This window comes from Microtus pennsylvanicus, chromosome 11 (genome assembly GCF_037038515.1).
Source record: "Microtus pennsylvanicus isolate mMicPen1 chromosome 11, mMicPen1.hap1, whole genome shotgun sequence".
Lineage (NCBI taxonomy): Eukaryota > Metazoa > Chordata > Mammalia > Rodentia > Cricetidae > Microtus > Microtus pennsylvanicus.
Window position 1 is genome coordinate 29,382,035 of NC_134589.1, and position 72,089 is coordinate 29,454,123.

The window sequence follows — 72,089 nt, forward strand, 5'->3', positions numbered from 1 at the left end:
CTAGGAGTTCACAAAGGAGTAATCACAAAGATCCTGCAATTCAGGTCCATATGGTCCTGCCATGTGTTCCAGTACCAACTTTTTGTCAAAACTGCAATGAGGGCTAAGATGGGATTTAGTGGGAGAAGTACACATGCAGGAATTTGAATTTGAATCTTCAAAACACACTTAAAAACAGGAGATGCTCATGTGCACGTGTGATCTTAGCCGTCCTACAGTGAGATGGGAAGTAGAAAGAGAAGAATCAATGGTTGTTAATGGCCCAGCTAGCCTGGCATCTGCCAGGCCAACATCAAAAATCCCTGTTTCAAACGATGTGGAAGGCAATGGCAAACATATAGGTTTGTCGTCTGATCTTCATGTGCACTGTGGCACACATGCCCCTGTACTTACACAGAAATACTATATACACACATCGGGGGTTAATTCTATGTGACAGTGAGATTGTGTCTATAAGTTGAGCACTAGGGGAAATGAGGGTGGGGAATTTGAATTTCCACTTAGAGTTCTTCAGCTATAAACCGGATTCTTCTATCCTGTTGTACAATATGCTGGGACAAAAGAAGCTCGGGTCTAGAAAGCAATGAATGCTTCCAGATCATGAAATCCATGTTTGAACATCCCTAATAGAATTCTGACTCCAGAGATTTCTATAAACCTATCAAAGTGAGCTACAGGATACTTTTGTGTAAATTCTGTGGCAAAGACTTTCTTTGTGTCCTCTAAGGTAAGTCCTCAGAGTTCAGTAAATTATCCTTTGTACACAGGGCCCTTTATATTCTCAAAAGAGGCTGACACCTTCTGACTCACTATGTGGGCACAGCGGTACTGATGCTCTCCATGTTCAGAAGCAGATGTCTTCTTTGTCTCCATAAAGACACAAGTTTGGTAAGTTACCTTGAGAATAGACATTGGGTTTTAGTTGTAAAAAGTAGAATTAAACTTCATTTTCCCAGATGCTTACAATGGAATGTAAAAATCCATAGTGCCTGTTTTACCTGAGGGTGTGTTTCTTTAGTTTTCTCTTTAAATTTCCTTTGATATTTATTTTTTCGTTATAGAATAAAGCTCAGTTTATGGAATATCATACAGTGTAGAATTTGGGAGAATGGAACAAATTTCCTTGATACATATCATATTTTGTATAAAAATCATCGATTCATTTAATATATTTGAGTACAATTTTAGTAAGAAAAGTAGTAAGTCCATAATAGCGATTAAAAAATTTTCTCAGTAGTATGATGATATCATTGTCTATTGCTCAGGAGATGGGCCGGTGATGTGGAATTAGTATGACTTGCTTCGGAATCTTCTAAGATAATCTTAATCTACTAAGATAAAGTATTATTCATTTCTGAGGGTGTCCCATACAAGAAAATGATAATGTTGAATATCCTACAAATAACAAACCTAACCTGCAATTTCCCCAGAAGAGTTATTTATTTGAGTATATAGAATTTATCTATACATGAAAGGAAAGATAAGTAGTAAAATATTTTCCCATTCAACAGCAGGGTATTCAAAAACGAGTGTACATTTCAGTTACAGAAGACAGGAAAGAAAGCACTCAAAATCTACCCTGAAACACTAAGAAGCTGAGAAAGTCTACATATGCAGAACAAATAAAGGAATTAATCAATCATTTGACTGTTTTATCCCCCAAGCATTGATATTAATGAAAAATGTGGAGTGTTCTGAGAACTGAGTTAGGAATTGTGTTGCTTTATCATCCTGATAAATGACTGCTCATGTATTTCACTGTCCTCCTTGAATTTAATTCACGATGACAGGTAAAATTCTCACTCATAAAATGCCCAGCTAGGGAAATCACTTTAGAAGAAGAGGGAAATCCAAATTTCTTAGAGGAGCTAAGAAAAATGAACCTGGAGAACACACTGAAGGTTCTGAGAAAATGGATAGATTTTTACTTCAAGTACATGGAAAATGCTACCAAAGGTGTCTGATTACAAATCCATATGTGTCCTCCACGATTTCCAACTACCAAGACATTGTGTCTGTAGAACCACAAAGCAGCACTGTGTACAGAATGAGGGAATATTGCAGGATCTTCATCTTTTCAAAGTTCGTCTAAAGAAATGATTTTATCTATTCTTTATATAAGGTTAAATTTGCTTTTCAGCTGGTGTATGAAAAAAATCACACACTGCTGTGGGACAACGGTTTTAGCCTGTAAAGATTTGTTTCTTGTACTTGTTTAATAAAATGCTGATTGGCCATTAGCCAGGCAGGAAGTATAGGTGGGGCAAGGAGAATTCTGGGAAGAAGGAAATTTCAGTCTGCGGTCCTCATTCAGACACAGAGGAAGCCAGACACAGGGCAATCAAGATGTGACTGCCTCACCAAAAAAGGTACCAAGGCACGTGGCTAACACAGACAAGAATAATAAGCTAATTTTAAGATGTAAGAATTAGTTAATAAAAAGAGCCTGAGATACTAGGCTAATCAGTTTATAATTAATGTAGAGCTCTGTGTGATTTCTTTGGGACGTAACGACTGCAGGAGCCAGGCAGGACAGAAACCCAGACAACAACACACCATGTGCTGTTTTCATGCATGTATGCATTATGCAATATGTTTTTTTTAGTTTGAGTTTATTTGTGACAGGTTTGCTCAATGCAGCTCAGATTGGCTTTGAACTTGCAATCTTTCTGTTTCTTCCTCCACCTACAAGGTGCTGGGATTTAAAACATGTGCTAACATGTTGAAATTTGAAAACAAAATTTATGCCCTGGCTGAATCATGCATGGGCAGCCCATATATGGTGGTTCTGTTGAATTAGTCCATATTGGGTTTCATGGCCTAAGTTTAATGAGAACGACTGACCAGATCTCATCCTCAAGAGGCCACCAGATCCCATTACAGATGGTTGTGGGCCACCATGTGGTTGCTGGGAGTTAAACTCAGGACCTTTGCAAGAGCAGGCAGTGCTCTTAACCTTATTTGAATCAAAATATGGCAGGAGAATATATACATGATATATATGAGGATATATACATTATATATATTATATATACATATAAAATCATCCCCATGTTGAAGTATGTGCACCTACTTTCATTTTTTAACAATCATGTTTAATGAGTTTTCTTTTACTTTGATTTCTTAGAATAGTGCCTTGATATATATACATATACATATACATATACATATATAAACAATTTGCTACAAACACACACGCGCACACACATATATATATATAAACAATGTGCTATAGAAATGAGACAGTTTTGGGATAGCTCCCATCTCTGAAATTTCTGGTTGTACTTTTCCATAACTTTCATAACAGTATTAAATATTAAAATATAATTCTTAGTTTTCAGTAAATTGCAGGAAATGGAAAGTGTTTGCATTTTGCTCATTTTGGTATATAATACTTCCCTGGTTAAAACATTTTTTATTATAAAAATCTATTTTATATATGTGTGTGATATATTCACACATCCACATAGGCGTCTATAAGTGTTCCTTCTATTGCTCCTTGTCTTATTCCTTCAAGACAGGATCTTCTTCCCTTCCCTTCCCTTCCCTTCCCTTCCCTTCCCTTCCCTTCCCTTCCCTTCCCTCCCCTCCCCTCCCCTCCCCTCCCCTCCCCTCCCCTCCCCTCCCCCCTCCCCTCCCCTCCCCTCCCCTCCCCTCCCCTTCCCTTCCCTTCCCTTCCCTTCCCTTCTTCTTCCCCTCCCCTCTCTCCCTCTCTTCTCTGATACAAAATTTGTCAGTGTAACCCTGGCTCTCCTGTAACTTATTCTGTGGATCAGGCTGTCCTGAAATCACAGAGATTCACCTGCCTCTGCCCCCTCAGTGCTGGAATTAAAGGCATGAGCCACCATTGCCCAGCTTAAGGCAGGTCTTTCATTGAATCCAGAGCTTGCCACATTTTGTCTATGCTAGCAAGCTCCATCAATTCTCCCATCTTTTTCTCTACCCCTCTGCAACTAAAATTGTATTCACAGGCCTGGCTTTTTGTGTGAGTTCTAGGGAATTTGAACTCAGGTCCTTATGCGTGCTCACACAGTGATACAGCTCTTCTCAGAAATCTTTGGCAGAACTATATCAATGTCATTTTCACAGCCAGTTACTTTTACCAGGACTGAAAACATGACATTCCATTATTGTCATATGAAATAAAAAAAAAACACAAATGAACAAATTAATAAATCTATTCACCACCAACAACTAACAAAAATGCATTCTCTGAAGTAGTTCACATTGTGAAGGGTAGTTCAGGTACTTAACTAGAATGTCTGATTTCTCTTAGGGTCAATGGAATAATTTTTGAAGAAGAGCTGTTCCTGCTGAGCTCAGAAGAATGAGGTTCACCTACTGTGTCAAGGATCATTCCTTGACAGTATGTACAAGTATTGTATGATACTTCCTGTGGATGTGGGCACAAAATTTTATTTACCCCAGGCAGGAAAGAAGGGTAGCCCCTAAGTTCAACTTTGTAAATTAATGAACTTTATTGGTGTTACTTACAGATGTGGAAATGATTCATGACAGCTGTATCACCAAAACCCACCCAAGCCTGGGAGACAGTTGGTGAAATCTGAAATCCTGGAGGTTATAACATAACCTGCTGGCAGCCGAATTGGTTGGTGAATGTCTCCTTCAGGGATCTCAGCTGCAGGGTGAAATATTTCACCTTTTAGAACACTTTGTTGTTCCACCTCCCTTTTAACATTCTGTGTCTTAAAGAACTTCCCTCCCAGTCTGCCTGTGTTATTATAAAGGAAATTTCTACAGAGCAACACGTTCTGAAGCAGGAAGATATGGCTAACTCAATGGATTAAGAGAAAACCTAGAACATGGAAAAGAATCGAAAAGGTAGATGATTGTCCTTGGAGAAGCAATACATGAAGGATCTGGAGACCTGGGTCCACAATGAGGAATAAGATCTGTATTTTGAAAACAATGGAAAAACTATAAGATACTTTACATAGGAGAGCTCTGATGAAGGGATGGGACATATTAATGAGTTTGGTAAAGCTAATTTAGAGATAATAAAGTAAGGGGTAGTGGAATGGAGGTTAACAAAGTAATCAGAAAGAATAAAATATGTTTGAGTAGTTGTCATGTATATTTCTTGGGTACCAGGGAATATGTAAAATAAGAATATTTGGGGATGAAAGAGATATCACACAAATGGCTATGCATCAAGTAGAATTAAACAAAGGGAACAGAATCTGTGGTGGGATTGGCATATAAGAGAAGAAATTAGTAAACTTTTGTTCCAGACTTTGAAGTCTCAGTGAAATGCCCAAGTACAATTATCAAGCAGACATTTTTAGACCTGGGACTGAAGCTAAGGGGAGACATTTAGATTTGAGTTCACTAATACCTACTTTTTGCAAGGTACTTATCAAGGACCAGGAGTGCTAAACTCCAGCAGATTCTAATTGTTTAATCCTCAAGTCCCAGCTTGCAGGGAAGGAGGAAGTGCAGAGAGCTTCAGAAACCTGTCATCACCTAGCCGAAGGAAAGTAGATAGGGAGACAAAAGTTAGCAGCAGACTGCAGTTCATTCCTTTCCTTCACTAGGGAACATCCTAAGAGACACAAGGAGGATACTCCAGTGCAAGCTCCTTGTAAACACACTGATAATGTGTTGAAACAAGGGTGGCGTCTGTCTGGAGTGAAAGAATCATGGCGACTCTCTGACTCAGGTTCTTTCTTCCAGCCTTCCGTTCTATTTACTCCACCCACCTAAGGGTGGGCCTATCAAATGGGCCTAGCAGTTTCTTTATTGCTTAACCAATGAAATCAACAGATTGATATATGACACTCCCCCATAACTTCCCCTTTTTCTGTTTAAACAAAAAAGAAAGGCTTTAACTTTAGCATAGTAAAATTACATATAGCAAAACAGTTATTAAGCAAGAATCACAGTTACAATATTTATATCTATTTTATCTTTTATCATAACAATGGAAAACTATAACTACCTATCCATTCTTCAACTCCATCAAAGACTCCAGAAGGATATAATATTACCTAAGTAAGTAAACAAGAAATCCAAAGCTCTAGAAATGACAGAGACATCTCACTGCCTGTACATACGTAGGCTAGAATCTCCCTGGTAAGCGCACCTCGTGGTACTACATAGATTAATAAAAATGGGTTAAGAGGCTGAAACTAAGGGGCCAAGAGGTGTTTAAAAGAATACAGTTTCCGTGTAATTATTTCGGGTAAAGCTAGCTGTATGGGCGGCCGGGTGCTGGGGACACAGCCCGCCGCCCTTGTTTCAACAATAATGGACACACCTTCCCCATAAGTACTCAATAGCGTTGGATGAGAGCAAAGCTCATAGCTAGGTAATGCTTTGGGGAGATGCACCTGGCATGATAAGAATACTGGAAGCTATGGATGGATCTATGAACATGGGTCCAAGGAAAATGTCAAGTAGATTCTGTGACTGCCAATATAAAATGGAGAATTGTGTCACTACTTTTGTACATGATACACAGTTTGCATGAGTGCGCACACACACACTGATTTATCACACATTTCTTACTATAATATGATCTTGTCTATCCCTACGTGTACCACAGAACATAGGAGTTCCGAATTTCAGGAGTTCTGAAATTCATCCTTCTGCAAAATTGTGTACTTGAACCTAGGGTCAAGTACAGAAAAGAAAACTAGCGCTATTCCAAATTGGGACAGTGAAAATAAAGTGGCCAAGTCATATGGAAAGCAATTGTCAGATAGGTGAGAAAAAAGGGCTAAGTGTTGTGTTTAGACAACACATAGTTTTAGCAGCGCTTGCTTGATCCTTATCCCATGGTGAGCCACTGTGAGGAAGGATGTAGGAGTTTCACCCCACTCTTGTTAAACCAAGTATCAGCAAAAGAACTCCATGACCCTGCTTAATTCAGAAAAGCCCTTTAATCATTTTAAGCATAGTGTTTGCTAATTTTCTAATAATTTCTGATATCCCAAGTGGTTTGGCTCTCATCTCTCTAATTACTCTACAAACATGTCATAGTTATTTGTTTTCTAATAATTTTAAGGCAGTAATGGAATTTATTGTGTCTTTCATTGGAAAATCTAGACAATAGAATTGTCTGCTTTGTAAGCTAATTGTGGTCATTTTATTTGATTTTTATTAAGAAATGAAGAAGGAAAGGGAAGGGAAATTGTATGTAGTCTCAGAAAATTTTTCTTGGACTCACTGTAAACATTAGAGTTGATGCTCAATTAAATTTGATTCTTGGTTGTTTCACTAAAGTATCAAACAAATTTTTAAATTATCATTATATGATAATGAACTTAGATCATCTGATCCAATTAAAAATAGATATCATTTTTTTCAGTTTTATAAAACTAACGCAAACTGATAAAAATTCTAAAATATTACAGAATTAAATAGAGTTGAAAACGAGACTGCAATGGTTGAGGGTCAGAAAAGTATGCTTTGCACATAATTCCATATTTCTTAGAACAGCCATTGCTCAACTTGATGCAGGAGGAGGGGCTCGGTAATGCCTTAACTTAATGCTCCAGGCATTGTTAACTCTTCTTGGGAATACTTATGGAGGAGTGGATGGGAGATGGATGGGGGAGGGGAGTGGGCAGAGGGAAGGGAGGGGAAACTGTGATTGTTTTCTATAAAATAAATAAATAATTTAAAATAAAAATTCTGACAACAAAATGACATTTTGAAACAAACATGTCAAGACTTAATATTATAATGTCTTTTCAATAAAGATGATTATATCAAAATAACTAAATTAAAATGATGAAGGCATTGCCAGTTCCAAGAGCATGCAATAGTACTTTTTAAAGATGCTATCACGACACGGTAGTTCTTGTGGAATATTCTGAAAATTGCAGGTTATATTCATTTTGAGAATCACTACACATGCCATCTTCTTTTCTATTCACAGTACACACTAACATTTCAAGAGTCAGTAAAAAAGTTTACAAACCATTTAATGTTCTCTTGTTTTCCCAGAGGTAGTTTGACCAAAAGAGTCTTGAGTATGTCTGTTTTGAAAATGTTACTGCTATTCACTCCTTTTTGTTCTACCTAGGGCATTATTTTAAATGTTTTATGTAAGCATAATAATTTGAATAACTATTAACCAATGAGACCAAAGCTACTACTATTTTTACTTTGACAAGAAATAACAGAGGCAAAAGTATGCTCTTAAATTGTTAATTTAGAAACAACTGTCTCAGATTGACTTTGATTCAGATTTCACAGAATCTTTGACTTGGTTTCTTAATCAAGACACTGTATTAAAAACTAAAGCTAAACATTGTTTTCTGTGTCAAAACAGCTCTTGAAGAGCATATTAATTAATTTATGGAAAAAATCATTTGTCTGGCTTCACATGTTTCTTCATTCTTTTATTTCTTTTTTTAAAATTGATTTTATTGGGCTCTATATTTTTTCTGTTTCCTTGCCTTCCTCTCCCCACCCCTTCAATCCTCTCCCATGTTCCACATGCTCACAATTTACTCAGGAGATCCTGACTTTTTCTATTTACCATATAGTTTAGATCCATGTATGTCTCTCTTAGGGAACTCATTGTTGTCTAGGTTATCTGTGATTGTGATTTGTAGACTGGTTTTCTTTGCTTTATGTTTAAAAACCACTTATGAGTGAGTACATATGATAATTGTCTTTCTGCATCTTGGTTACCTCATTAAATATGATGTTTTCTAGCTCCATCCATTGGCCTGCAAATTTCAAGATGTCATTTTATTTTATTTTATTGCTGTGTAGTACTCCATTGTGTAAATGTACCACATTTTCCTTATCTATTCTTTGGTTGAGGGGCATTTAGATTGTTTCCAGGTTCTGGCTATGACAGACTGTAGAGAAGGAGATACTATAGTTTTATTTTGGACTCTTCATCACAGCCAACAACTGTTTCTGTAATTGGCCCTAAAGTCAATGGAGAGACTCTAAATTCTTTTTATTTATTTATTTATTTTTATTGAAAAAAATTTCTGCCTCCTCCCATCCTCCCATTTCCCTCCCCCTTCCCCCACTCCTCTCCGCCTCCCCCCACTCCTCTCCCCCTCCCTCAGCAGTCCAGAGAGCAGTCAGGGTTCCCTGCCCTGTGGGAAGTCCAAGGTCTTCCCCCCTCCCAGCAATACCACTTTTGGGAATATACCCAAGAGATGCCCTTTCATATGAGACTCTAGATTCTTAACAAAATATTTGATTTCAAATTTTTCCACTGCTGCAATCCAAAGTCCTACCTGCAGAGTGCAAAACTCATTTCTTTCAGTGTTATGAATGATGACGACTAGACAAGCCATAGAGAAGGATGTCTTCCAGACAATCATTCTGAATTGCATTTTAATGACAGCCACACTTTTCAAGTTCATCAAGAGATATTATTGAAAACTACTATCTAAAGCTTGCCTGTACATTTGTTGGAGAATTAGCTGATGTCACCCATTTCATGCAATTATTAATAGTCATTGATCTACACAGTGCCTGAAAAAATCTTGTGAAAAGAGAACTTTGCTTAATGCTCTGGTTCAGGCATAATCAACCTTATACAGTAGAATAATCTTAAGGGTCAAAGAAGGAAAGAGAAAACAGATGACAGAAGATAGCTGGGCCCTTGAATCATCAAAGTCAAAGAGTCAGCTAGGGCCTTGGTGTTTCAGGGCCTCAATGTGACATCTGTTGAGGAATCTGTGGTAAAGAAGATGCGTAGTCAGTGGGCGTATTTATTAGGATGCTACCTGTCTATTAAATGCCACTCACCTCAGAGTGTAGCACTAGACAAGATTTATGAATGGTAAGAGGTATGCCTTAAGGGAGAAAGACCTGTTTATTGATATTAAAATTCTAATAGGAAGAAAAAGGCATCTTAGAGCCTCTAAGACTCATTAAATCTTACTGTATGCAAGGCCTGGATTATTAAGCAATGAGATAGCCAAATATATAAGAATATATGCTTCAATAAATAAACTAGAGAACTTTGATTGGAATGTAAAATGAAATTTAAAAAAAAAGAGGAGTTCAATTAAATTTGTTTAGAAAGACATTATAAACACAACATTTAAAACATTCCATCATTCGAAATGTTTGATGAAAGTATTGATTCAATGGAATCTCAAAGGTAAGAAAGGCAGAGTAGTAGCTTGTAATATCCAATTTTTAAAGCTTATATGGAACTTGGAAAAGAACAAAGAAAAAGTAGCAATAAAATAAGAAGTTGACATTATAAAACATAGCAACCAAACATTTAGTGGAGCCAGAAGAACAACCCCACAGAAGAGGGGAAGAAAGGATTGTAGGAGCCAGAGGACACCAGAAGAATGTAGTCCACAGAATCAACTAAGCAGGATTCATAGAGGTCGCAAAGATTGAACTGACAAGCAGGGACTCTGTATGGGTCTTAACTAAGTCCTTTTTGTAAACCATATGGTTATACAGCTTGGTGCTGTTGATTGACTCATAATAACAAGGTGTGGGATGTCTCTGACTCTTTTGCCTGTTCTCTGAGCCCATTTTCTCCTATTGGTTTGCCAGTCCAGCTTTAATATGAGAGTTTATGCCCAGTCTCACAGTATCCTGTTAGGCCAAGTTCAGTGGATATCCATAGAAGGAAGGCCTTTTTTTTGTTTTGTTTTTTAAAGGGAACCAACATAATGGAAGAGGCTTTGAATCAGGGAAGAGGGGAGGTGGGAGAGGGGCTCAGAGGAGTGGAGGAAGGGAAAATTCTGGTCAGGATATAATGTATGAAAGGAGAATAAAAGTTTAAAGGAAAAGGAGAGAGAGAAAGAGAGAGAGAGAGAGAGAGAGAGAGAGAGAATTACAAAAGACAGCTCTCACTCAATAGTGAGTGACCCTGAAAATATGACCAAATTTCCTACTGCTTTCAAGCATATCTTAAAAATGTATTTTGTTTTAACTTTGTCATAAAATAATTTCTCCATTTATATGATTTTGTGTTTGTGTATATGGGTAAATATTTATAATTTAGTATAAAATATGTCTTGTTCTAAATATGATTTTAAATTATTACTTAACATAACACACAATAAAACAATGTACCTAATTGTTAACTGTAGAATAGTTTTCATTCAAGAGAAAAAATAGTGTGTATATGCTTCAATAAGAGGAGTGGGCCACAAATTTGTAAATTCATCAAGATGACTGCAATGTGAGATGAACAATACCAATGAAGGATATTAAAGACTGAAGAAAGAAGCTAATGAGTGCTGTAGATGAGGAGAGATAATTGCTCCCTCTAGTCTGAACCATGGGCACTTTCTTGGACTTTGTGTTCTGAAGGAGAAGTCTCACTGGGGCATATGTAGAGTGAGCCCATAGTCAAGGCATGTGTCAATATGCAAGAAAAGAGACACAAACAAAGCCTCCAGATAGAAGGGAGGATTGAGCATAGCAGTAACAGTTAAGAGATGCCTCTGAAATGTGGACATAAGTCTCGATTTACTATTATCTGTTCCTTGTATCTTCCTTGGCTATTTGAGGTAGTCTCTTTTTGGAAAAGGTGGGAGCTTTCTTAGGAAGTCATACTTACATACAATTCGTCCTGTTATGATGAGATGCTACATTAGATACAAGGATTTAAAGATTTAATTATCCATAAAGTTAAAAAGCTTATTGGAGGAAAGTGTATCAATGCCTTGTACATGCACATCAGAGAGGGTCATTAATTTTAACCCAAATTATATTCACCATAACTAAATGAGAAAGGGATTATTGTATGAAAGGAGGCAGATGATGGGACCACAGAGCTTTTCTTCACTTGGACACATTAAGTATATCTTGTGTAATACTTTTGTAATTTCCAGACTAATATTCTACTTCCCCGTGAGCAAAACATTTCACCAACAAGCACTTATTCCTAACAGCATATAAGTACAGGATTCTTCTTCATGGTAATCTGTTCAAGGGACCCAGGACAGATACTCTGGGATACGTGTAAACTTTTGCGCACTGTTCATTAAGAGCCTGGAAGCACAATGTCAGTTTCCTTTTCAGGCCTTCCAAGTACAATTGGTAAAGTGAAAAATGTCTCTACCCTTCCACTTATGACACACAGTAGTCTACTGTCTCCTAAATGCAAAAAGGCAAATGAGGATCAGTAGGCATCTGCAATAAAGATAATGGCCAAAGTAAACAAGCAGCAGACAAGGCTTTTTTTGTAAGTTGAAAAGAAAAAGAAATTAAGGAAGATAAAATGCCTAGCACACGTGCAGTTATTCACAGATAATATTTATGTATCCAGAACAGACAGAGATAATGCGTTAAAGAGCTGTAGGGAAACTATAAAGTTGGCACTAGTCTACTTGTTCTTACTATAATGAAATAGCCAGTCCAGGCTATTTTTTTTAAAGGGGATGGGTGTGCATGTAACTCCCATTTCTGGAGGTCTAAGAGTACATAGCACTGGACCAGCTCCGGTAAAAACTTTTAGTAAATAGCCTAACAGTGTTGGAAGCCCGTGAAGAAGGCAAATAACAAATGAGTGCTGGAAAGGAAGCCAAAAACAGCTGGGATGTCTGGCTTATTATTCCTAATTCTTTCTTGAAAGAAACAGTTCATGCTGTGTAATATCCTAATCCACCATTCTAAGAACAGTCCCTCATCAAGACCTAAGCACCTCCCACCTAGTCACCTATTGTAGCTTTCCTTGCCTCCATACCACAACACGGAGGTCCAAGGTTCCAGTACATGAAGCTCTGAAAACACTTTCTTATCATAACGGAGCTATGACGAATAAATTAACAACGGTTGTTGAACCATGATGAGGGACTAGAAACAGGGACAGGAAACACTTGAAGAATTCTTTTTGAATTATAAAGACACTTTTTGGAATTGAGTACAAGACACAAAAAACATTTTTGGCACAACCACTGCTTAAGAACAGCAACAAGAACAACAACAATAATAAATAATCATAGGAACAAACAGGAAAGAGACCTTTAATAATGAAAAAAGCAAGAAATTAATAGTGAAAAGAAGCTCAAAGTCTACTCAAGAAAATAAAAAAATACTTACACCTGAACATATCATTATGTAATCATAGAACACTAAAGGCTAAAACAAATAAGAGTAGAGGAAAAGGCCAAGAAAAGAGGGGACAGACACTTGATCTAAATGCAGTAAGATGAAAGTCTTCCATTTTCTTGAATCTTAATGACAATAGAAGTTTAGGTAAATGTCACTAATCTCAAAGGTTTTTTTTTTTTAATCTAGTGTACTTAATTTGTAGTCAATAGTGTGGAAATTTTGAAAAAAGTCCTTTTGCGACATTCTTCAATTGCTATGTTAATCTGAGGATATATTACCAGAAAACAAGAGTAAAGAGCAGGAAAGATGAGGCCACTGTCAGCTCTGGAAGAAATAAGACAGATGATGCTTTAATGTGATTGCTGTGATCCTCAAACAATAACTGGATCATCTGGAACAACTTTGAAATCTAGATTCTAGAGAAAAAGAGTAAAGGGAGAAAAAAAGAAAAAGACAACTTGATGCAGCACTACCAGAGCGAAAGAACTAAATGATTTGGTCAAGGCAGTGCTAAATTAAAAATAACCCAGAAAAAAAGATAGTTAGAAACTTCTAGTTGAAAATTAAGTCCATGCAACATGATTCCACTGTGGGATACTCTTTGCTTCTGCAGAAAATATAATTGAGAAGAAGTCATAATATTGCTAAACCTCTTTATTGTTTTTAGTATTGGAGTTAATTTAGAGACTAAAGGAGAAATGCAATTTAGGGCAAATGTAAAAGCATGGCTTACAAAATTTGGTAAAAATTAAATAGAGAAATGAAGATTGAGAATTTAGACATGCTCATGTGCTTCTTATAGACAAAGGAGGCAAGATACAGAGTAATTAGTCTGAGCAGAAGCTTGGTGCAGACACTGCCATGACATACCCCACAGATTGAGGAGAAGTAGGACTTTATGCCTGTAGTTAAGATTCTCATACTCTTCAACATCTCTATAGACTATCATTGGATAATCATGTTAAAATATTGTTTCCTTCATTAGTAAACTGAAGGGTATTTTGAATCAACTTTTATCAGACTGATTTTGGCAATGAATTTCTGAAGAGATTAACACATGCTTTAATTAACATTTGAGATGAGGTTGAAATTGAAATTAGCATGTATCCTAAGATATGCCAAACTATTACACGTACCTACAGGCAACTTCCTCTTGGGGATAAGACAAGACTTGGGGAAATAAACATACAGGTATGGATTTCAGATGTGATGACAGGTAATGATGAGGCCTCTTTCTCTCAGTTGAACACTATTGGTCTGCTTCCCTAAACCAACTCCATCTATCTCTTTCTCGGGTCATTTTAATATTTAATCCTATCACTGCAAAGTCTGTTGATTAGTCTAATTTAATTCATTTCACGTCATTCCCCTTGATTGAGCTTGGTTTTGGGACCCAGATATATGTTAAGTGAAATAAATTAATTTCCTAATTATGGTATTGAAGGGAGGGTAGAAATGTCTTATATGTTGGTCCATTTGAAAAAGAATAGTAAAAATTTTCACTTGATTTAAGAAATAACAGGAACAAGACTTGTTAAATTTCTGCTGGTAATATATCTGTAATCATCAGAGAAAGATCAGAACAGTGACTCTACAGGTAATGATCAGGTCATGGAGACATGATCAAAACCTGCTGAAGTCTATTTACCTCCATTGTCATAGGACCGTGAAGTAATCCTGGCTAATCAGTGTTGAATTTAGCTCTTTACTTTCTAAATCTGAAAGGGGTTTGTGAAAAGTGCTACTACAACTGCAACCATGTTGAAATAAGAGCGGCATGGGCTGCCTCTCCGGCACCCGGCCGCCCCCCGGCTAGCTTTACTCGAAATAATTACATGGAAACTGTATTCTTTTAAACATCGCTTGGCCCATTTCTATCTAGCCTCTTCTAGGCTAGCTCTCGCACCTGGACTAGCCCATTTTTAATAATCTGCTGTAGCCCACGAGCTGGCTTACCAGGAATGATCTTAACCTGCGTCTCTCTGGAGTGGAGGAATCATGGCGACTCCCTGACTCAGCTTCTTTCTCCCAGCCTTCTGTTCTGTTTACTCTACCCACCTAAGGGTGGGCCTATCAAATGGGCCTAGCAGTTTCTTTATTGCTTAACCAGTGAAATCAACAGATTGATATAAGACACTCATCCATCACAACCACGCATAAGGAGCAATGGGAGTGATCAGGAGAACCGGTATCTTATTTATCCACATACCTTAGACACAAACCTTTTGATAAAGGCAAACCAAACCCAACAAAGCACTTCTTCCCTCTCTGGCCTCTTACATGAGCAATGAGAGTACTGAAGATTTCATTTCAATATTCAATGTGTTGGAATGCCTCTGGGAATTTCAATGAGAATGAATTCTACAAATAAACAAGGCAATAGTTGCATGCCGGTACATTAAATATAACACTACCTGATACGGTGGCTGAGTAATGTAGTAAATGTCCCATAATTTGACATATCTAATTGGAAGTTAAAACTTAGAAGAGTGTGTTTTGTCAAAAATAAAGGTGAACGTTTAATTATTTTACTTAAGACATTTTTGTGGTATTACATATTCAGTTCAGGACCTTCCTTGTGCATTCTAGGTAAGCACTCTACCATTGAGCCACATCCCAGTTTACCAACTGTATTATTTTAGTCTTTGGTTTGCTGGATTAGGGTTGGTTACATATGGTTCTATACCTGGGCATTGAAAGTAATCACTGTGGACCAAAATGGTTAATGAGGAAGAGTCAGATCCATTAATTCTATGCTGATGCCTTCATTTTTTTCTCCCTAATATTAAGAGTTTATTAAACTTTTTTATAGACAACTTATGCCCAACAGATGGTGGCAACAATAGTATGTTATGAATGGCTGAACATTCTCAAATATTATTACAATACTAAATCTGAAAGAGAGAAGTGGTGAGTTCTAGTTGGTGGAAGGAGGAATGCCTAAGTCATTCTGAATACAACCCCTGTGCGGCTGACTTACAGTCTAGAAAAAGACTGAAGACTTGCTTGTAAATGCTGAGAGCGCTGCAGCTCCTGTGTATTCGACTGTGAAACACTCGTGATGAACTTCGATGGAAAGGTTGTTATTCTGGAGGTAGTTTAAGGGCAAGAGTGTTATGTTAGGGGAAAGCTTTACTTGGGTAGCTGTCAGAACAATTACCTCATGTCATCCTTGTAGGTGGAGACTGGCTGCCCAGAAATTCCTGTGCTATGTTGTACCTTAAGCAGGATTTGGCAGACAGTGATCTCTCATGCTTTCTACAGTTCCCTGAAGTCACTGGACCAGTATATTCCGACCAGTATATTCTGCTCCTTATTATTCCATCTCATTCCTTACTCTGCCTCTAACAATATGATGTAGAGATCAGGAGTATCTTCACTTAAGAACTATTTTAAGTTCTTATAAAAGTGTGATTCATGTGGACAATAGAGTATTATTTGGTGTTCAGAAGTCTGTGCTTAATATGCTTTTAAACAAGCAAGGAAAACAGGCAACATACAAACATCACACTCTCCAAAATTCCAGAGAGGAAGCAGAAACCAAGGAATAAAGCACCCATTTGACAAAGACAAATAGAGAAAACAACACCTAGATCTATAATCATCTCAATGCCAGAGTCCTACGTGCCAGGGTAAAAGTACAATCAATAACAGCCAGAGCAATACGTTTTCATGAGAGCCTAGCTATCCCTATGATGTGGGATTCCCCTCTGTATGCTGTGAATATCATTGGTTAATAAAGGAACTGCTTTGGGCCTACAGCAGAGTTTTAGGGGAATAGAGCTAGATGGGGAAAACTAAACTGAATGCTAGGAGAAAGGAGGCAGAGTCAGAGAGAAGCCATGTAGCCCTGCCTGAGACAGATGCTGGAACCTTGCTGGTAGGCCACGAGCCTTGTGGTAAAATATATAATAATGGAGATGGGTTAATTCTAGTTGAAAGAACTAGCTAGCAATATGCTTAAGTAAATGGCCAAGCAGTGTTTTAAATAATATAGTTTCTGTGTGATTATTTTGGGGCTAAGTGGCCGGGAACCAACAAGCAGCTTCTCTCCTTCCAACAATCATACCATAGCTGGCCCTGGATATTCCTACATAGGTAAAACATCTGATAAAGATCTTAAAAAGTCCTTTATGAATATGATAGGATGTTACTGGGCCCTAATGTATTCCTTGGGGAGGGGTGGTGAGAAGGCATGGTGTTGATATCTTGTCTGACATAGTGAGTCAGGTAGAAGGTGTACAGCAGACCTGTTTATTTAACAATGAAAAAAAAATTATTTACCCTCCCAACACCCAGGTGTTTTGATCCATTGACATCACGTGTTGCCCCTCATTGGATGGGCACTATCAGGACCTCTGACAGCACTAGGCACACTCCAGGTTGGCTGCTCTTAGTCTAGTAGGCTTTAACTTCCTAGAGTAGGGTTCCTTAAAAAGTAAATAAAGAAATCCTTTAAAGAAATCCAGGAAAACACACACACACACAAAGGGCAACACAAGGAAATAAATAAAATAGTTCAAGACCTGAAGTAGGAAGTAGAATCAATAAAGAAAATCCAAAATGAGGGAACTCTGGAAATGAAAATTTAGAATTTCACAAAGAAACTAGAGAGGCAAGTCTTGCCAAAGGAGTACAAGGGATGGAGAAGAATTTCAGTCATTAAAGAAATGTATATGTTGAACAAAGAAAATGTTAAATCTAAAATATTCCTGATACAAAACATTCAGGAAATCTGGAACACCATGAAAAGACCAAACCTAAGACTATTCACCACTTTCTCATCTATCGGGTTCAGTGTACTTGGTTTTATATTGAAGTCTTTGATCCACATAGACTTGCGGTTCGTGCAGGGTAATAAGAATGTATCTATTTGCATTTCTGCATGCATATGTCTAGTTTGAACAGTGCCATTTGTTGAAGATGCTTTCTTTGTTCAAGTGTGAATTTCTCTCTTCCTTATCAAAAAATCAGGTGTATAGAGATGTGTGAACTTACATCCAGGTCTTCAGTTCAATTCCAGTGATCCACATGTCTATTTTTATGCCAGTATTATGCAGTTTTTATTACCATTGTTCTGTAGGGCAACTTGAAATCAGGAACGGTAGGATATCCAGCAGTTAGTTCATTGTTCAGGATTATTTGTTTTATGGTCCTGAGTTTTTTGTTTGTTTCTTTGTTTTGTTTCTTTCCACATGAAGTGGATGATTGTTCTTTCAAGGTCTGTAAGAACTGTATTGAGGATTTGCATTGAGTCAGTAGATTGCTTTTCCAAAGTGGCCATTTTTTACCGTATTAATCCTACTGATCCATGAGCGTGGGAGATTGTTCCTTCTTCTAATACCTTCTTCAATATCTTTCTTCAAAGACGTGAAGTTTTTATCTTATAAGTCCTTGCTTGCTTGGACAGAGCTACTCCAAGATATTTTATAATATTTGCGGCTACTTTGAAAGGTATGATTTCCTGATATCTTTTTCATTACATTTGTCATTTGCGTACAGGAGGGCTACTGATATGTTGAGTTAATATTTTGTCTCGTTACTTATCTGAAATAAATCAATTCCCCCCAAGTTGCTTATGGTTGTGGTGCCTATCACAGCAACATAAATCGTAGGACAGTGCTTGTTTCTATTTTGTTGTGTTCTTTTATCAGCTGAAATCAAGGGGTTTTTTTTCCCCTTGTCTTTAGCTTTTGCTGTGAGCCTGTTTGTACTGTGGGAATGTTCTCATCCACAGTTGCTAAAACCTGATTCCCCAAGTTGTTGGAGAGGAAATGGAATACTTTTTACTTGCTCTGAACTGTTTGAGCTCAGTCAAACTTGTTTTTGTTTGTTTGTTTGTTTTTTGTTTTATTTTTTCTGAGACAGGGTTTCTTTGTAGCTTTGGATCCAGGCCTGGAACTAGCTCTTGTATACCACACTGGCCTGGAACTCACAGAGACTCACCTGCCTCTGCCTCACGGAGTGCTGAGATCAAAGGCATGTGCCACCACCACCCGTCTCTAAGCCAAACTTTAAATCAATAGATGGTACACTAAATGGAAAGGACTTAGAGAGGCTTGAGAAGACAGAAAACTATGTCTTGTGACACATTTTACAACCCTCAATTTTAATAGACCATGGTGGGCATGTAAACATAAGAACCAAGCATTTCAAAGTGCCCATAGAAGTATATGAACAGAAGTCAGCACAGGAATATCATATTAAACTATAATATATCTGCCAAATGCTCACCTTTTGCAAATGGACATTACAACTGGATCAAGTTGACTCCTCAGAGGGTTGTAACTATCCTTAAAAAATAAAACCAGAAACTAGATTTTATTTCCCTTTAAAAAATACACTCTGAAAGAACAATATTCAAATTCCCTGTTTATATTTCCCCTTCAGCTAACATAGTTGTGTTTGACTGATTATGCATGAATCCTTTATAATGCAAGAATTATCATCACTTATAACATTTTAGGATCTAATGGTTGTTTTAAACAAATGTATTCTAAATTACATCACAATTCCAATTGTAATGTGTATTTTATATGTTGTTAGTTCTTTGAGATGCTTGAGGGCAGAGTTCTGATCATATTCACCTTCATATTTCTAGAATTTAGCATAGAATCCATAATAGGGATGTACAAATTTGCTTATCTGAATACAACCAAATCAGAATATCAGAAGTTCATGATTGCATTATGTCTTCAAATATTCCTACGTGAAAGTTGCCTTTCCTAATAGAGTAACTAAACAGTAATTTTCAGAGATTGACTTGAACATTAAGGTTGTCTTTATTTTTTCTTAGAATATGATTCACAAAAGTAAAAATAAGAAAGGATCATCTCTAGCAGAAAAGATATGGATTTTGTTTATTTTCAGTGCTATATTAACATAAATTAGTGGCATTATCATACAATATCTTTCCAGCAAATAAGTCAGCTAGAAATCATAGAAACTCACAGTTTAAGTAATATATGTTATAGCAGTAAAACCATAACTGCACAAAATTTATTTAAATTTCTAATAAACATGCTTACAAGGAAATGCTAAAATGTGCATATAGCTTCAATTTAATAATTCATATTTGAGTCCCTGGATAGTGTAATATTTGAACTGTGTGTGTCATCAGTTGACTTGAGAGACCCTTCTGCTTATATAATTAACTGGTATCCCAGGTGTACCTCGTATAGGATTTCCAGAAACTATGCTGTTCTGTGTGGGAGATTTGGATCATTGACCCAAGTGAGTTGTTCATGTGTTAAATTTATTTAGAAAGCTATGCCAGGGAAAAATTTCCTTTCAGCTTTTTCTGATTTATTTTCTTTCTATTAAACCAATGGAGAGGGATCATTATATTTGATTTAAATATTCTAGAGAAAACATGAAGTTAAGGTTATATATAAACTTTATATCTGTTCTAAATTGATCCTAATTTCCAAAAATTCTATGTTATACTTCTCACCCCACAGAATTCTGCCATTAACTTTCATCGCGGACTTCAAAAAGTCTTGTTTTTTTCTTTGCTTATTTCACGTAGTTCTTACAAACCCAGGCACTTCCAAGCCACAGTGTTAACAATAGTACTTAAAGACAATCCAAATTCAAAGCAGATACTTTCTTCTAGAGAACAAAGGTAAAAGAAAAGGGAACATCAATTTTAAAATGCATAAAGTAAACCCGATGTGATGCTCTGTTGTCACTTGTGTGACATACTCTGTTTGCACACTCGCCTGAAGTACCAGATGTCCACTTTGATAAATGACTGATTTATTTTAGCTGGTCCATAGGGTAGGCATAAAGGCAAAAGTCATCCTGAAGCATTTCTCCTTTTTTCTCCTCTGCTCTAAAGCCTATAGTTAAATGAGAGAGGTGATACAAATATAGAATACAAACTATTCATTGCCAAATAGGGGAGGGCTGATAAAGTAATATGAGAATCTTAGAGGTTTATATTTCATGCTTCAAACTGTGAAGGGTAGGAAAGGAATTTGGGGGTTATCATTTTACTTCACCCAGAATGGTTGAAGACTCAGGCAGCAACATTCAGGGACTAAACTCGGTATGTTTTGCACTATTACACAGCTATCATAATATTAGACATTTCTTTCATCTTTTTAAAATTCATTTAAAAGATAGCATTCTACTTCCTTTCCTTTGAAGAGGGCCTCTAAAAGTCACCCGCAAGTCATTATAGTCCATGAAGTATTTACAATAGCTGGCCTCCAAAGATGGCAACACCCATAATTACAACCACAGGTCACAACCCCCGAAATGTTCCTACCGCTTTAGCGGTTGTAAACCCATAATGAAGCCCCACATTCCCATTTCTATGACTCAAACCAATCTTTTTACTATGAATCTGTAGGTAATCAATGCTTTTCTTCACATCACACAGCAACTAGAGTTTATAAGAACTTCAGGACAGCATTTCCGACTGTTGCTCTACCTGCTCTAAGCCTTTCTCCATTTTTCGTTTTCTGCTTTTTACTTTAAACATAGACCATTTGTTCATTGAACATTTACTACGAAACTTGGTCATGCTCAGAGAAAAGCTTTCTATTTGTTTTGGATACTCAAGGACCAAACGTTCGAAAGTGATGGGTAAATAAAAATAAGGGAGCAGGGTCAAGGCTCTAGTTCTCAGGCCCCCCACAAGGTCATGACTTGTCTCTATGAGAAATGAGAACTAAAGCTGAAGAGAAGAGACATCTGCATCTGGCTCTCTTAGAGCATGTTAATGTGATCTCCTTACAGTCCCAGCTACTGTTTAGTTATTGCTACAATAGCATGGGAGTCCAGTAAGGAAAGCTATTTCCTCTTGGTCAAGAGTAAGGAACTTACTGGCCTCAGTGCAGAGGTAGCAGTCCAAGTAACCTGAGACATAAGAGTTAATTCAATTAGGCCACTCAGTCACCTGGCTAAGAGAGCAACTCATAGAAAGACAAATTTGTCTAATACCATATCATGCTAAAAATATGGGTTATAAAATTGTCTCCTTAATGGGCTACTGTATTTTTCCCCCAGAATCCTTGCTCTTTGTGCAGCACTACACTTTTTTATCTCTTGTCCATTATTATTATTAATATTATTATTATTATTTATTTTGCTTTTCCCTGAGGCTTCCTGCCTTTTTGCCATGTAGCTGCTTGCCAAACCTCTATGTTTGTTTCAAACGACATCGATTTTTTTGTTCATCTTCTCCATCTTCCTTTTCCAGGCAACCAAAATGTAAATGTCACCTTCCCTTCATATATGTGTTTTTGGTTTATTTAATTCTAGTAAATTTGTCATCAAACTTCCTGAGTCAGTTCTTAAATTGTTTGTTAATAATACCAAGGCCCTTAAGAAATTACCTTGACTTTTCAAATAAGATTATGAGATCCCTGGGAGATTAAACTTCATAATGTGAGCCAAAAATAGTAGCATCAGCTGCCCAGATAAGTGTTTAGTCAAACTTGTGGAGTAAGTGATAACAATGTAGTAAGATGTCAGCAGCAAGCTAATTCAAATAGCTCAAGAACGTGAGTGAACATGAACTGGGTGTTCTGGGAATTCCCAGAGATAGGTGAAATGGAAAGTTTTTTTTTTTATAGCGTTATAGATTCCTGTGTGGGCAAAAAAAACATATAGTTCTAATGTTCTTAGGTTTGTTCGCATACAATATGAATACATAATACAAATATTGAATGAATTCCTAATGCATGCACTGTGTTCAGACATAGATTGTATAGATTCATATGCGAATCTTTTACGGCTTGTTATTGTACTACTGGTATCTGGCACAGAGTAAATATTTCTGAACTATTTGCTGATATATCTACCTGTCCTGTTATTTGAGGTATCCTCAATCAGACGCTTCAGAAATATGTTTATGCAATAATGATATTAGTTATAATTTAGCATTCTTAAATCATGGGCCAGATGATCTCTTAGGATTTTATAAATGTTACAAATTCAATCTTTATACCAGCCTCAGAAAGTGCTATCTGTTACTGACTCCTGTGTATCACACTTACCTACTGGTGACCTTGGAAGAACAGCTTAATTAATCTCTACTTCAGTATTCAGAGGATGGTTAAAAATAGTAGGACAGTTCTAAGTACTTGGGTGACTGTGCTGAGTGCAGGCGATGTATGATGACCTTCACTGAGCAGACAGCTGTGGCAATGCTCATGACTGCCTTCCTGTTCTTTCTTTTGTGTACCCTAATCTCAGATGATAATGAGTCTGCAAAGAGCACCAGAGAGATGCTTGCTTAGAAATGACCTATGTAGTCCCCATATGCTTTCTTTTTATTTTGTTATTCATATACAAAAAGGCTTCTCGGGTATTGGTGACTCTTTATATTCTTGCTACAGATTGCTTTCTGTGCGATTCCTCATTCCTCGTCTCCGCACAGCCCGCATGCTGGAGGCATCAAAGGTCACTGGGGAGAGGCATCCATCATTTTGACACGTTTTATGAGTTTACTGCTCCTGATGGTGATTATAGGAAAGGCTGCTTAAAAGTGATAACTGCCCAGGCCGCTCGATGCACACGGTATTGGTGATAGAAATATGTCTTAAGTTTAGGGCAATGGAAAAATAAACAAAGGACAAGCTGAAGATGTTGTAAATGTAAATAGAACTTCAAATGTAGGTTCCGGTGGAGAAATACTGAATTTAGAAAGAAATGAACCTATTACTATGTTGTCCAAAAGGTCATTGTGCATGGAGTATACCTCTTCCATAAGGGCAGATTACTCAAGTTAAAATTAATCAGAGCCACTGTCCTAAAATTTTGTTCACACAATTGTCTTTAGCAAGTTCAAAATGCTATTTGCCATTACAATGATATCAATTATTTGTTGGATGTGTATTATTGTGTCATGAGTATATTCTGCAAAAATTATGTAGTAAAAATATCAATTATATCCAAAATAATAACTTACATTAATTGAGTGTAAAAGACATGCTCCATACTGTAAAATGCACTTTACATTTTCTTATGTAATTATCTGAGTAGTTAGAGTTTGGTGATTTAGTTAACAATGTCCTTTTCTCTATCCAGATTGAGAAGTAAGGAAGCATAATATAGCATAATAAAATGAACAGGTTAAAGCAAAATCCCATTTTATTGTGTCCAATGTTTGTTGAAAAATATAGCTTTAGATTTGCAGCCAAATGGTACAGTTAATGTTTTGCTTTATAGTAAACAACCTCTCTCATCCACTGACTAAACTGAGCACAATGAAAGGGTCCCTAACAGTGCAAACATCTCCCCCATAATGTTCATAGGATGGCAGGTAACACAGTGGGGAACCAGGGAGCTCTGAAGAGAGAAGGCTCCAAGAAAGGCAACTGCATTCATTTCTCCACTTTGGCTAACCAGATTTGACTATATCATAGAGAAGTACAGAAGGTAAAGTTATTTCTCCAAAGATTTTTACCCAGTAAAGGTCAAACTTCCCTTAATGGAAATAGAAGTGAGACAGAGATAGTCTTATTCAGTACATCCCACAGTACTATAAAAGTAACAGTGAAAAACAAGTTTAACATGCTAATTCTTTTCTCGGTTTGACCACACTAGTAGTGGCAGAAATTGGTTCCTAATAGACCATGCAAAGCTGAAAACTTTTACTACGTCAGTCTATGTGTACCAAATCATTTGTAGAACACAAGGCAATTTTGATGTATGGAACTTGTAACATACAAACAATACTAGGTTAAATATAATTTGTACAGATGTACAATTAATATTGAATTCTTCTAAAACAGGGCAGAATAGACATATGACATCTTTAATTCTTCTAACTAAAATAAGTTATACAGGTTGACTGGGAAATGGTTTCCCAAGCGTAGAGAAATGCCTGCATTGTGAGTTTCATAAACACAAATAATGTGTGTCTTTTAAGCTTAAAAGATAATTTCATGGGAAATGGGTGTGTGTATATGGAATGATGGCAAGAAAGTTATACTAGAAAAAATGGAGCAGGATCGAATCAGGATGAGCCTTGCAAATGCTAAGGGGTTCAAAATTCCTCCTGAAGTATTCAGACTACCCTAATTTGAAATTGAGGGTCATTTGCATGATTCAGTATCAACAGGCAAAATATGCCAATTGTTGAAATAATGGTATGACTGCTTGTGGTGTAACCAATTACTTTTTGATTGGATAGGGCCTCACTCCACCATAAAACACGTCTCTGGTACTGCAAACCTGGCTAAAAACCTATGACTGGGGAGGTCTTAGGTTATATGGGAGTTTTTACACTGTTGTTTTACTAAGTGTGCCTGCTTTCAAACTGTCTTCTAAAATTTATGTTTCTACCCACAAACAAGTGTTGATCCCAGTCTTCATGAGTGGGTCGTGGTTAATGTGGACACACAACTAGTAAATGCATTGTTAAAAAGGATGATGGGGGACTCAATGAACCGCAAATCATTGTATCACACATTCTAGGGCTCAAAGTGTTTCCTAGAAGAGAGGGTAGAAATATGGTAAGGGAAAAAGATAACACTGCTACGAAGTTCTGTCTTCTACATATGACATGATAGCCTCCATCATTAATATACAGAAACTGCTGTTACCAACACTGGATAGGGTATGACTCCAGAAGTCCCTCCCTGAAGAGCTGTGGACAATTGATGTCTGCTGGGGGAGTGGGAGTCACTTTCTACTGGTGAGTTTCCCATTCTCCAGTATGTAATGAAAACCCCTACTCATATTCATACAAACAACCCCGATTAAACTTAAAGGAATATACAAAAAGACATCAAATTGAGAGGCAGTCTAATTGGCAAGAAAGGTGAATACCAGTTGGAATGGAAGAGGTTGAGAGAGGGCAATGAGAGGTCAGTATGACCCAATGCTTGTAAACACTTATGAGAATGTCAAAAATGTAAAAGGTCATGTTGCACATTTTAGAAATATTGCTTTTGCACACACAAATGTAAAGAAATATCGGAGTGGGTGTGGTACTTAAATATTTACTTAGAATAGAACAATAGACATGGTTACATGGATAAAGTTTCATAGACAGATGGCGACGTTTTTTATAAAAATGAAAATGTCCTTTACATTTTTTTAAAGATCTCTTCAATTCTAAGAAAGTCATAAGTATTAAATGATAAGAAAACCACACGAGCTAGTATTCTGAATCCCGTATTCCAGGTTAAAGCTTTTCAAACTTATGCAGTAAGTTTGAAAGAGACACTTGATGAACAGATCGTGTCACATTGAGTGTTCTTCTTAATGACACGTATCTCTCTAAACATCTTTGTGGATGTAAATAAGAGTTTGGTAAAGGTTTTACTTATAAAGTGAAGTGGGAAGGCTCACTTGATAGGTTAGGTTATAAAAATAAAATCAGAAGAGAAAATGTTTGCTCAAAACACTGTGTATAAAACTCAGAGTTGCTTTCTCGTTGAGTAGCATTCTACCCACAATCATGGGTCACACAGTGAACAGACACAGATGGGCTTTCCTTTTTCTTTTTAATGAGGATCAGTAAAAAAATTCAAGTTCTATGTTTCTATGCATAACATACCACAAAACTCATCTTCCAGAAGCCTGTTATAGCAGAAATAGCAGACAATAGAGTGATTTTATACAGAGCTGTGTATTATGAAGACATCTTCTCAATGCACAGCAGAGTTTGTTTGGTTTGGGGTGATCACTGATTTACTTGGAGTAATAGCTATCTTTTATATTTGCTAGATAAAGTAGATTTCCTTGATGTAGGATTCCACTCTTTATGCTGTGAATCTGATTTATGACCACCGGCTAATAAAGAAGCAGCTTTAGCCTATGGCAGGGCAGAATAGAGCTACGCAGAAAAACTAAATTGAATGTAGGGAGAAAGTGGAGTCAGAGAGATGCCGTGTAGCTACTGAAAGAGAAAGATTCTGGAACCTTACCTTGTGGTGGCACATAGATTAATAGAAATGGGTTAATTTAAGATGTAAAAGCTAGCTAGTAAATGACTTAGCTACCTTAGTCATTGGCCAAACAGTCTTGTAATTAATATCGTTTTTGTTTGATTACTTGGCAGCTGGAAACTGAAGTCTCCACTTATCTTTCACATGCTTTTCACATTAAAAACACATATCAACACCTAATAAATCATAGTATTCCTATGAGGGAAATGGAAAAAAAGAATATATGAATGGAGATAGCAAAGAAAAATGTAATATTTCTGATTTCCACGCTACCACATTCTTGTGACTGCAAAATCAGCTGACTCATTGAAGCTTGAGGTTTTAATTAAGCAAAAAGCACTTTTGATCACTATGGCTTGAATTATAATCATTGTACGGTATTTTGATATTTTTCTTTGATCTAACATTTCAAATTTTGCATTAGATATAAATATATTAATGCTTCCTAGAAATAAGAAAGTATGGGAAGAATTCAGATGTGGAGGTTGGGGGATGCTTCACCAGGCATTTTCTCTTTTCTATCATGTATTCTTTATGTTGTTCTTGAGTCTTGAGAAGTCTTAGGAGGAATGCATTCTTTGAATTGCCCAGAACCTCTGGTACTGCAAATCGCCCCATCTCTAAAGCTGTCCTTTTCCAAAGGGTCAGAATTATTTTTTCACAAGTGCTATTGTCCAAATTTATCTCTCCATTTTTATTATGTTGATTTTACACAAAAGAAAATACTAGAGGATGTGCTTTTTTCCTCTATGGAAGTGTAAGTACATTATAATTTAGGTGGGCATTGTGAGCCTGGGGAGCTTTCTCAACAGGAGGTTTTCAGTATTTTTATATCTCAGTTGAGAAGAAAAGCACTCTTTGAACATCCTTATACTTCTCCATCTTCAGTCATCCAAAGTAGTAAGTATCTCAGATGGAAGACAAGTGTTGGCAATTTATTTGGCAAATGGGATAATGGATGCAGAGAGAAGTCAGTGGATAACTATTTAGGCTGATTGCTGATGGAACATTCTTTTTTTCTTTCTTTCTTTCTTTCTTTCTTTCTTTCTTTCTTTCTTTCTTTCTTTCTTTCTTTCTTTCTTTCTTTCTTTCTTTCTTTCTTTCTTTCTTTCTTTTTGAGACAGGATTTTGCTGTAGCTTGGGAGCCTGTCCTGAAGCTAGCTCTTGTAGACCTGGCTGGTCTCTCACTCACAGAGATCCACCTGGCTCTGCCTCCCAAGTGCTGGTATTAAAGATGTGTGCCACCACTACCTGGATTGTAACATTTTTATATATGAACAGAAATCAAAACAACTTAGAGTTAAAAAACAAGTAACATAGTCATTAGCTTTTCATTATTCTTTTCTGAGCTGACTAGCTAGCTTTAACCATTTTTGTTTGCTTGAAGAATTTCCTGTTTCTCTGCTGTCAGAAAGGGCAGCCACCAAGATAAAGCTGTGTGTGATATACCACTTGTTCTTTGAAATAGAGCAGATGAGACTCATCTTCTCAGTGATTGTTTATGTACTGTGTTAACCTTTGTGTTGGGAGAGGGACCGCTGCCTGTGTTGTTCAAAGGTGAATGATACTGATAGAAACAATTACTGAGTACCAGGTTCTGTCTTAATAGGAGAATGGAAGAGAATTTCATAATGCTTTAGGAAATGGTTGCTGTTTTTCTAACTTGAGTGAAAAACCATAAAGGTGAAAACCAGAGTTTAAACCCAAAACGAAAATCAAAAGTGTATCCAAACATGGACAGGAAGGAACATAGGAAGCCCCAATCCTACACAAAAAAATTACAGGTAACTAAAGAATGTGGGGGGAGGAATGTCATCTTCAGGGAAGACTGTACTAATTGGTTACCAAATCCCAAATGGTCAGCAGTGAAAACATCTATACACATCAAACTAGACAGACTGAGAGAGTTGTGTGTATGGTGTTTGGGAAAATATATGTGAACATATACATATACATAATATATGTATGTTGGTTTTCATAGGTGTGGCCCCTGAGATAGTTTGAATGTAACTGACCCCCACATAATCTCATATGGAGTGGCACTATTAGGAAGTATGACTTGCAGTAGGTATGGCCTTGTTGGAGGAAGTGTATTACTTTGGGGGTAGGCTTTGATGTCTGTTGCTCAAGCTTCCCTCAATGTGACTATCAGTCAATTTTCTAATGCCTTCACGATACAGGAATCTGAGATACCTCTCCAGAACCACATCTGCTAGCATGTGACCATGCTCCTTGCCATGATAAAAATGGAGTAAACCTCTGAAACTGTAAACCACCACCTCAATTAAATATTTTCCTTTGTAAGAGTTGCTGTTGTCATGGTGTCTCATTATAGGAATAGAAGACCTAACTAAAATAACCCCTATAGACTCATGTGTTTGAATGTCTGTCTCATAGGGAATGACACTATTAGGAAGCACTATTAGGACTTATTGGATTAAGTGTGGCCTTGTTGGAGGAAGTATGTTGTAGGTGGAGACTGCTTGTTTATTTCGGGACCACTCAGACCCAAATAATCATGCAAAAACTATATTAATTACAACACTGTTTGGCCAGTAGCTGACGCATTGTTCTAGCTAGCTCTTACATCTTAAATTAACCCATTTCTATTAATCTGTGTATTGCTACTAGGCTGTGGCTTATTGGTGTCAGCATGTTACTTCTTCAGCAGCTACATGGTGCTTTTCTGACTTCACCTATTTTCTCTCTGTATCTCTGTATCTGTTTCCCACCTGGCTTTACTCTACTGAGCCATTGGCTGAAAAAGGGTAATCAAACATATTTATAAAATGCCGAGGAATCCGACAACAGTGTGTTATAGTGAGGCAGGCTTTGAGGTCACATATGCTCATGCTACACTCAGAGTGGTACACAGTCTCTTATTCTGCATGCTGTGGAGACAGATTTTGGAGTCCAACCTGAAGGTCAGAAAAGCAAAAGAGCCAGACACTGCCTCTTATCTCTACCTGAAATGGCAATCCTGCTTCCAGGAATCCTCAGAATGAACCAGTGCCTAAGAGTTGTCTCTTTCTATCTTTTATTTCTCTCTTGTGCTGGGATTAAATGCATGCACCACTACTGCCTGATTTCTGTGGCAAACTAGTGTGGCTACTGAGATTCAAGGTGTGTGCCACCACTACCTGGTCTGTTAGACTGACCAGGGCTGCTGTTTTACTCTGATTTCAGGCAAGCCTTATCCATTAAAATACAAATTAAATATCACTACAGTGGGCCATCTTACAGTCCTAGATCTAAGTCTGGGTGTTAGTTGAGTTGGTCAGCCCACCAGCTCTACTGTACCCATTGCACCAGGGCCATCTCTCCTGTACTGTCAAGGCAAGAAACAGGACCAGCTCTCCCAAGTGCTGGTGAGGGTTGGGGCCAGCTCTTCCACAACCATGCCCAAGGCCAGCTCAAGAAACCGTTAACTGTATAAAACACATGCTAATTTCTTCTTGTACTATTCAATCACAACTGTTAAAATAGTAATAACATTCCAGTCAAATGAAAGAGTATATATGTTAAATTTAGGAAATTCTTAAAATATAATTAGAGACCTGGAAGGTCTCTGTTTTTTTTAAATTTCTTTATCTATACCATAAAATGACAAAATCATGTTGTTGTACATATTGAGCCTACACATAGAGTACAGTAGGTGATCTCAAAAGCAAATTTTCCTGCATCATCCATTAACTATCCATTTCATTGGCAATGTTTACATTTTCAGTTAGTAAAAGGGAATGGATATGAGTCTACTTTGGAGAAATATCTAGCTTGTATCTTTAATGGGAAGGGGAAGTCAATGAGTTCAACTAATTCGAAGGAATGAATAACCAATTTTATAAAGCATTTCTAAACAGCCAGTGTTGAATGAAGTTTGTTTTTAAAAAATAGATTGGCAGCAATTGTACATATAATAAAAATCTTGAGGCTTAATGAATTGATAATTGGATTATTTATCTTGGAAACTGGTAAATGTGAAACATTAAGGGGCAGTTCATATAAATTAGTGATGTAATTGATGAATAAGTCTATAACTCAGTGAGAAGTTTCACTGTGACGTTGTGTGATGCCTGAGAACTGTTCAAGCAAGTCTTAGGAACAGACATAGGGTTCTCGGGCTGTATTTAGTATCTGCAGTATTTAGTTCCACCAAAATAACTTTGTTTTCAGCTCTGTAAAACATCAAGTTTAGAAATCATATTCAATTTAGAAATAAAGACTTGGAGACATGTGATCTGTATGATACTATGCCCCTGCTTTTAAAGTACCTAGCTATCTAGGCTTCAGGGAAAAGGGCCCATGGATTTAGTCCCCTTCCAGGAAGTAGAAAGTATCAGTTGTCTACAGATAAGAAGACATTAATAATAATACCGGAACTCAGGACTAAGGCTGAAAAACCTTCTTGAACTTCAAAAACCTGCATTAGATGGTAAGAAAGACTGCTTTCCTCTGCTGTAGGGTTTCCTTCTACAGATCTGCCACAGTGCAACAGTATGAGGATGCCCCAGGACTTGTGATTTCAGTTGTGGGAATGCATCTTCTCCAAACAACTGGTGTGCTTCTCTTGGGGCCCAGTTCTGACAATTTTTAGGGTAAACAGAGAAGAAATCCAGGAGGATTAATCTATCAGTGGTCAGCTAGAAACAAAATGGAGAGTAGAGCTCACAGCAACACGCATACAGATGTAGTTACACCACATTCTTGCCAGCAACAGTAAAAAGGTAAAGAGACCAACAAACACATACCTGGACCACATCGCTCAGGCTGCTGCTCATGGGACCATGGGTGACTGTTCTATATAACTGGAGTAGCTGACCATTTATCCACTCAGCCTTGAAGCCAAGTTTAAGACTCTCTGCAGGCAAAGAGAAAAGCTGTGTGACCTTGAACATTCGTCTCTAACCTGTTGAAACTTAGACTCTAGCTGAAGACCCCATCTGTGGTATGTCACAAAATTATATGCCAGCTTTTTTTTGTGCTCATTACATTTTGTGTCCATCATTTTTTGTTACTATTTTCATATTCATTGTGTGATCTAAGACAGTTTTTTTAATCTAATGTGGCCCCGAAAAGCCAAATGATTGGGTACCCAGAAGCTAAACAATATTTGGAGAAAATTCTAAAACAAACAAAAAGAAACAAAAAGAAAACAGTCCAACAAAAAACCCAGAAACTCTAAAACAAATATTATCTGTGATTATTTAAAAAGACAGAATTCTAATTAAAGTCAGGGGAAAGACATACGTTATCACACTTCCCTGATATTTGACATTGGAAACCATGCCTTCAGATATGAAATAAAGTGCATGAAGGAAATAAATATTATAAAAAGTGAAAAAGACAAAAATGTCATTATATGAGGATCAAATTGTTCTCAGCATAACATGATCTATATAACCTGCTCAAGTGTCAACTGCTCAAGTAAGTACTAATCTACCTAGCAGGGCCTCTTAAAAGAGTCATATCTCTGTATGCCAAGCCTAGAGAGACTGCTTTCTCAAGCCCTATGTGTATATTTGAGCCTCCACATTTGATGCCATATGAAGTTGAATTTTTCTTTGGGCTGCTAGCTCAGCTCACAAATAATGACATGGAGACTTATCATTAATCATGAAAGGTTGGCTTTTGTAACAAAGAAAAAAGCATACCGGTACAAAAGAAGACACACAGTCTTGTAGCGTACTTTTCTTTGTGCTGTCAGCGCAAAATTCACAACATGGAGACTTATTATTAATTATTAAAGCTTGGCTTTAGCTAAGGCTTTGCTCAACTAGTTCTTATAACTTCCACTAGTGCACATATTAATCTACATTTTGTCATGTGGTCTTACCTCTCTTCCACCTTGCACCTCCCATTTCCTCTCCATGTCTCACTGGCAAATCCCACCTTTCTCTCTTCCCAGAGTTCTCTCTCTGGATGGAAGTCCCACTTATATCTCCTGCCTAGCTATTGACAATTCAGATTTTTATTACACCAGTCGTAACAATACATCCTCACACAGTGTACAAATATCCCGCAACATAGTCTAGCAGAAAAAAAAATAGATCCTATAGTCTCCCCTTGACTGTAGTCATCTGATTCTTGACAAACCCATATTGGACAAATCAGCTTCTCTAACAAATGAGACTGATAAAAAAAAAATGTGCTTTGGAAGTCTGAAACTAGATCTGTCAGTATGTATAAGGAACAATTGAAAATCAAAGACTTCAATGTAGGACTCCAAACTTTGAAACTACTTCATGAGAAATGGTTTTTGACTAGGAGTCTAATGGCTCATGGAATACTAGTAAGTACTGACAAATGAGAACACATTACATTAAAAATTTTCTGTGTATCAGAAGAATCAGCAGCACAAAAAGACTGTGTATACAATAGGAGGAAATGTTTTCCAGATATTCCCCCAATGAGATGTTCATATCTTAAATATATTAAACACCACCACAACAAATAAAACAATAAAGAATCCAACCAATTAAATAGTAAATGAACCAAAGAGATAATTTTAAAATTAGAAATAAAAATAAACAATAAAATATGGAGAGAAGTTCAACATTTTTAACTATCAGAAAAATTATAACCATATTAAGAGTCTTTTTTATCCTCGTCAGAATTGCTGTCATAAGAAAAAAAGCAACCAATTTTTGTGAGGAATCATGTAAATTAGGTCCTTTATATCTTGGTTGTATGAATATAAATCATCTTAGTTGTCAAACAAGTATGGAAGTTTCTAGAACAATTGCAAAGAGCAGTCACATGTCCCAGCTATATAGATTCTGGATGCTATGTTCCATAGCATCAAAATCAGTTTGCTACAGGAATTCCTGCATAGCCATATTTATGATTGTACTGCTTATTAAAGACAATCTATTGAATCAATCTTGGCACACAACAGTGACTGAATATATAAAGTGTGTGTGCCTATGGACATTATTATAGTCAGCCATAAAGAGGAATTAAATTGCCAGGCGGCAGTGATGCACGGCTTTAATCCCAGCCCACAGGAGGGAGAGGCAGGCTGTACTCTGTGAGTTCAAAGCCAGACTGGTCTACAAGATCTAGTTCCAAGACAGCTAGTACTGTTACACAGAAAAACCCTGTCTTAAAAAAAATCAAAAAGAATTAAATTATGTGATTTGCAGTAAAAAAAAATAGAGCTAGAAATCTCTGAAAAACCAATATCACAAAGACAAGGAGCATGTGTTTTCTACGACATGTGCAATGTGAGAAAAGCATCAAAGCAAAGAGATGCTACCAAAGATGCAGAAGAAAAGAAGGAGCTTGGTAGGCGTATAAGAAAGGATTACAGGGGCTGTAGAACTCTTTTGAAGGATTCAGAAAAAACTACCTAGAGTGGTATTTTAATTGTGTTTTAATAAGTAAAAGCTGCCTGAAGATCTGAGAGTAAAACAGTCCTACTGGTCAGCCTTACAGACAAGGTTATGGTAGCACACACCTTTAATCTCAGTAACCATAATGACATGCACCTTTAATCCCAGTAACCACACTAGTTGCCATAGAACTGAGTGGTGCATGCCTTTAATTATGGCGGTGAACGTCTTTAATTCCAGCCATAGAGATGATTATAAAATGGGAGGAAACAGCTCTCAAAAGACAGTCTCATTCTGAGATTTTGGGACACAGGATTGTTATTTCAGACTGAGTTGAGGTAAGAACAATGGCAATGGGTTTTTTATCCTACTGCATGTACTGGCTTTGTGGGAGCCTAGGCAGTTTGGATGCTCACCTTACTAGACCTGGATGGAGGTGGGTGGTCCTTGGACTTCCCACAGGGCAGGGAACCCTGATTGCTCTTCGGGCTGACTAGGGAGGAGGACTTGATTGAGGGAGGGGGAGGGAAATGGGAGGTGGTGGCAGGGAGGAGGCAGAAATCTATAATAAATAAATAAATAAATTAATAATAAAATAAAAATAAATAAATAAATAAAAAATAAGCCATCATAATAGTTAAAGAACAACTCCCCCCCCAAAAAAAAGCCAGTGGTTGGCTGTTTTGCTTTTCAGATCTTCAGATTGAACCCCAATTTCTGACCCTGAGTTTTTATTAATCGTGTTTCAACTACCCTTGGTAATATATTCACATTGGAATTCTGTCAAAGCATAAGTGAATGAAACCCCACTGTTTGCGTCATTAGTTCTTGAACATATATTCTGGAGACCCTCAGAAACTGATGCATACCATCTTGTCCTTTCACCAAGTTTTCTGGAGCCTGGGGAGGAGGAAAGTTTCCTCACTGAGTAACAAGATGAATTTGGTGAGCACAGCACCATGTTAAGATGTTCATACTGTACCAATATTTAGGACACTCAAGGATATGATGACACTTGGGAAAATATTATCTTTCCTGGGAAGTAGAGAGATGACAATTATTCAAACTCTTTAAATCCTGTTAGTTTACATAGGAAATAGGAGGCAATATAAGCAAGTTAAGGAAAGGAAGAGGAATTGAAGCAAAATTCCTCTTGACTTTACCTGCTAATGATGTCAGAAAAACACATTTCATTTCAAGACACAGGAAAACTTATTACAATTTGACTCTAGTCTCTATTGCTTTAATTCACAAAAACATAAGATCTAACTAAGTAGAAAGTGTCAATCAACTTAAAATCAAGTTGTAGTCTCCATAACAACCTCCTTTGTTCCAGAGAAGTCATAACGCATATAAAAATGAGAATGAATGCTAAAAGTAGCAAGAACTTACTGTGTCTCAAAGAATTTAGTTTCTTTAATAGAGACACGTGGAAGGGAGATTATTCACAAAATTGGCTGTTAGGACTTCAGGGGAGAAGACAGTAAAATTGAGACTTTCACTAACTCCCACTGATGCTCAAAACCAAGCCTTTGCATAATTAATTCAAAATATTATTTCATTGATTTAAAGCCATGTAGTCAGTGTGAGATCTATGAGTAATTAAAAGTCCTTTTAAGAACTGCCTAGTGAATCGTTCGTCATCATTACATATACCTGCCAGAAGCAACTCAAGGGAGCAAGGTTTATTTTGCTCATAGTTTCAGGACATTTCAATCCATCAGAGTAGGGAAAGCATGGTTGAGTTCCTGCTCACGGGGGTGTATGAGACTGTAGCTTCAGCATCTTTGCTTGGGGGCAAAACAATGAGTAAAAAAATGGTGTTAGATGCAACAGCACTAGCTTATCATCTTCAAAGACCTGTTTGAAGTGCCCTACCTTTACTAATGAAGTCCTCAACTTCAAAAGCAATGGCATTATCTGGGGAGCAATGTTAAAACAAAAACATCTGTGGGAAGTATTTAACATTAAAACCATAATACCTGGAAGGCCATATTAAAACCCTTGTTCCTGAGGATTACCTCTGATTTCAAGTTTTAGAATTTCTGGGCATTACTTAGGCATGTGATTTTTTTAAAAAAATACTCATTTGTAACCGAGTGAAGGTGGCCTTACCTGGAATTTTTTCCAATGTGATTCTGTACATCCTATATTTAAAGAACAGAGGTGCATTTGCACATGTTAATTAGTTAGAGTTTATATATGTGTATATATGTATACTCATATACTTGAAAGCATGATCAATTGCATCTGTCAGTTATACAAAATGAATAGCCTTCCAAGGGAATATAGGAATGTCTAGGAAAAGATGCTTATTGTATAAGAAATCCAAGATTGGATATTTCAGGTTCTATCATTAATGCAATGCAAGGATTTCATCTAAGAAAGAACAGTACTAGTCTCATTATACAAACCAGGGAAATGAGACACAGATTATGCAGATCACTGAAAAGTGTGGCCATGTACTGGCAGATAGTTCAAAGTCTTCCAAACTACAAATCCTCCTGCACTCATTTCTCCCCACAAAACAGAAACGGAAAGCTGTTCAATACAACCTAGGGAGGAAGGATTTATTTAGGCTCACATTTTGAGGGTGCAGTCCATGATGGTTGGGAATGAATGGTGTGAGGAGAACAAAGTTTCTGGTCCTGTTGTTTCCACCATTGGGACCAGAGTGAGAATGCTGGTGCTCATCTAGTCTTCCTTTGTTTCATCTGGAACCCCAGTCCATGAGAATGCTGCTAAACCCAGCTAAGAAGGGCAAGGGTCTCCTACCTCAATTAAACTAATGTAGGTATACTATCTCACAGGCATGCCCATAGACCGACCTATTTTATGCAGTCAGTCTGAGGCATGCCCAGAGACTTGTCTCTGAATTGATGTCAGGACCTATCAAGTTGCTAATCAATATCTATCATCACACCTAGCATAGTCTTACAAATAGCCTTGAGCTTTATGATCAAAATAAATTTCCTACAGGAAAGATAAAGCATTGCAATTACACTACAGCTTTGGATGATGGTAGAGCGGCTCTACCAGGAATGTTTTACACTCTAATAGCATTTAATGCAGTAATGACATAAATATTGCATAGGACTGTATTTTTTTCCAGAATTTCTACATAAAATGTTGTATTAGGTCTCCCTCAATATGTTTTATGTGTTTTTGTTAGTCCAGAGATTATCAACTACGTTCATAGATGAGAAAAAAGTCCAGGAATTAAAAGAGATAGTTTCTATGTAACATACGACAGTGACACACTTTTTTTTTAACTCTTGCTTCCCATTTGCATTGGATATCTCTGTATATTTTCCTGAGGAAGCCATGCCTTTCTTCACCATGAACTCTCATCCAGTCAAGTAGAAGATCTGACGTGCAAACTCTCAAACTCAAACTGATTGTTCAGTAGGTATATGGGCATAGATCTTTAGATCAAGACCTGAGATGCAGCTTTGGCATCTCCTAATTGCATAAAAGGGGAATCAAGCATGCCAACTTAGCATTTCTCCCTCATAAAATGAATGTGAAACTAATAATCCATACCTCAAAGAAAGTTGTTGGAAGTATATGAATCACCTATCACTGTGCCCTATAATTCCTCCCAAGGTCTTTTGCTGAACTAGGGTGAGTACCATCACCGAGACTTTGAAGGCGCCCACAGAAAATGAACCAGCACATTAAAAGGTAAGACTCAGGGGAGTGATGAGTGTCTCTTAAGCAGAACTTCTGACACACATGGAGGCATGCATTTTGTTGTTGTCATTGGAGACAGAAGTGGAAAAACACAAAGGGTAAATATAAAAGCTTGGAGAAACTCATGGACTGCCTGAGGTGTGAGGAGAGTTGAGAAACTAACTGTGTTTTGGAGATGACAGTGCTTTGTGTTTGCAATTCAGTTTTGGTTTCAGTGAGCAGCAGGAGCCAGGGGAAAGCTAACAGGGTCTGGCTGCCTAGGGCTGGTCCCAGCTTCCTGACTCAAAAGGAAGTTGATAAATGAGAACTTCAGATTCCTTTTAAGTTGAGGGTTGATTCACCAGGGTAAGCATGAAGCATTACTTTAGGGCAGCAGCTGTGACTAGGAAAATGACTTATACATTTGTCTCAGAAAACTCAGTCTCCTTAGGACTTATGCTTAGTGATCAGAGGACAGAAAGAATAGAGAGATTAACTTTGGCACTGTGTCTAAAACAGGCCAGCAGTATCTTTGCAACCTCTCTCATGGGCTTTTAGGACTAATTCTTAGCCTTATAAAAGAGTAACTAAACGAAGCTAGGCGGTGGTGGCACACATCTTTAGTCCCAGCACCCAAGAGGCAGAGGCAGACAATCTCTATAAGTTCAAGACTGGGCTAGTACAAGAAGAGCTAGCTAGTTTCAGGACAGGTTCCAAAGCTACAGAGAAACCCTGTCTCAAAAAACAGAAAAAAAGCAACTAAATGAAACTCACTAGATTTAAGTTTTCAAGAAATAATTATTGATTAGATAGCAAAGTCATATCTTTATGAAATTAAGACAAACATTTCCACTGTACTATGCTATTTGGTATTTCATATATTAATTTACATTTTCATTCACTTAAGAATCACCTAAGAGACAGAAAGAAATCTTAAGCACACCATTCCAAAAAGGAAGGGCTGGCTGCTGTGTGAACTTTCCTGGGGAGAGATGTATATAAACACTTATTTACACCCCCATCCAGTAGCAATGATTTGCCAAAAAAACAAGTTAGTATAGTGAGCCAGTAATTTTATCGGGGTTACCTATAGGTTTATAGGTGAGGGGTTGTGTACAGGAGCCGGGGAAACTCAAACGTATATCACAACTGAAAAGTCCAACAGAGCATGGATAAAAAATTGGGACAGCTTTATCCCAGGAGCATTTTCACGATTTAAAGATAGCTTGACAAATTAGTCTCCTTTCTCTAGCGGCTGTTATTACTTATGTAAGAATCCTGATGAGGAGCCTTGTGAATCTTATAATTTCCAGCGACTTCCTGTAAATTATAAGTTGTTTATTCTAAGCCTGTTTTTGTTACTTTCAGAGTTTTAAAGAGCCTCTCCCCAGGATGGGATATTTCATTTGGAGAAAATGACTACATAATACTAGCTATCATTATTCCCTAAGTATTAAAATATTATGATTAATGTCTATTTGAATTCCAAGAGCTGAGTGATACCTTTCTCACCAAGTACCTTCTAAAGTACTGTATGTGTAATGTAAATAGGACCTTTATAAACATCCACTCTTGCTTGGGATTCAAACAGAATGCAAGAAAGTCAACAAGAACAGCGAACAGATAAACCAAGTCACTGTTTTGGGTGATCTGCCTGTTTCTTCAACTGTGCCAATAATTCTTCTACCATACAGTGCTTTACAATGCACAATGCTTGTAAACCCCTGCCACATACAAATTAGCAAGGATAGAATGAATTTCGGGAGCAAAAGCACCTAGTTTTTACAGCATTCCAGCATCATTAGAGTAGCCATGGCAGAATTTATAAAAAAGAAAAATTAGCATAGCTCTCCATTAGTGATCAGAAGCAAAACCTGTACCCCAGGCATACCTCACAGCTGTAGAGTTCAGTCTCAAAATTGCTGATAGCATGGTGTCTCAAAGTTTTAAAGTAATGTGTCCTCAATTTTTAAGTTTAAAATATTCCAAATCAAATATTTACTGGGGAATGATTTAAAAAATTTGGATCAGGAGTAAACTATTGGCCTCCTTTGTGAGTTTACCAACCTCTTAAATGCACCCCTTGCATCATGTGTCAGTTTTACTTTTCTTTCTGTATTCATTTTTACTCTAATGGTTCTGAATAAAAGAAGAAAAAAATCTGGGTTTATTTAAAATTGTGTTTAGTGCTTTCATGCATTGTATTTAAGACATTAAAATTAGGAAATGAGATAGATGCCTGCGAGCCAAGGAAATTGCTTCTATCCATTACACTTGAAGACCTGATCATCCCACATCATAAAATAGTTTCTCTCAATTGTTTCATGTTTTACATAGGGACATTAAATCCAAATAGCTCCTTCCTTTGTTTTCTTGACAATGTACTGTTTCCACCATGGGCTGTTGACAGGCTTTTTGGTAATTGTGTTCTTTATTATTTCTTCTCTCACCTGCTTTCATCTGAAATTTTCTGGTGTCAGGGTGCTATTAAATTAAAGTTTGTCATATTCTTAGTGCTGTTTCTAGATATCATCTATTATCTACCTATCATTTGTCTATCATCTATCTATCTATCTATCTATCTATCTATCTATCTATCTATCTATTATCTATCTATCTATCATCTGTCTGTCTGTCTGTCTGTCTGTCTCTATCATCTATCTATCTATCTATCTATCTATCTATCTATCTATCTATCTATCCTCTTTCTCTCTATCTATCATCTATTGTCTATCTACTGTCTATCAATCATCTGTCTGTCTATCTATTATCTATCCATGCATCTATCTATGCATCTATTCCACCACCCATCCTTACAAGTTTCACCTAATGGAATCAAAGAATTTTTTTTCTGTTCTCTTCTTTGTCTGTCCTAACTAAATGTACTTGCATAAATCACTTAGAATTAATATTTAAGTTTCTCACAGTAGCTGCTGTTTTGAGACATGGAGAAAGATTTCTATTAGTACTATTGTTAGTTATTCATTTGGAACTTTTGAGACAGTGTCTGGCCATTGTAGTCTCCCCTGGCCTAGACCTCATCATGTAAACCAGACTGACCTAATACTTGTAATGATTTTCCAGAGTGCTGAGATTTATAGGTACATAGCACTATACCTGGTTCGGAAAGTCATCTTGCACAGAATTTCCTCAGGGGTCTTTTGTAAGTGATAAAGTGAGCTCTTCATGTGAACTAGTATTGTGTATATATGTGTGTGGAGTTAAAAACAAAGCCAGAATAATCCCTAGACATATTTTATTATGGAATAGCTCACTATATATTCACTTATTAGCTTCCGAGATATGAGAAAATTCTGGCAGAATGCTGGAATTCAAATAGCTCTCACATGTAAATTGCACCAGGATTCAACTGAAAAGGGTCCAGTAAGAAGGATTTCTTATTCAGAGTGGGGTGTGTGTGTGTGTGTGTGTGTGCCCGCGCGCGCCTGAGATATATGGGAAAGGATTAATTTAGGAGTTTCTGTTGTAGACAAAGTTTAAATAAATTGAGCTGAGGTCTCCAAACAGTCTCCAAAATGTCTCAGGGAGGAGACATTTATTCATAACAAGTGGGAGGCAAGCCTAAGTAGAGTTTAGAATCTCATAGGGAGCAAAGAGCATATTTCCGTGATATTTAGAGAAAAATATTACTACTTTTCTCTGTTTTGAAGCATGGATTACGTCCCAGTATGTTCCTGGCATTGTGATGCTTAGATAGAAGAATCTGTCAGACACAAGCCCAGCAGTCATATCTGGGAGTGGGGGGACTTAGTGTCACATGGAAAACTGAAAAACTGATGATGGTTTTGTATTGCGAACATCAGTCATAGCAGAACTGTGAAAATGAATCCTGGTGGGAGACACAACAACTAGAAATATGGAAGACAAGGGAAAGGTTCTTCTGGAAAAACAATACCATGCAGTGAAACCTGACGACTTCTCTGTACTTTTTTCCCTGGAAAAATATAGGATAATATCACTTAGTTTTTTTCAAGCACTGTGGGATGTTACTGCTTGCAGTGACTGACAGCTGCTGCTGAGACTCATACCTCTTCAAAGAACTGAAAATTAGTGACTGAAGAGTGTTCTGCTTTAATGGACAACATCTATGTTGTCCTCCCCCAAGTTTTCAGAATATTATAAATGGGGAAGAGATATAGTTGAACATTTTCATCAGAACTGCTGTGATATGGAGACTTACTATTAATTATAAAAGCTCAGCCATAGCTTAGGGTTGTTGCTAATTCATTCTTACAACTTAAATTAACCCATTTCTGCCTATCTATGTACTGCCAGGTGACTTGTGGCTTTACCGTTCTTCCAGTGTGTCTTACTCCCTCTGCATCTTCTGATGACTCTGTCTCTGCCCTTCTTCTTTGCAGCATTCTATCTGCCCCTAATATCCTGCCTAGCTATGGGCCATTCAGCTTTTTATTAATTTTGTACAATGTACAAAAAGATTATTCCCCAACAGAGGGAAAAACACGTAAGAGTTGACAATATGGGAAGGAGTAGTACAGAATGCTGTCTGTTGTACATGACAGAGCCAATGCACTTACATCCTCGCAGCAATTATGGGTACCTGACTTGCACAAGATGCGCCAGAGAACAGTGTATCATTGATAAGAGTCCTTAGCTTTCCTTATGGAGCTATTGGCTCTTAATGGTTGTAGGGGTTTTTATTGTTTGTTTGTGTTTTAGTGGTTTTGCTGATTTTAATGAGAATGGCCCCTATACACTCACATGTTTGAATGTTTAGTCCTCACCTGGTGAAACTTTTGGAAAGGATTGGGAGGTGTAGCTCTGTAGGAGGAGGTGACTCACTGGGAGTCATCTTTGAGGTTTCAATACTCTATTTCATTCCCAGTTAGCGCTCTCCTCTCTCTCTCTCTCTCTCTCTCTCTCTCTCTCTCTCTCTCTCTCTCTCTCTCTCTCTCTCCTCTGCCTACTATACAGAATATAAGGGTGTAAACTCTCAGCTAGTGTTCCAGCACCACCCCCCCTTGCCTGTTGTCATGCTTATCACAATAGTCACAGATTCCAACCCTCTGAAAAAGTGAGCCCCCAATAAACTTTATAAGCGGCTTTGCTCACATAAATAACATCTACTCACAGAAATAGAAAAGTAAATAAGACAGAGGTATAGCTATAGTAAATAACTTTCTATTCACACTCACACAAGCAAATTTTATTTAACTAACAAACCTATTACAAAACAAAAAAAAAGGTTCACAAGTAGGAGATAGATGAAATTGGAAGAAAGCATTGAGTGGAGTGGGAAGGGGATGAAAGAGGGCCACAGATAGTGAAAATGAGAAAACCACGTTTGTTTAAGTACACAATTCCTGGAATAACTGAAATGAAAATATTTACTATATTAATTTAGTATAGTTAGAATTTCATTTAAAATGTGAGGCCCTTATCAATACATATGGTACAGCACTGGGAGGGAATGAACACCTGCTGAGTAAGTGTTTTCTCTTTTCTCCATCTTACTTCCATACATTATGCTCCTTGGGCATTTCAGAGTCAGAGAAAAATAATTTATTTTTCAGGAACTTTTAATGGGAATTCAAGACTCATGTTATCTGGAGTTCCATAAGTGCAACTATGTACCACCTCTCTGGCTCACTTAGTAGTCAGGGTACCATGATGGAAAATTTATATTCTCTTCCTGATTACCTGTGTAATATTCATTTTAATAAATCTGGGACTATGTTGAGTAAGCACTAGGGGAAACCCCCCAAAGCAATCAATCAGAATTTGGAGCAAATTAGAGAGAATTCTGCCCTGTCTTACTGTCCTTTGGTAGGATTAACACACACACACACACACACACAAACACACACACACACACACACACACACACACACACGCACACAACAAGCACACACTTCATTTGTTTATTCATTTCTCCCTCTCTGTCATCCAATGTTTCAGACACTTTTTTTATATTCTTATCAGTTTACCAAGTAGATTATATCAGAAGCATTATTTTCTTAACTTTTCACAGTTAACATGCAAATAGCAGCCCTCATGCAACGTATGAACAGATGTCCAGACAAGGAAACTGTTCTGATGTTTATTTAATCTATTGAAGTATCAGATATTTTTAATAAAGTTTTAATTTTAGTGCTATTTCCTTTTCAATAACCAAAAATGTAGAAGAACAGAAATTTAGGATAACAGGAATGTAGAATTTAGTCATTCTTGTTTGAGGGAGATTCCAAAGACAGGAGGGAAGCTGGGTGTTTAGCACAAACAAAACCTGTAGCCTAATTTTTCCTTATAAAAAAGCCATGGTACCACCCTCTATTTATCTACTTGCTTTCATAACAGATTATTGACAACATTACTAAAAGATGTAGAGGCAATACTTTCCCACACAGTGCTCCACAAAAAATATTTTAACAGCAGGGCCATGGTTACATGAGAGTTTCCATAGCAGTAGCTCCACCGCCCATTGTTCCAAGGCTTTGGGAATTCTTTGACATCTCACTAACCACTGAGATTGCAGTCTATCTGAAATATGAGTGTTTCCCTTTCTATTTTCTGTCACTAAATATCTCCTCCAATAGTAAATATCACTCATATTTAGAAAAACAAGACATATAGGGGCGACTTACTTGTCTACTGAGGTACTTGCTTGGTGTAAGTGAAATGGTAGACATGCCAGCCAGGCCCAGCTCTAGTCCACCCGTCTAACAGGAAATATTATATGAGTTACGTTCCGACAAGCTTTTCTCTCCTTTCTCATCACCGTTTCTCTTTTACACATAAATAACTTTCCATTTGAATAAAGTCCTCTGATTGTAATTTTATAAGTAGACATTTACATTTTTTACTGTATATTAGACAGAGTTAATTCTGTGTTAACATTCTGGAGCCTTTAGTCTCTATTAACCATAGTGTCCTTTGAGGAAACTTCTCATTTTAAATAAAATACACATTCGCCCATCTCAGAAATTACTTCAGACACTTCAGTTGCTCATTGGCAGAAAATCCTCATCAACGGCTGCCTGGCTTTCCACTGTCATATAAAAATGTTCCTCTTATGTAACAAATTGGAATAAGGAAAATTGGTTAGCATAAACGCAGAGGACATTAGCATGAATAACATGAATTATTCATGTGGTTGAGTCTGACTTCATTGTTCAACTTTTAAACACTTAAAGGAGTAATCAGATGGCTTAAAGTTTATCCTGAAGTGGGGTAAAGTAGAAGTGTTTTAGTAACCAGAATTACCACCAGTGTTGAAGAAGAAAAACAGAAAAACTCCGCCAAGTGCAAGCTATGTTCTATTCAGAAAGCAAAGACTCTCCTGGGCTTTATGGCAGGATGTGTAAAACAAGCTGAAATACAAGTTTATCCTGACAGCTGCTAGAGAGGTGTCCACAAAGAATGGGATATGTCAACATGGACTCACCTTTTAGCAGATGTGTGAAGCAGGGGAAGGGGATTATGAAATGCATGTCAGAGTAGGAAGGTCTTGGGACTGCAGAATTGTCACTCAGCCTGACTCCTGGTACTAAATGGCAGCTCTCGTGAAGTCTTATTCTTGCCTGACTGGAAACAGAGGGGATTATAAAGACACTGAACAGACAGGTTCAGATTTCTCGCTAAAGCTGAGGCCAGTTTTTAAGCAGTAAACATCAATGTTTTTAGCAAAAGAAGAGCCAGGCTAACTCAAAGAAGGATGTAATACCATAGAACATCCATGTAGCTAACGTCATAGAAAACGGAAATAATATGTCTGCTACTGTTGCAAGTCAAGGGGAAACAATAAAAAGAACCCTTATATTTGTCTGTCTGTTTATTTGTTGTGGAAAATTAGCTTAAATATGTTACATTTGTTTATGCTGTGGAATATTTGTTTAATGAGGCAAAGATGAGTTGTGTTATTTTATGTTGCATTCGTTCAACTCTGTAAAGCTGTGTTACTTTGGCTGCCTAAAACACCTAATTGGTCCAATAAAGAGCTGAATGGCCAATAGCTAGACAGGAAGGAGGGATACATGGGACTGCAAAGAGAGAGAATAAATATAGTAGAAAAATCTAGGCTAAAGAAAGAAGAGGAGGAAGTATAAAAGTAGAAGAAGTGGAGGTTACCAGGGACCAGTCACAGAGTAAGAAACAAAGATATGTAGAATAAAAAAATGTTAAAAGACCAGGGGCCAACTGTAGTTGAAGAGAGATGGGATAATTTAAGTTATGAAAGCTGGCTAGCAACTAGCCAAGTTAAGGTCAGCATTCAAAAGTAAGAATATTTCTCTCTGTATTTATCTGGGAGCTGGGTAACTGGCCCTCAAAGAGAAAAAAATCAAAACAAAACAAAAACTACATGTATTTCTAGAAGGTAAGAAGTCCTTGTTCCTTGGAAAACGCTGTGGTCAGAAAAATGTGTTGTAAAAGGGAAGCTATGAGCTAGAGTTAATGAGACTGCCAACTCCACCCTTTCTTTAAGAAACTAGAAGATACCATACATTCCTCTGCTTTCTTGGGCCATTTTCTTTATCTGGAAACTATGGGACAATAGCTCTCCATCTAGTGTACTTATAATGGAACTGTGGGGCAACAGCTCTCTGTCTTATGTGCTTGCAACTGGAATTACGGGACAATGGGTTGAGTCTGGCGTACTTATAACAACTGCAACTCTGGCAGAATGATTCTCAGTCTGCTGTACATACAACTTTAGAACTCTTATTACTTTACATTTTATCCATTCTTTGCAAATTCCATATGTATGTACAATATACTTTAATATTAATTATCCCCTTCAATTATTCCCAAATCTCTCTAAATCTCCTTCTTCATAACCCAATTTTTCTTTATAATCGACTGAACTCAATTAGAGACATCAAGACACATACCACTGTAGAGCCACCGATATAGCTTGTGCAACCAATAACAAGCCATGGTCCTCAGGAAAGCAGCCTCTCCCTCCCACTAGCAGAGAGGTATTGGCTCTTGATGGATGCTGAAGGAGGTGAGGGTCAGTTTTTAATTTCAGAATATGCTAATGTAAAGACTTAGTTGTGAGAAAAATAGGGCCCCAAAATTTTATTTTAGCAAGTAACAGGGACTTCTCACTTTGATTAGTATATTGCCCTGAGGAAATCCCAGGAGACATACCAGCTTTTCTATCTGCATTTCTCTCAGTAGAAGTGGGCTCCAAAGATACTTCTCCCTTAGAACTACCTATTCTCTCTCCCCTGGATAGAAGTAAATATTAGCCTTGATGCCTGTATACATTTTCCTATGCACCTTGTTATTATGTTTATTTTTAGAATAATAGCATGCAAGACCTGGAGCTCAAGTCTGGGCACTGTACACCATCTGGTTTAACGAACAAATCTGCTCAGCAACTTGTTGAAAATGGGAATCTGTATCAAGACTCTGAAGTCAGGTTTTCGCTTAGTGATCTCGGCAATTCCTCTATGGCCACTCATGGTCTTTTCACTTTATTCCTGACCCCGAGAACTTTACAGCTTCCTCTGGTAATGAACTCTTCTGCCGCTTCCACTACTGCACCACATACATCGCTAAACTTTTTCTATTTTCTTTCATAAATCTCCCAGATTGCTAAAGCACCATAAATATGGCCACATAAAGCATCTCCAGGCAGAGGAAATCATTTTATTTATCTAGTGGCTTATACATTTCCCATGTGCCACAACTGAATGGGAAAATGAGACTTTTCATTTAGCTTCATTTTCATAATCTTAAGAAACCTCTACAACCGAGCAAAGGTGAGTCATTGGCTTACCTGCCTAGCAAGAGGCCATATTAATATGTTTAACCAAACAAAAGCAGTAGTGGAAATATAATGTTGAGGCTTTATAAACTTACTTCCTATAATGAATATTACCAAGAAGATGTATTTTTTAAAATCAATGTTTTAAACCAATGTTTCCCCTGTTTAAACTAGTCCCTTTGCCCTTCCTTATTTAAGTAGTGTGCATGTACACACACACACACACACACACACACACACACACACACACACACACACACATATATATATATATATATATATATATATATATATATATATATATATGAGTGTACAGGCATGTGAACCTCCATGCAGCACAGGTAGAGACCAGAGATAGACATGGAGATGTCTCCATTTAGTTCCATCTGTTTTATTTCCTTGAGATACGATTTCTTCCTGAGCACAAAGCCCATTGTTTCTGATAGACTAACTACTGAGCAATTAGGATCTGCCTGTCTCTGTGACCCAATGCTGGGGTTATAATGGCATGCAGTAATATCTGATCCTTTAAATCATGTGCTAGTGATACAATCTCAAGTCCACATGCATGAAGGGCAAGCATTCTTAACAGCTAAGCTTTATCCAAAATCCCCTCATTTGTCTTTCCATTTTGACATTTGTATTGACTAAGCCAGAATTTTCTAACAAACAGAAACTATCAGGAGAAAGTTAAACATTTCTTAAACATTTTAAATTAACTTTCTTCTAGATTAAAATTCAAGAGATGGCTGGACGGTGGTGGTGCATGCCTTTAATCCCAGCACTTGGTAGGCAGAGGCAGGCAGATCTCTGTGAGTTCCAGACCAACCTGCTCTACTGCGCGAGTTCCAGGACTGGCTCCATAGCTACTGAGAAACCCTGTCTTAAACCCTCCCCCCCCACACACACAAAAGATTCAAGAGATGATATCTAAATTGTACAGGAGGTAGTGAATATACATGTTATTCTCATTCCATAAACGCTCCTTCAGAGGGACATTTCATGTGTTATTTCTTATTTCAGAAATGCTCCTTCAAAGTGATACTTATCATAGTTTATCATAATAAATAGTGATCTGGCTAAACTAAGTGTAGAAATCCAGACTCATAATTTTACCATTTAGAAATCTGAGGCGAAGGCACCAGTAATTAAAAGCCAGCCTAGGCTACAACAATGAGCTAAAAACCAACTTGAGTTGTCTGCCTAAGACTCTATCTCAAAGTTAAATAAAAAATAACTAGCTGAGAGACTGATTTACCAAAATTCATGCTACTCACTCAGCAAAAATGTAAACTCATTTCTCAACTCCAATTTCAGAAATTTCCTATGTGGTTTTCATCCTTTTCTCTATAACTTAAGAAGTGGGAAGAAGTAATGAGCCACACCAAACCCAACACACAGGGAACTTTTAATCCCTATGGCTAGTACCTGTACTATTTTGCACTTGTATGCATCTGTGTGTGTATGCGTGTGTGTCTCCTGTGTTTAGTACCCCATCAAAGACACCTCACCTAATCTGTATCCTATACCATGTTTCCAGTGTCCCACAAAAGCATTACCTTCCTGAACATTGGACAAATTTTTTTTGCTAACTGTATCACCTCTTTCTTAACATTATGACCTTATATTTTCTATTTTAACAAATATTATGACATTTTCTTCTATGATCTCCCTTCATCTATTATAATCAGTTGACCAGTGGTGTCTTTCCTTTGATGAAATCATTGCTTTACCACTGGTCAGAGGTGGGCATTGCTTTTATTCTTCCCTTGAGTGCTTTAGTTGCCTGCTATTCATTGCTACACTAGCTAGGCTGGTTTCCTTGTCACCAACTCAATTCACACACCACCCTACCTTTGGCTAAATCAATCAAAATGCATTGTAGGAATATATGAAACTGACAAACAGAAAAATTAAAAAAGAATAATAATACCTTAAAGAACTTAATAAATGTGAGATGAAACCTATACCTGAAACTGCTAAAGTGACTAAGAACTTCAGACTAGATAGGTCATGGGCCTAGTGGAAAACAACTTCTATTATTCTGCTAAAAGGACATTGTAATAAAATAACTCTGAATAACGATATGCTATACTATAGATAACTACCCTACTCAACCCCTGCTCTTCCTGCAAAAGATGGGAACATTCAGAAAGAACCTCACTGAAAAAATGTTCAGAGAGTACCTTGGAGTACTGAGCCTAAAATGCTATGTCTATCAAGCCCTTCTCTTCGGGGCTTGGGGAATCTATGTAGAAGAGGAAGAGGGAAGAATGTAAGATGTTGGGTCATGGATGGTTTTCCAGACACAATAGGGCTGATACACAGATGAATTCACAGAAACTCTGACAGCATGTTTAAGATCTTACAAATACAACTCAAAAAACCCCTCAGCATTCAGAAGGTGAGGTGGAACAGAGCCCCACTTCTAATCAGGAAGCTGTTTCCTGACAGCAAAGGGAAGATCACTTTCTTCTGATGACTGCCACTGCACCTACCAACCACGCTCCTGCAATAGCCACACTCCTAAAGGGAGTTGGTCAGCGTGAAACAAACCCCACCGTTAGGAGGATATTTTTATTATTTAGTTTGTTTTATAGTATTTTGGTATTTTCTGTCTTAGTGGGTTTTTTGTTTGTTTTGAGAGAGAGAGAAAGTGAAAGAGAGAGGCACACACAGAGAAATAACATGAATTTTAGCGGACAAGGAGGTGCGGAGGAACTACAAAGAGTTTGAGAAGGGTAAATGATACGGTTAAATATATTATTTAAAAGTTTTAAGTAAATAAAAGTTTAATAAAATTACACTAAGGTGATTATAAACAAACAGAACCTTCTATACCACTAAAAAGCAGAAATTCCTACTATATTTTAAATTCCTAGCATATTTTAAATGCATTCGTTAGACTTGGGAACTTTCTTGCATTGAGCAGCCAATATGTGGATTTATATCTGGTATTTTTCAACCTCATTAAAATCGAAGATAATATGCTTTAAAGACTTGCTGGATGGCACAAAGTGTCACATCAGTAGTATCAAGAACACTGGAACTGAAAATGAATATGAGAATGAGAGGACACACTGAAGATTGAATTGGGGGTCTGGAGATGTGGCTCCGTTTGTAAGGTGCTTATACACAAGTGTAAGTACCTGATGCTATCACTAGCACCTGCATAGAATTGTCAGGCATGGTTGCGTATATGCCTATCACCCAAGGACTAGGGAGGAAAAGGCAAAACTATCAGGAATGTTTGCTGGCCAGGTAGTCTGGCCAAATTTGTTTGTGAGCTTTAGTTTCAGTGAAAGTGTGTGTGTGTGTGTGTGTGTGTGTGTGTGAGATATATATATATATATATATATATATATATATATATAATTTATATATATCAGGAAATTAAGGAGGACACCATAAATTGACCTCTCACCTCACACTCAGATGCATACATGTGTGAATGCACAGTACAAAATGCAGTGCACAACAACTTGTGCACACAACAATTCATGCTTACACACATAATAAAATAGTTAATAGCAATGAATGTTCTATGACTTAAATGTGTTAGGATGCAGACATAAAAGTAAATTGCTAAGTCATATGTAAGAGGTAACTCTTTTCATGTTTGAATTCTACCACATCCAGTTGAAATATTTGTTTTCTGTCTCACAGTTTAAGGTTTAGAAGTTGAAATGTTGTTATACAGTAGAGCTATTTTTGTTGTCATGCCTTTGACCTCTGTCAGTCTTAGGGAATCTGTCTTCAGTTGCCTTCTTCACCTTTTGCTTCCCTCTCCTGACAATCCTGCAGTAACATTTAACAGTCAGAACTAGTAAGAGGGGCTTTATGATGTCCTGTGTGCACATCAACTCATTTTATTCTGACAACTTCATGACCTAGCAACTGTTATGATCATTATTTCATAGGCAACAAACTAAAACACAAAGCAAGCAACTTGATGTAGGTCACAAAGAAGTGAAGAGATGAGAATAAGTACTAACTAGTTTTGCTGACTAAAAAGTGAAGGTCCCTCCTGTGGTGCTGTTATATCATGATGTACAGAGTAAAAATCCTAGATGAGTCCTATACTTTCACCACGCTGAGCAACTTTGATATTCTGGTAATTAAATTAAATTTTATGAATTGGTATATTTTTTAATTGTTCAGAAAAATTTTGATTAGATAAATATCCTATTGATATCATAAATTCTCTGGACACCTAAAGCAATGTTTTCTGTGTTAGGTTTTTTTTATTCATGAATTCATATTAGACACCCATGAATATAGATGCTAATAACACACAAATTATAATAAAGCAATGGAATATATATTATAAAGGCATCTTGACTTCAAAATTTGAGTCTAAGGATATGTTGCTTTGGAAAAAAGTTTTTTCTTTTGTTTCCACAGTATATGAGAACCTGTGGATTGCTTTCAGACCAATGTATTTTGATGGATCCAGACCCCTAAAAGGTCATTGTGAACACCCCAAAAATTCCCTCAAAATATTACTTCACTCAATAAACAGAAGGAAGCAGCTTAGAGAGAAATAACTATGCTCTTATTTCCAAATATTGTCTATAAATGTTTATTTACATTTAAAGAAGGATATGCTATAGAGATTTGCATTGGTATGGATCTTGGTTTATTGATACAAGTTTTAGGTCAAGTTTGTTATATGTATATCTTGGCTCCTGATTAAGGTATTGTGATTGTGTAGTTCATTAATAAATGTAATGTATAAATAAGGAATACAGGTTATTGGATAATCATCTACAATAGTTAAGCTTATAGTCATGTTAATTAGATTTTGTAGCTATATAGAGATATATTTCAGTTAGATAGGTATTCCTCAAATATCTCAGAGACCTTCAGACTATGGCATTTAAAATGTTTTAAGAACTTAAGACTTTTCATGACAGTGGGACACATCTGTTCCTGGCAGCACCAATCTTCTTCAAGAGGAAGATGGGCATCTAAGAAGCACATTATGGAGTTTGTTAGATGAACTGGACATGTAGGATCCACAAAGAAATGACTGCTGAACTTGCCTAAAGGTGAGATGATCCTTCAGGGTTCCTGCTTCATGAAAGAGTCTGTGATACATTCTGCAGGGTACAAAAGAAAGTGACTGGCAAAGTGCCAATATAGGCAGACTTGTCTTTAAAGTTTTCTGCTTCATGGAAAAGTCTGCTGGATACTTTGGGCCAGTAGGCTGAATGTGGATGTCCCAACATTACAGAGGAACTTTGGGTGACTGTCCAGGCAGCAAGATGTCTCTGTCAATTCTAGAGATTTGGAAGTTGCTTACAATGCACTTCCTGTTTACTTAGGTAATATATCCTTCTGGAGTCTTTGATGGAGTTGAAGAATTTATAGTTATAGTTTTCCTTAGTTATGATAAAAGATAAAATGGATATAAATATTGTAACTGTAATTCTTGCTTGATCACTGTTTTGTTATATGTAATTTTACTATGTTAAAGTTAAAACCTTTTTTATTGAAACAGAAAGGGGAGGTGATGTGGGAGTCCCCTCTGTGTGTTGTGATTACCATTAATGAATAAAGAAACTGCTTTGTCCTGTTGATAAGGCAGAACTTAGGTAGGCAAAAAGGAGTGGACTAAATTCTGGGAAAAAGAAGGGTGGATTCAGAGAGATGCTATGGATCTGCTGCCAGAGATGTGCTAAAACTTCACTGGTAGGCCACAACCTCATGGTGATACACAAATTAATGGAGATGGGTTAAATTAAAATGTAAGAGTTAGCCAATAAGAAGTTAGAGCTATTCGGCCAACAGTGCTTTAATTAATACAGTTTTTGTGTGGTTATTTCATTTCTCGGCAGCCGGGACAAACAAGCAGCCACCTCCACGCAACCACGGATATGCATCTTTAAGGGCATATCAGAAATGCCAAGCTACATGGAACTGATTTTTTTTTTGTAGAAATGCCTTCACACAACACACACAACACACACACACACACACACACACACACACACACCAGTAGGATTTAGGACTTTCTTTTGTCAAGCTATATTTTCAAATAAAGGGGATATCCTAAGAAGAGTTATACCTGATAATTGTGAATTTCTGGCCTCGATGCATAGACAGATCATATTTCTTTTAATTTCTTCTGGGCTATTTCTTGTTACAGGAGGGAAAGGTTTAATTCTAGCAGTAAACTTCTCTGGCCCTTCTCATGATAATCAAAACCACTCTCCCTTTGGTTTCTCTGTAGAAATCTTCTGGCTGTTTATGTAAATAGAGGAAGAATTGAGGATTTTCCAAATGGATTTTGATGAAGTTCCATTCTCCATTTCCAGTATTAATGAAACTAAAAGGAAAGTGCCTCTATGACTGGCTTTCATGTTCTATCTGCTTAGAGATCTTGTGTATTTCAAATGAGAAGATATGAAAAAATAAACCCAATTCAGAGCTCTGGAATGTCCTGCATATATTAGCAAATGTTAACACAGTGCTATTCTGGATAAAAGATTATTGTTTTAGGGGTCCTATTGTCATGAAGTTCTATTGAGTATATTCCACCAATTTCCACAAAAAGCTATAGATTTTTCAGGACTATCATTTAGCACAAAATTATAAATCTACATATATTAAAATATTTAGACATGGTTGTCTCTTTTAAATCTTCGAGTCTGCTGGGGAAAGAAAAGAAAGAGCTGAGAACAAATTTGCCATTATTCAGGTCAGGCCTGTATTTTAGGGCATATGTTTGTTTTTCACACCTATGGGTGAAGAGCACTCAGTTCCTGTGACAAACCATCAGCTGTTTTACGATTGAGTTTCATTGTATCCACAATAGTCAAGACTGTAGCTTCTTATACATTGGTAAACAAATGCCACTATATTGTCCATTAAAACTATGGAAAAACAGGGACTGCAGAAATGGCTCACTGTCGAAGAACATGTGGCTGCCCATCTTCCAGAGGATCTGAACTATGTTCCTAGAAACCATGTTCACAACTACATCCAATTCTAGCTCCAGCAACTTCAATGCCTTCTCTCCTTTGTAGGTACCCACACACAAAGCACAAACAGATGTACAAACAAAAATGGAAAAAGAATGGGCATGATCACTTTATTAAAAATTTCTTATGTAAGAGGCCATTGTGAGACCTATTTCTAATTGAAGTTATTAAATAGGAGAAGCACTTATGGCTCTAGATGCTGAACTCAGGTTCTTGTGCATTCTTGTTAAACACTTCATTCACTGAGCCATCTCCTCAGATCTAAAAATGTCATTATTTTTAAGATTTTATTTTAATATTAACTTGTGTGTATGTAGGTAGATGCCCATACATGCCAGAGAAAAGGACATCGGGTGGTCTGTGAACCAGAGACAGGGTTTCTTAAGGGAGTCAACAACTCTTAAGAAAATGGAGTATGTCCCATTGAACTAGGAAAAAGTTATGCTACATTGGGATTTTTGTCCCCTTGATTCATCAAGAGAAAACTCACTAAGATCAGAGATCAGAGCTATTTGCACAAAACCTCAACAGTGAAATGCCACGAGTCCAGAGAAATAAAGCTATTCCTTGAAAATATTGTCTGCTGTACAGTCTAACTAAATCCCACTCTCCCTTCTTGGAACTTATCTAGCATAAGCTCAGGATACCTCAGGAAAACCTGATGTTAAGCAAAAAGCCAGACACCTGCCTATTCAAAATGTGAAGAAATGAACATGTTTATAGATTAATATGACAAGTGCATCTATAATTCATGCCATTTATGAATATAATTAGGACAAGAGGGAAGATATTAATTTAATTACCAGATTAGAAATGTTTCCTATGAAATATATGGGTATTCTAGTAATAAACAATTCACAATTCTAATGAATCACAATAGAATTTACTTGTGCTTTGATTGCCAGTCATTTCTCATTTTTCACCAAAGTCCCTTTTCTGTCCCCAGCATCACACACTTACAAATACTTGTGCAAAGGGCATTCATCTGGAAGATGGTCCAAGAGGCACAAGAGAGGAAGTGAAGTCAGCAGGGCTGTAAGGGAGAGAAGAGCTGCAGTGAGCAGATCCACAATTCATAAGCAGCATCCCTTGAGACATCCTATGAGGACTATGCAGAGCACATCTCCCAAATTGTGTCACCAAGGACTGAGGAAGTGGAGCATTGCCATTTCTCTGCCAACCTCTGCTGCCCCTTTCATGCTGACTGCCTCTGGGACAAGCATTCCACCAGTAGTTTCTAGGATGCTCTGACTTGGTAGCTCAACTGCCCAGGGAACTGAAGAAAACCTTTGGGAGAAGAGGTAAAGAGAGAAGTACCCTTGAGGTGGAAGCAGCCGGAGTGTATGGGGAGTGTTCACTACATGAAGGCAAACGCAGAAGGCCGGGAGCAAATGTGTCTGCTGCTCACTCTGTGTGGAAACAATTGAAGTCATCTGATCAGGCACAAACTTATGGTAACATGCATACAGATATTCACACATCTGCAAGCATATTTATCACTTAAAAAGTCAAATCACAAACTATCTTTCCCCTCCCTCGTAGCATACTAATGCCCACTAGCTGCTCATGTGTCTGCTCATCGTTTCCTATTGAAGGGAAACTTTCTTCATCTTACAGAAAAAGAAAACTTTTTTTTTTTAAAGAGAAAATCTGTTTTTCTTAACTGGTGCTAATTAGAGTTGTACTTTTATGAGATGTGTGATAAATTGATTATTGTTTCTGTCTTCTTTGAGTCTCTGAGGTTCTTGAAATCAGAGTCAATGCCTATCTATAAAGGATTTTAATCAGAAAATATACTAAATGTTTGGATGGGGGATCAACATAACCAAAGGGAAGATATTTATGAGAAAGCACAAATGATGCCATAAGCAAAGTACGGTCAGTATGAATTATAGAGGAAAGAACAAAGGTGGTCACTAGTGAGGCAGGAGGATAACTGTAACTTTCAGAATTGGGCACAATTTAGAAAAAGGTCTCTAGGAAGAATAGAAAAACCTGTGGTAGAAAATGAGGAATGCATATACTCTAGTAGGAGTGACCAAAGGAGTTTCATGCAACATACTATATATTTTACATATAAATTGGTATATGTTTATCTGTGGCCACATTTGAGAATGATATACATGTCTATGAGTAAAAAAATCTAGTTTAACATGACATTTTAAGTGACATCAAAGTTGTGCTAAGCATTCCTTGAGATGCTATGTGTCATTCACTGCCAATAAAGATCAGTTTCATTTTGTTTTTGACATAATTCTTTTATTGATTCTTTGAGAATTTCACATCACACAACCCAATCTCACTCATTTTCTAGTCCTTCCATATCTGTTCTCCACCTTTGTAGCCTCCTCTACAAAACAAAATGAAAAATAAATAAAATAACAGTAACTTTAAAAACAAGCAAACAAAACCCATCACATATTCATTTGAAGACCAATTTTACTAAATTAAAAATTCTGTTCTGATTGCATTATAAATTAACAACACATAAAAATTATTATTATATTGTGAGAGAGGGGCCTGTCTATTATTTCATTTGCCGCTATCTCGGTGGAGACCTCCAATTGCTGTGCACCGCGCCCCCATGTCTGAGCTCTGTGCACTGTTACCCAGTTACCGAGCTTCGGGCAAAGGGTTAGAGGTTGAGAACACAGACACACAGACAGAGAGACAGTGACATGGGTCATCCTTGAATTCCCCAAGAATGCCTCCTTTATTGTGTTCAGGGGTAGATTATATAGAGATAGCCATGCCCCAGCCAAACCCACCAGAAATCACTCTCCTGCCATCAGGAACTCCTGAAGGTCTCGTGCTCAGAGCAGCTGTAGGCACTCAGATCAGCGGATTACAAGAAATTCAGGATCTGGGGTCTCACTACTCCCAACATTCATTTACTGTTATTATTACTGCGATAAAACATCATCATCAAAAGAAAGTTGGGGAGGAAATGATTTATTTTGTTTGTAATTCTACATCAGTGTTCATCACCAAATGAACTTAGGGTAGGAGCTATATGAGGCAGTCACCTGGAGGTTTGAGTTGATACAGGGACCATGAAGGAGTGTTGCTTACCGTCATGCTCCCTATGGCTTACAAGGTCTGCTTTCTTATAGAACTTAGGACCATCAGCCCAGTGATGGCACCACCCACAATAGGCTCCACCCTTTTCCATCAATTGCTGATTATGAAAATGCCCTGTCAGCTTGATTCGAACTATTCTCATGGAGGCTTTTTCTCATTTGAGATTCCTCACACTCAGATGACTATAGCTTGTGTCAAGCTAACATGAAGCTAGCTGGCACACCTAGGATGTGTTCTTGCTTATAACTATTTAGTATCTTTAAAATAATTCCAATATAAGTTACCCATTGAATAATGCTATTAGCTTTCCTGGCACTAACCTAATAAAATAAATAAATCTGAACACCACTTTTGGATTTCTTTCCTAGTTAGTCTTCTAAGTTACTTGGTAAGAATGCTTTTTTTTTTTAATAAAAATTCCTGTGTTGAAATGTTGACCCTCTAGTTTGATGATTTTAGTGAGTGAGACTTTGGAATGATCTTTGTGAATGGAACTGATATTCTTAAAAAATGGAATAACATAATTAATTTCCTGACTCTACCTTGTGAATCAATGAGGTGTAATATCTATGTCCAAGGAATGTGATTTCAGTACATACATTTTTAAAATCATGGCCTTGGTCTTACTGTTGCTCACAATTTACTTTGCGACAATAATTTGTTATAGTAATCAAACACCCACAACATATGGGCACAGGAGATCGCTTCCTATGTATAACCCCAGAGTCCAGAGAGCAATGAAGATAGGAAGCAAGTGTCTAGTGAAATCCCCCTTCTGCCAGTGACGTCTAACCCCTTAAGAAATCCACAGCCTCACAGGCGATCGCTTCCTAGGTTTAACCCCAGCAGCACAGACATTAAGGGCAACATTGAATAAATGAATAAATGGGACCTCCTGAAACTGAGAGGCTGGGAGAAGGCGGAAACTTTTTTTCCAATAAAAAAAATGCTGAAACATATTTTCAGATGTACCGTTCTCAAAATGAAAATCTTCTCTTCATTTTTTCCCCAAAAGCAGATCCTGGAAAGACAAAAATAAGTAAATAAATAAATAAAAACCATAGAAGGGATGTAATTGAGGAAGAAACAAACTAAAATCTTCTGAAATAAAATATAAATTAATACAAGACACAGTTTTATAATTATTTTCTGCAGGCCAGAGGATAGGGTAATCTAAAAATTATAAACTAAACTAAAACAAACACACACACACACAACAAAAACTATAGAAGTAAGAACAAACTTTGTACACCCATTTAAATGTGCTATACTTTATTTAAGAGACGCAAAGTTTAGGACTTACAGTCTTGACTAATTTTGAAAACAAATGATGCACTACACTGTAGTATTGGTAACTCCTACCCCAAGATCCACCATGGGCAGTCAACATATGAGTTTTTCCTTGAGTGGGACACAGAGCTAATATGACCGAGTCAGCTGGCATCAGGACTAAGGACCAGAAGTGAGGAAAAGGAAGATGAGGAGGAGACTGAGAATTTTTGGTTCTGGGCTAAGCACAGAACATATTTGACAGCTCTGACAACCACTCACCTTTAAATGGTAAATTTCATAGCTAAGGCTTATGACCACGGAATGGCTGAATGGCTTGAGTTTATGACATATCATATTTTCCACACAGGCATCCAGACTAAACCTATATTAGAAATAAAAACAGTAAATTTGTCATGCAAAGACAGGTTTAAGACAATTCTCCTCGTTTCTGCTTTCTGTCAAGTTGTCACCTGTAAGCACTGCTTATGTAGGAGTTCTGGAGTTAGTCCTGCTGCACCAAGAGAGATAATAACCCCAGTTGATGATCGAAAGCAGAGGGGCAGAGATAGGGGCTCGGGTTTTGCCCCACACATGATCTGTTTCTATTAAATTCAGGGCCTCTACCTTCTCAGAGATGCACTTTACCAGAGTGTGACCATTCATCCTTTTGCTCAACCAGACATTTTTATAAGCCTGAAGGATTTGTATTGACTAATGAGGATGAGACACTGGGCTTAAAAACTAGAATTACCGGCATGGCATTTTAAATTATATAACATGATGGCTTATAGGAAATATAGCCTTTTTTATAGACTTATGATGCCTGCTGTGTCATGCAATTAAAAAGTTCCAGAAAAGCACTCTCAGCATGTCAAGTTCCTGAGGCTGATTTATAGGATTATGGTTTTCTCCCTTTGTGATTCAATTAAAGTATTTTACACTGGGCTCTTATAGGGTTTAGACTCTGATAATAGTTTGGATGCTGAAATATTAGATTAGCGTGTGATCTGATTATAAATAAATTGAATTTCTTGTTTGCAAGGGACTGTAATTAAAGCTGCAATCATAAGAGGCAGCTGTCTAAAGACCTATGTGATAGACATCAAATTAAAAAAAATGGGTAAGAGAGATATGCAATTGATTATTGCAGTCCATGGAGACCTAGTCATAATTGCTCTGGATTTTAATCCAGTTGTTGAATTCATACCATAATCAAAAAGGATTCTCATAATTTACTGAAGATGATCAAGTAAGTTCTGCCTCCATGTCCCTCTGAAATTTGAGGACAGCCTGTCATTGTCTAGAAAGTACTATTCATTATTTGCCTATCTAAAACTTCTCTTAAAGGATTATTGGCGTGGGAGGTCCTTCTGTTTATGTGTTGTTTTCATTGGTTAATGAGTAAAGAAACTGCCTTGGCCTTTTGATAGGGCAGAACTTAGGTAGGTAGGAAAAAAACAGAACTGAATGCTGGGAGGAAGAAAGCAGAGAGAGAGAGAGAGAGAGAGAGAGAGAGAGAGAGAGAGAGAGAGAGAGAGAGAGAGCCACCATGGATCCGCCAGAGTCACACATGCTGAATCTTTCCCAGTAGGCTACTGCCACGTGGTGATATACGGATTAATAGAAATGGGTTAAATTAAAATGTGAGAGTTAGCCAATAAGAAGCTAGAGCAAATGGGCCAAGGAGTGTTTTAATTATTACAATTTCTGTGTGGTTCTTTTGGGTCTAAGCTAGCTGGGTGGCCAGGATGAACAAGAGGGCCCTCCATCCAACAGATTATATATGCTTTTCTTCACAAACAGCTTGAAACAAGTTTGAGGCATCTCAAAATGAGAGGAGGTAATATATATCATCATTAACTTCTGGGTGAAATATATTTTCTTTTGTTTTGACACTTGGTTTTATTTTTGATATGTGATAGAAAGGAAAGTTGAGCGAAAAGTGAATGATGTGGATGGAGAATTAAAAAAATGAACAGTACCTTGTCTTTATGAGAGGAAGAGGGCAAGGGCAATCAAGCACAGAAACCAAATAAATCTTTAAATGATGCAGTAATAGAAGGATAACTTAGAGGAAATGTGTTTGCCACGGCCCATAGAGATGTCAAGTTTCCAGCTGTGGAGATGGATATAAGTCTCCTTAATAGAGAAATATAATTTTGAAAGAATAGTGACCTGCACTCCTTACAAAAGTGACAAATAAATGAACTACCTACAACGTAAATTCAACACTCTTCAGTCTTTGAGAATCGCATCGGCTAAGTGCATTTCCTTTTGGAGCGAATATTGCCTCCTTTGAGGGCCTCATTTTCTCTGTCTTGTTTACTTAATGGCCCCCTCATAGGTATTCTGACTACTAGTATGTCCACCTTTCCGATATATTCTATCTTTAAGCATTATGATTTCCCTAAAACCCAGATTTTCAGCTATTTCCATGCTTGGATGGTTTTGAACTTCAATTCATCAACAAGATAAAGCTGAGATGGATAATCTTGGCATAAAGTGTTCTTATTTGACTGGCCCTTGGTAACTCTCGAACATCGGTGATGCTCTGCCTCTCTAACATACTCCAGTCAACCTGACTTACTTAAAATGCTTTTGTAGCTATACTGTTTTCTATTTCCATGCCTCAGTTGGTCTAAGTAACACTATTGTTCCAAAGAGACACCTTGATATTTCTTAAATATTTTTGACAAATGTATATTTATATTTCCAATCCTATCTTTATACAATTGTGTCTATATACTTTCAACAGATTATACCTTCAAAACGGAGAATACTTAACACTGAACTGGAAATATTAAGCATGAAAGCAACATGACATTTGCCTTTTATACATAATTGTTATTAAAATTATATATGAGGTCTATGCTATTTCAAATGCTTTAATTAATAAAAGCTGTGGGCAATATAAATTAATACATTCAGCAGACTACTTAGTATTAAAAATTAAAAAAAAATTCATGCTAGTTTGGATTTTCCTCTTTAGTTTTTTTCTAGGTAAAAAGCTGTATGTATAAAGTACTTTTGAATGAAAACACTCTTTGTATATTTAGTGAAATAATTATAGAGAAACAGCAGACATGCAGATGTGAGAGATTTCATATGCAACAGAAATGTTGACTCCATCATTATGAAGAAAGTTAAACAGATTGTGTCAAGGATGCTATACTATCACCACCAAAAAGAAGAAGTTAGATCCATACACACAACTGTGATTATACCTGAAAAACAAAACAATGCATTGTTATAATTATCATGATATAATTATCACAGCAATATCATAAGATACAAAATATGCATATATACTTGATTTATGTATGTGTCTATACACATTTATGTATATTAGTTGGAGATATTCAAAAAGTCGTTGAACCCAAGTGGATTTATCTGCAGATATGGGAAGTCACTTGGATTATAACCACACACAGAAGGAGGAATGAGAAATGTCTCATGTCCTGAGTCCTAAAGTGGCGAGGGTTGGAATGTGGCATACATGTTCCCAAGCCTAGACTGAAGTACACAGTCTTACCAGAGGTATACGAGCATAGATAAAGAATACAGTGTTTATTTGATTCTATTAGGAGAAGGTCTGCCTGGAGATACACCTTTCCTGCATCCCCTTCACCATAGCCCTTCTTGAATCCATATTATAGCTAAAAAGCATTAATTGTCCTCACTCATCTTTAAGGATGAACTAAAGCTCACACAATTTTGAATTTTAAATTCAAAGACATTATTCTAACCAAGCTCTCAAAACTTATAGAAATTTTCTGTTAACATCTGCTGAAATTCAGTACAGAATCCTAAGAAGACATTCTCCCATCATTTGCTATTGTTTGAATTCTTGTGTACAGGGTGGTAGAGAAATCACTATTTTTATTTCACAATTTCATGTCTCTATTTTTAATAAGTTAAAGTCAAAATATGAGTTCTTCTCAAGGAGGAAAACTGTCAATAAACTCTACCCCCGAACAACTGTTTTTTTCTTCTTGTGCCTGTTCTTTTCCTCCACTTTGTCCTCTTTGTCTCTTCCATCTATCGTCTCTGTTTCTCTCTAGCACTTAGTTTCTCTCTCCCCCTTTTCTCCATCTCCTTCCCCATCCCACCCTTCCTCTCTCATATTTATAATTCTTCAAGGGCATGTTGTCTAATAACGGATTACTGTGGGAGGCTCTCCCAGCCTGCACTGGCTTTGGATGCTGAAAGCTGTGTGGGTTGGTGTTTAGCACCGCATTGGCACCAAGGATAAATAACTGAACTCATCTGATCAAGGCCAGCCTGTGAGTAGAGCCTGTGATAACAGTTATTCTCAAAAATGCAAAGGAAATAAGAAGTTCCAACGTGTTCATAAATATATTTGCAATGGTTTAAAAATAATGATGATAGTCTAATAAAATACATTATTGAAAAACTTGTACATTAATAACTGCAATTTTTCCAGTAGCTTTTTTTTTTCTGGCAGCTCTGAACAGGGTGTTCACAGTTAGAGGAAGCTAAGGTAACTGATAGTCAATTTTAAATTTATCATTTAAAATCTTCTTTGTATTCCTCTAACAATATAAAAAATGAGTTGTTTCACAACAAAATTTAAAAATACTTTTGCAAACATTGTTTCTAATTTTTTGCTATTATGAAAATTGGAAGACAACTTTATTTGGTCACTTACTGACAGAGAGTTAAGATTAATTTTAATAATATAACTCTGGTATCTTAATTTGCATAACTATATTTTGTATAAGTGTTTTAAATAATGCTTAGATACAAAATATAGGAAATCTTTATTTTTACATATATGTGGTTATATATTTTCTCTGATGAATTAAAAAATAAATATAACATAAAATTAATATTGAATCCCATCCCAGTCGTAGTAAATCCTATTCTTTCACAAATACCTAAATTCACTGAAAAAAAAGGATTATGCTTTATTTAAAAAGCATTTCAAATAAAATTAATGTTTAGTAGTGTTCCAAAGTATGCAAATTATTGTATGACTTATCCATTATGTATTGGGTATAATTGTTAAGATACCTCAATCTAGAAAGAATCTACTAATGAATAGGTTTTTGTGGTCACAGAATTTTTGAAAAACTAAAATACGATTTGAATATAGAAGTATATAGAGTTGAATATAGAAATCAACCGAGTCCTAAGATGCCGTGTTAAAAATCAACTCTATTGAGGTAGACTGCAAACTCTAGTTCAAGAATAAGGAAATATGTGAAACTGCTTACTACAAAAGAGAAAAGTTTTCATATATTTTTATAAATGACTGATGGTTGGTTTCTAGTCACTATGGTATTTAGATTCTGTGGGCTACACTGAAAAACAATTTTAACAGCTTTATTTTCAAAATGTCAATATTTGCAACCACTAGAAATTGTAACCTTTGGCTTTTTTGCTTATGATAAAATATTCAAATTTGTCAATGGAGACAAGGAAGATAAAATGTAGTGTGTGTGTGTGTGTGTGTGTGTGTGTTTACAGTGGAGTAAGCAAGGCATAAAGGGGAGGGGAGAGAGATAAGGAGACAAGAAGCTCTATAACACTTCAAAAATTCAAAAACATTTTTTTAGACACTGTACTTTCTACTCATCAAATGTAAGGATGCAAAATATGGTATCACAAGCTATTCCTTTTTCTATGGTCCTAAATCTCACCTCATTATTATCATTATTTTTTCAAAAAACTGTGTTTTTAATTGAAATAGAATTACACCATTTTCTCTCTCCCTTTCCTCCCTCCAACTCCTGCCTAATACCACACTCCTACTTGTCTCATATCACTACTAAAACTTTAAATAAATAGTTTCTTCTTTGATGTTATTGTTTTCCACACACACGCACATGTATATACATGTATGTTTGTACACAAACATATAAATACAGTCTTCTGAGTCTGATATTGTTGTTTGCATGTGTATAGTTTCAGGACTGACCACTTTGCATTAGACAACCAATAAAGGTGTTTATCCTTGTATTAAGTACATTTTCCCACTCTCATTAGTTGTAGTAAGCTTTCTTTTTTATTATCTTTAGCTTAGACTTTTTCCTAACTAGATTATATAACTTAATTAATCCAGATTTTTAATCTACACTCTGGCACATGGCTCAGGTACTTCTTCTCAGTACAGCATGTCTGACTTGCTCTGAATCTACTGGCAAAATCTGCACACCTAAATTTTCCTCCTTTTTTCTCACTCTACCCTGGAAGAGAATAACGCCCAGGTATTGGCCTTTCAGCTTTTTATTATACCAATCACAGCAAACACACATTCACATAGTATACAAATATACCATACAATTAGTTGTTTATAAATCTTTGTCTAAGGGTGTGGCCCTAAGAAAATTTCACCCTTTTGTGTTAATACGGCCATTGTTATTGTGAATGTCCATTTTTTTTTTTTTTTTGCGTAGCCATTTCTAGAAGAGATTATTTTATCATAGACTTCCTGGTATTTTTGCTCTTAACAATTTTTCTGCTCCTCATCCACAATATTATCTGAGCTATGATGCAGAGGCTGTGATATAGCCTGATTCCACTGAACATGGACTCTACTCAATGCATCAATTTCTAACTCATGAAAACCTAGCCAACTTCTCAGGTTTCTTGAAGTCATGGACATTAAAAAGGAGTCTTCTACTCCCACTCTCCTTATTACAATTAACTCCTTATTACAATTTAAATTATATCCTTATACCCACAGGTATAGCGACCACTCTTCATTAAAGTCTCTATGGCAAATGGAAAATACCATATAATATTCCCCTCATAGGAAATTTTCTTCACATTAGAGGACACACCTAACCAACTGAAAATACATTGGCTTTTTTTTTCACTTTTGAGGATACACCCATCATAAGAGGTCTTAATAAGAATACAAAACTTCATGCTGCTTCACGAGGCAGTATGTTAACAAGAAGAGAATCTGTGGTTATTTGATACATGACTTTCTAATTTCTTTTCCTCTTTCTATGACAAGACACCTTGACCAAGACAATTTATAACAAAAGTTGAATTTTTTATATAAAAAAGTTGATTTGGGTATACGGTTTCAGTTATGATGAGATTTCCTTTTTAGCTATACCTAATATAGCCATATTGCCAAAATTAAAACCCTTTCGGACATTTAAAAATCTTGTTGCCTAGTTGAGAGGTATTGGTGATTGTTTTTCTTAATTTTGATATCTACAAAGCAAAAAAAAAAAATAAACCATAGGTCATATTTAAGACATTTGTTTTAAGTCTTAACAACTGGACTGAACTTAAAAAGATCATATTAATAAGGTTAGAAATTAAGCAATATAATTGTGTACCTTTTTTAGCAATACAGTATTAAAACTGATGAAGAAATATACAAATAAATTGATAAATGTACTGCAAAATCAGAATGGGACCAATCAACCAATGGTATACAATAAGAATTTCTTGAAAATTAGATGAAAATAAGACCAAATACTTCAACTGAGCAGCTTGAACATGTTGGGTTAATGAAGAGATTATGAGAAATAATGTATTATTCATCACAAAATACTTAGAATAATCAAAGGTACCAAGAGACGGAATGAAGGTATTTCCAACCATAGTATACATAGGAGAAATTGTTGCATGAGTCTCCTCATTTCAGAATCTACCTTCTTTTCCCTCCACTTTTGACTTTAATGTAAATTATAAGCAGAGCTAACTACCTCAGAAACTAACTGAAGACAGTAACATAAAATGCCTAAGGATGCTTAGAAGGATCCAAGTGCACACATAGAGAAGATAGCCTGCTTACACTTGATAGACTCAACTGGCTGACTGTGTATTGATTTCACCTCGAGGTTTAACACATTACTTCTTTCACGGATGATGTTTTGTATCCTTTTTTTCTGTTCTGTTGCTGTGCAGTTGTTGTGTTTTGCTTGACATTTGGAGAGCAGATGCTGAGGGGTGTGCGGGTATAGAGAATTTGTTATGTAGTTGACATAAAGCAGAGGTGGTGAAACAAATACTTTCGCCAACTCAGAATTCCAGAAGTGCATTTAGCAGTTGGGACAACAGAAAGATGATGGATACATTTGACCATATAATTAGCAAATCTGTGTGCACTAATAGTGAATTGTCACAATTAGGAAGGGATTCTGTGAAATGTTAAATTTTCATTTTATTTTAAATCACGATTCTGCTCTGTTGCTCATGTAAATAATTGAAGGAGGCTTTAAACCACAGAAATGTGATGAAGAATATGACCATGGCCTTCTTAAAGGTTACAATATGGGCATGGTAATCAGGTACCTAAAATTTTTCTGGCACCAAAAGATATCTCTCTCTTGCTAAGTAGTTGGTGATTCTTCACGTGAAAAGTCAATAACGCACAAGAGAACACCCCCTGGACCAATTGGGCTGAGGATGTTATGTGTGCTCATGTGGCATGAAGTCACGAAAAACTATCAACTGAATGCAGGCTTAACCAAGAATCTCCAATGTGTATGGAGAAGAGCTGGGAGTATACATGGAAAAATCATGGGAGAGTCTTAAATTTTCCCTAATTTAAAAATATATCAGACAAACTCCCTTTTTTTATTGTATATTGAATTTGGTTATTTAGAGCACAACTCTAGGAGTTCATAGCTTGACCATATTTTATAGTTCTATTGTTTAGGGTTTTTAATTGAAGAATTTCTCTCACTATTTCTGTGGTGATTAAACAAATTTGTTTTCTTATCAACAGTGCTTCCATGTCCTGCTTTATCCTCTCCAGCATTTGCTCCTTTGGCTTTTATTTTTATTGAAAATAGTTTTTGTATATAATATGTTCTAATTATGGTTTCCCCTACCTCAACTCCTCTCAGATCCTCCCCTCTTTCCTATTCAACAAATTCACATTCTTTCTTTTTTTTCTTTTTTTTTGTCTTTGTTTGTTTTGTTTTTTGAAACAGGGTTTCTTTGTATTACAGCTGTGGCTGCCTTGGAATTCGTTCTATAGACCAGACTGACCTTGAACTCACAGAGGTCCACCTGTGTCTGCCTCCCAAGTGCTGGGATTAAAGATGTGTGCCACTATTACCTGGCCAAATCCACACTTTCTTTCTACTGTCTGTCTGTCTGTTTGTCTGTCTGTCTGTCTGTCTGTCTCTCCTTTCTCTCTCTCTCCCCCATTATAATACAACTGGGCATAATAATAAATAAACAATAAATAATAATGATAAGATTTTAAAAACAAAGCAGAATAGGGCATAACAAACAGAAGAATAGTCAAAGAAAATTTCAAGAAACATCTATAGATACAGTGATACAGACACACACACACACACATTCAGACACAGAGAAATACCTTATAAACAGAAAACTGGAAATTGTAATATATATGAAAAGGACCTGTAAGGTTAAAAAATTAGTTTCTCTAACAAAGACAATAAATTATCTGAGAACTATATAATTCTTAATCTGACTTAATGACAAGAGACAGATAAATTAGAAATTCTTTGCAAAGCAAATGGTCATTTCTACAAACTGGAATAAATTCCTCTGCAAATATAGCAAACTCATGAAGATTAGTGCTAATTATCAATTCGACAGAATGATTTGGGAGATGAACCCTGGTTGTGGGGTGTGTGCCTGTAGGGGATTATATTAAATATATATGAACAATACATATTATATACTGTGATCTTTATTATTATAAATTCCCCCGTTTCTTACAGTAAGAGAATGGTAGTTTATTGACTGTCACTGCCACCCTTGAAGAATCAAGCTCATTTCTTCCTTTTATTTTTACATCCCAACCACAGTTTTTCCCTTCCTGCATTCTTCCTAGCTCCTCAACCACCTCCCCTATCCCCCAGATCAACCCCCTCTCTGTTTCCCTTTAGAATTGAGTTGGGAAGGTACCTAGTATGGGTCCCTAATCATATAAACTGGAGAAGGTGTGACTGAGCTCTAACATTTGTCTCTCTCTGCTTCATCAATCCTGATGCAATGTTATCAGCTCTCTTGAGCTCCTTCTAGTGTGAATTTCCTACCATGAGGGACTGCAATGAGGCACTGTGAGTCAAATTAGAACCTTTCTCTTTTAAGTTACTTTGGTCAGAGTATGTCACTTAACAACAGAGAACTAAGGCAAATCCCCTGTTTTCTTTTTCAAATGCCTGCCTAATCTATATTGACGTACTTCAAAGTCACCAGAATAAGAGCAGGATTATTAAGAAGAAAACACTGACCCCAGGCTGAGTTCTGGGTCCATGTTAGTAGCTGTTTTCCTCCTGAGGTATCATCTGGCCTTTGTATCAGGGAGCTGCTTAGAAGAGATTAGGACTGCAAGGTTTTGTCCTCTAGATTTTCTCCTGTATTAAAGAATTTAAGGTTTAAGAAAGTGTTATATTCTTCACAAAATTGTCTTAGCGCTGCTCTTAAGTGAAATTAGTTATAGTCATTATGTAATTAATCATATTGCCAGAACACAGGTTCACCTTAAAACATGTGCCGCCTACAGATTTACCCAGAGTATATGCCTCTTCACATCAAGAGAAAGTTACAGTACTATTTCAACACTTCCAGGTAAGGGAAAACAAGTGTGTCACCAGGCTTCTATATTGAGTCCCCACTGATTTCTCATGATTCTTTTCTATTTTAAAAAAACATTCACGTGAAAATTTCCATACTTTAAGACTTTGAAACCTGTCCCTGGATATTTGATATCCCCATTCAAGGTCACATTAATCAAGTTACTGGCCTTTAATTGACATTCACACAGTGACACAGAGGCCAGAGAGGAGGTGAACGGGATAGTCACCCATACTATTTTTTGTAAGTTATTAATATATTAGAAGGTGAGATATTCATATTCTTAAGTAATGGTCTGCTTACTAGAATGGATAAGTAATGAAACTTCAGATCTAAACTGCTGTCAATCAATAGACACATCCTCTCCTCTCCCAGTTACCCACCTCTGGCAAAGAACACAGTGGGAGTGTGGAATGGAATGACAGTGGCAACCAGGTCAGCAGTTTAATCGTGGAAGCAGTCCTACATAGAAGGTGGACTACATCCTCCAAGCCTCGAGAAATCTGCGTGGAAGAATCAGGAACTTTATGTTTTCCTAAAGTTTTCGGTTAATGTAATGGCTGTGTGTGTGTTTTGAATGAATTAGAATGGGTTGCCAAAATAATAACAAATGTCTAGTAATCTATGCAGAGCTGCTCGACAGTATTATGAGAGTGTGTAGCTGTACTGATTTACAAGGATATTTTCTTAAATTGACTATGATTGATAAGTGATTTCTACAGAAATGGCTGAGTTGTAATAATGGGAAATATAAGCAACGGAACACGAATATTGTGGAGAGATCATATTTTAAGATAGAGAACTAAAATGACGTCCGTCGGTGCCAGCCTCTGAGTATGTGGGTTTATATTTATGCTCTCTACTATAAACATCGCACAACTTTGAGAAGTTGGTAATGACATTATTCTTTATAAGGAGAAAGCACTTGAAGACAAAAGTACCTAAAGCTTTCAAATACGGCTTTCATAGTAAAGAAAACTGGGGTCTAGATTGAACCTTGAAATAATTGGCTCCATTGTTACACTTTTGCCATTTCTCAAATCTGGGCTGGGAGAGAATTGTTATTGTACAACGTACACATAAGTGAAAACTCCTCCCTTTGGTGCCTATCAATCACTGTCATTGTCAATGCTCCCATTCCCGTGCCTTTTTTAGTTTTTTACAAGATAATAAATGCATAACTGCTTGCATTAAAATTCTTTGTTTGATATAAGTAGACCAAAAGGTGCGGAAGTAAAGATGATTTACACAGGTGCGGCACACTCAACTTCAGTCCTTACCGACGTGTAGGTATTGTTGAGTTGTTCTTATCATTCAGAGAGCAAATTCTTTATACAATCTCTAGTTTCACAACAAAAATAACACATAATTATTGATCATATACTGTGCCAGATATTGTTTTAACTTCTCTGCATGTGTAACTTTATTGATTCATCAAAGCTGCACTAAAACTTAGTGTGAGTGAATTTCTTTTGCAGGCTTGTTGTACCTTGAATCCTAATGTCGCTCTCTTCTACTATGTCTTTCACTCATACATGTAGCATTAGAGGGCTGATGACATTGTGGTGATACACTGAGGTGCTGCCATCTCTTCTTTTCCTTTTAATATATTAGGTCTGCATTGTTAGGGATTTTATTTGATCCAGTTTGGATTTTCTTTCCTCCATAAAATTTCCAGTAGTTTGGCTGACACAAGATGATATAACAAACACGTTTTACCCACTATTTGTAATAGCTAACATGTAGTACAATACATTTATAATTTTTCTTTTCATCAAAGGTTCGCTTTTAGATACAGTTGAGGTCCTGCCCTTATAATTCATTTAAAAGTCTTTTCTCCTTAGATACAACTTACATACTTGTGCTGGTATATTTGTCTACATATTTCTTTATGTTTTTATTTCTTATAATTATGTGTAGCTCTTCTGCTTTTTAAGTTTACATAATTGATGTATTATTTTATCAGTTTGCATTTTCTTTTCCACTGAAATTATAGTTCAAAAATATCCCTCATTTTTACATAGATTTAACAGTCTTTAATTCTTGGAATGTTCTACTATAAATAATCATAATGTACTTATCCATTCCCTTGCTGAAAGAGTTATAGCATCAACATCATCTTGGCTTTAAATAGCTCTCCAATAAATATCTTTGGACATATGTTCAGAAGTGTCTCCAGGGAAAGTAAAAAGAAATAGACTTCCTTGATCACAAACAGGCATGTATTCCTTTATAGAGAATTCTCAATCATAGATATGTATTCTTTCTTTCTTAGAGATTGTTCAATTATTCTTCAAAATGCTCATAGCAAATTGTAGTCACAACAGCAAAGTATTATAATTCCAATTTTCATTTTTTCAGTGCTAACACTTGTTATCAGATAGATTAATTGCTCACAATTTCATGAACACATGGGTAGCATTTATTCTAGTTTTTACCTTTATGATTAAGAAATGGGTTAGATACCGAATACCTTTAGCCATCAGGGAAATGCAAATTAAAGCTA